The sequence below is a fragment of the Siniperca chuatsi genome, linkage group LG12 (genome assembly GCF_020085105.1).
Source record: "Siniperca chuatsi isolate FFG_IHB_CAS linkage group LG12, ASM2008510v1, whole genome shotgun sequence".
NCBI lineage: Eukaryota > Metazoa > Chordata > Actinopteri > Centrarchiformes > Sinipercidae > Siniperca > Siniperca chuatsi.
Window position 1 is genome coordinate 15,816,152 of NC_058053.1, and position 60,948 is coordinate 15,877,099.

The 60,948-nt window shown below is 39.5% G+C and overlaps 3 protein-coding genes across 10 annotated transcripts in view; all 3 read right to left on the reverse strand.

The window, feature by feature from the left end:
• LOC122885613 (FERM, ARHGEF and pleckstrin domain-containing protein 1-like) overlaps nt 1-11,748 on the reverse strand; it is a 58,740-nt gene extending 46,992 nt beyond the window's left edge. The window contains exons 1-3 of one of the 3 annotated variants that reach the window (XM_044216927.1): nt 11,450-11,746; nt 7,389-7,529; nt 7,048-7,254 (exon numbers count right to left, since the gene is read on the reverse strand). In XM_044216927.1, the coding sequence (XP_044072862.1) occupies nt 7,048-7,227 (180 nt within the window). In that variant the 5' untranslated portion in view covers nt 7,228-7,254; nt 7,389-7,529; nt 11,450-11,746. Of the gene's footprint in view, nt 1-7,047; nt 7,255-7,388; nt 7,530-11,449 lie in introns of all 3 variants that reach the window. The other 2 variants (XM_044216928.1, XM_044216926.1) reach the window with 2 other exon arrangements.
• A 14,614-nt stretch (nt 11,749-26,362) lies between these two features.
• Nucleotides 26,363-40,002, reverse strand: LOC122885419 (ras-related protein Rap-2a). Its single transcript, XM_044216466.1, has 2 exons — nt 39,048-40,002; nt 26,363-28,096 (listed from the first exon to the last, which is right to left on the reverse strand). The coding sequence occupies exons 1-2, from the start codon at nt 39,359-39,361 to the stop codon at nt 27,859-27,861; spliced, it is 552 nt and encodes a 183-aa protein (XP_044072401.1). The 5' UTR covers nt 39,362-40,002; the 3' UTR covers nt 26,363-27,858.
• A 566-nt stretch (nt 40,003-40,568) lies between these two features.
• LOC122885420 (muscleblind-like protein 2a) lies at nt 40,569-60,258 on the reverse strand. Of its 6 annotated transcripts, none has more exons than XM_044216469.1 (11): nt 59,990-60,257; nt 55,312-55,999; nt 50,904-51,068; nt 50,589-50,795; nt 50,209-50,463; nt 48,351-48,404; nt 47,848-48,004; nt 46,846-46,881; nt 45,995-46,089; nt 44,961-44,981; nt 40,569-44,492 (listed from the first exon to the last, which is right to left on the reverse strand). In XM_044216469.1, exons 2-11 carry the CDS (start codon nt 55,483-55,485, stop codon nt 44,478-44,480), a joined length of 1,179 nt encoding a protein of 392 aa, XP_044072404.1. In that variant the 5' UTR covers nt 55,486-55,999; nt 59,990-60,257; the 3' UTR covers nt 40,569-44,477. The 6 variants fall into 6 exon arrangements, with proteins under 6 accessions (XP_044072404.1, XP_044072403.1, XP_044072406.1 ...); XM_044216468.1 differs by lacking the exon at nt 59,990-60,257 and adding an exon at nt 58,080-58,289; XM_044216471.1 differs by lacking the exon at nt 44,961-44,981.
• Between the last annotated feature and the right edge of the window lie 690 nt (nt 60,259-60,948).

A 60,948-nucleotide genomic window follows, 5' to 3' on the forward strand; every position in this document is an offset into this window, starting at 1 on the left:
CTGCTGACCCATTCTCCCGAATGCTCGAACAGCCAATCAAATACCATTTGTATTCATATTCAGCCAATGACAGCTAATCAAGAAATATTGGTGCCAAATCATCCGCTGTGCCCAAATTATTCTACCACCACCTTTGTCAGTTCTCCCCCCTAAAGCGCCGTGAGGCTGGGGAAGCAGACCGTGTCCCCGGCACAGCTCCGAGTTTAACAGGATTTAGCACACTGCTTCAAGACTAGACTGTCATCCTCCCTCTTAGCTCTGCCTTCCTTTACAGTCGACATATCGTATTTGAAAATACCCAACATGAAATATGAGATACTGAGAACCTTTGGTGGTCTGTAATATGCACAAATAATATGTGGCTTGAATTTCAATTACGCTGACCCGTCTCACCGTGCAGAGGCAATGTTGCAGAAGATGAAATTCCTGAGAGTGCGAGTTTCTTCACATACTGTACACGTGAGCTTAAATTGCATAGCTTTATTGATTGTAATGCTGCCAGATAGCGTTCATGCTGATTATTACAAGATTAATACTTTCTAATAACAGCCAAAACAAACAAAGTACCAAAAATTCAGCCAAGTCAACTTAGACAAGCAACAATCTAAAAATATGTGGTTTAGATATGAATATACTGCATGATACACAGACAATATGTACCCTTAAATTTAATTTAATTTTTTTTTAACATTTTTACAAATAGTGTAGAAATAGTTAACCCCTTGTAAAATGGCTTTGTCGTTTTTACACTGTGGTTTTTGTATGGATTGAACAAACAAGATAAAACATGGATGTTTTAGAGGCACATTTTGTTACCTTTGGACAGAGCCGGGCTAGCTGTTTCCCCCTGTTTAAGCGGCTGCTGGCTGTAGCTTCATATTTACCGTACAAGCATGAGTGGTATCGATCTTCTCACCTAACTCTCAGCAAGAAAGTGAATACCGGTAAGTGGTTTTCCCAAACTGTCAAATCATTCCTTTAAAGCATAATATTCCCATAGATCCCTGATAGCCGTGCACCAACGATATCTGCAGTAACAATTATCTTCATTATCAACTAATCTTAAGATTATTTTCTCAATTAATTGTTTGTTTTGTCAATAAAATGTCAGAAAATAGTGAAAAATGCCCAGCATAATTTCCTGAAGCACAAGAAACAGCTTTTGTGTTTGACCAACAGTCCAAAACCAAAAAAATATTCAATTCATGATCACATAAGACAAAGAAAAGCACCAAATTCTCACAACTGACAAACTGGAATTACAGAATTACAACATAGTAACCCATTAATTTTCTGTCGATTAATCAGCTAATTATTTCAGCATCGTTATTAGCTCGTCTACCGTAACTTACATACTTAAAATTACTATAACTGATACTTTCAATACATTTTGAAAGAATAAACATTTACTGGAGAAATGTCTGTGGTATGTAGATTTTTCACAATGCGAGTATGAAAACATAACTGACACACAGATTCATGTAATTAATTAATTGCATTGTATACTAATGACAATAGCAAGAATGTCAAATGTAATAAGTACTCTGTTCAGTATGCGGAGCATTAGCAAATCCAAATTATTAAGTAATTGGTATTCCGATTGGTGCTGAAAATGTAGCTATGTATACATTTCTAATAACCGACTCCGTGTGAATCTGGACATGAATCCACATCCACAGGTAGCAATGGAGCAGCTCCTCTTCCACACTTCTGGTCAGTCAGTCATTGAACAACCATACTGAAGCTGTTGAAGACAGAGCTGAAGGAGCCCTTCATCATGTATCTACTCAGGACCTCATTGCCATTCAGATGACAACAAGGCACACTAGAGCTGTTCTAATTGCTTCCCATTACACTGAATGGCTGACAGCATATTGGGGATAGAGTAGCGAGTGGTGGGGATGATGGTAAGCCCTCTGGACTGGTGTGAGAGTCTTGCTCTAAAGCATGCAGTTCCTTTCATTTGTGACATAGTCCCCTTTAGCCTGGGTGGTCCCTGCTGCCCTGGTTTCTGGTTTGTGCAGTTTCTGGCTATGAACATGCTTTAGTTATGGGAATGGGGAAAAGAAAAAAAAAATCTCCTCAAGCATCACATGCCTTTTCTGAGGCTAATAACAGGCATAGGAAGAAAAAAAATCTAGTCAGTAGCAGATTCTTGGTGATTTTGTCTCATGTCTCACTAAGTGCACGCCTATGTATCTGCTCTGCTGTGACAAATGTTAGAAATGGCAGTGATAAACTATGGATCCAGGCATGGGAATGATGCACTGAGAGCATGGACAGCGTGGTCAGCTTCTCAGTTACAGCCTGTCATTTGAACTCTGTAGCTAATATGATTGTGACTCAGTGGGTCAACCTCAGACATGCTTCATGCCAGATGGGGACACTGCATATGTATTTAAGAAGATCTTATAGAGTCATGTAGTCTTCAGTGTTTTCTAGTATCTGTAGACAGATCAAAGTTTTATATGTTACAATGATGGATTATCAGAGGGCAACTTCAAGTATAAAGACAGCTTGGGGGGGCGTCCAAAAACATGTTCATTTTTATCCACTGATTTGTAATCTGAACTCGCTGATTAAAAGCTATAGCTGAGAGCATCAACACCCCCCACATACAGCTCAGATGCTCCCCACCTACTACATGCTGTGTTCAGAAAACAACAATACTGAGAACATTTCACTTTGCGTTCTGCTGCTAATAATGTACAATGTCTTGTGGCTTTGCTGTGGATGTGAAAAAAGACTGAGAGTCTAAATTTCATGGCAATTCATACAATAGATCTTGAGATATTTCACTCAAAATCAATGATATCAACCTCATGGTGGTGCTAGAGGAAAAGTCAGAGGATCACAAACGTCAATTGGATTCATCCTCAGGGAACCATAAATGTTCATGGTAATCCATCAAGCAGTTGCTCAGATATTTTAGTTTGGATCAAAGTGGTGGACCAGCTGAGCGTGGCTAAAAATGTGTTTTACTTGTGCCTGTGTATTAATTTGCTGTAGACTTAATCAGTAATTAGGAAAGCAAAAGCAATATATTGCAGTCTAATGAGACTGTGCTGGGTAACAATCTCATATGGAAAGCAAATGAAAATGCCAAGGGATGAAGGGGTCTGTAATTAATGAATTGAAGATTTTTCTCTGCACAGTAGCCTTTTAAAAAGGGCTGTACCATGACTGTAATGGTCAAAGCGTTGGCTGGTGAGGACAGACTGCGGTCCACAGTGGCTCATTATAGTTAGAGAGGAAGAACAGAAGTAGCAGTGCAACATGAGAGAGTTGTCTGAATTTCTAGTGGTGAGTGACTGTGTCACTAATGTCAGTATTGAATGGGAAGTGGAACATTCCATGTTAGGTTGTATTCGTTAGTATTCTAGCAGTAAGGTTTGGCTAAGGGAGCCTGACTGTTTCCTTCATTCACAGGAATGAGCATGACTCTCCTCCCTCCCCTCTGCCTTCATCATCCCCTCCCCCATCTCCTAACCCCTAAACCCATGCTGCAATCACACTCTTCACGGGCAACTTCTGCAGAACTTCTACCAGCCATCAGCAAACATAAGCATCAAAACATCAGCACAGACAGTGTCAGTGTATGTTAGCCAGGACTGCAAGACAGACAGTGCTACAGTCTGGATTTCCTGCTTTACTGAACTCTGCACGAGCAAAATGGACAGAAGCAAGCTGCCCATTTTAATTGTAATATAATTCCATTAAAAAAATCTATAACGAAAAAGGTGCAACCAGACCATTATTTTGGCTCAAGTGTGCTTTTTAATCAATGCCAGTTGTCTGTTGTTGTCCAGGTTTATGCAGCCAAACATCATCAGCATCAACACAAGTGTGTTCACAGCCAGAGTGCTATGTCGGCCACAGCATGGTATGTGACCCACGAGATGGCTCCATGGCCCCTTTTTGTTTCTCAACCATCTGATATTCTGCCCGCTGAGGTGGAAACTTACCCCTCTGAAACAGAGGAACAGGAATTGAAGCATTTGGTGTCAGTTACAGGGTGAGGTTAGATGTTTTATGTTTTCTTAAAGAGACACATAAAAAAATCCTGTCAGCGACTATAAAATCATCTGAGATGAACTGCCACTTCTCGAACAATGCTGTATGTTCCTGTTGCGAAATAAAGTACTAGATAATTGCTTGACAAATGTGTTTTGTAAGACCATGCAGTTATCTCACTTCACTGCTGCAGGGGACAGATTGATATCAGCAGGATCTGAGCCAAGTTGACGTTTGTCTTCTGTATCCTCCATCTCAGCTGGACAAAAAAAACGAAAGGACGTTACTGCTACAGTTAAGCAACTCCTTCCTAGCATCCAAACATCTAGCCTTACATATCCAGACCAGTCAGAATCCAGAGGTCCAGTTCATTTAATACTGATGCGATAGCGGATTCAACAGAACGTTCCACATCAGCCATCTTGGTTGTTTACGAAAATGCCTCAATGACGCTAGGCAAAAACAATATCAAGCCCACTGAGATTTTTATCTCAAGTGCTGACTTGAGATAGAGGATATAATGTGCGTCAAATTGAGCATGAATAAAGCTTTCTGTTTGCGGGGGCCTTTTGTCACCCTCTCCTGAGCAGCACCTTAGCTTGTTTCTGCCCAGGCTGTCCAGACACACCACAGGAATCTTACTGGAGTGCTTTTTTATTCTAGCGACAGTGCTGTTTTTTTCGTAATCTCTGTATGTGTATCAAACTATATGAAACCTGACAGCAAGTTGAAACAAGACGATAAATACAGACAGAGAAAAAGACAGACAAGATCAAATCTGCTGTATATAAAAATTTGACATGTATCATGTCAAAAGATACAAAGCAAAACTCTAAGGTTGATATCTCCTTAGAGAGCAGAGTTTCACTGTAGGTTTTTACATATTACAAGCAGGCTGAATAAAATCCCTTCCTCACCTGCTCTACCTCGTATCAGATGTAGGCATCACTGGCTGGATCATTCAATTTTGAAAGGCCAGTATTGGCGAACTGATTGTTCTAACCTGAGAAAAGACAAAGCCAAAAACAGATGCAGCACATATGCTTGAAGTCAAACAGTGCACTGAGTGAGTTGAACATTCCCAAGAATCTTGTCTCGTAAAACAAAAACAAACAAGGCTTTAATGCCTCACCTAACCTAAAGTACACAAAAAATAATGTGGGTTAAATGAGGGCAATCAAAAAGGATCTCACTGTGAGAATACAGTGAGCGTTAAGTATTAACTACAACACATGATACCACTAGAAAGATTAGTAGTCATGCATGGGGAGCACTGCTGCCTACTTTAGGAGCAACATTTACCCATATTGCCTTGGGAAACAGCCAGAAGACACATGCACCCTGCACTGAAAACTCACTAACTGTCAGCAAATCTCAGCAGCTTTAGTGCCAAGCCCCATTCATACACATTAAACAGGTCCTGCTGTTGTATCGGTTTCCCACCATCAACACTTTCCACTCTCCTCTAGCTACTCATCTCATTCTTCTCTTCCAGGCAAGAAGGACTGTGGTCACAGAATGTGGCTAGTTCTTCAATTCTAAGACAAATAACAGTCTTTTCACTTACTCCACCCTATGTTTCTGCCATTAAATCAAGGTCTGAGGACACCTGTCCAAAACACCACAAGTTCAGAGGAATTCCGGGGCAAAGTGTGCCATATATCTCATCATCATCTCATTGCCTGAAAGGATAATGCTGACGTTATTCTATATTTTGCTTTCTATCAACAAATCCCACAAACCAACGATGCATTAGCCCATCTCTCAATATGTTCTAACTTACCACCCTATCTTCTCTGCGGCACTCAGCCCCAAGCTCATTGGTTCCTAATGAAGATGTAAATCTTTTAAAATGGGTCACAAATATACAGTTTGATTTTAAAAGTAAGGCTCAGTAATTTCCTAAAACACTGCGCACTGTAGTTTTTAAGCAAACATTACTCCAACAGGAGTAGATGGTGTATTTGTTTGGGACTATTTTCAGCCACGTGTTTACAGCAGCAGGACGTTGTATATGGGCTTGACTCAAAATAAACTACAGTCCCCATGTTCATCACAATGAAGGTAAATGTCATTCAGTCAACGCTGTGGCTCATTTCTGTGTTTTTTAATAGTTTTCAACAATGGAGCTCTATGGCATAGAGGAATATGCTATATTAGAAAGAAAAACTCACTGTTGGTTTAGTCTTTTCATGGGATTTGTTGACAATAAGAAAAATATAGAATAGCACCAACTGTGCCCTTTAACAAGGTGAAGAGTAAAACATAATCACAATGATTTTTAAATTACAAAAGCTGGAATGATATCTGCAAATGATCTGCTTTATGTCTATCCATTCAGTCTGTAGAGCTTTAATATATCTTTATTTTGCATTTAAAGTATTATCAGCTTATATTATAAAATTTACAATTAGTTCCTAATTAGTTACTAATTTAAACTCAACTTTTACATAATCTGTGCAAATGGCTTAGACTAGAATGTCTAAATATAGATCTCTGTGATAACAAAGTTAATCCTCTAAATCCTGAAATCATGAATGGAATTCAAATGGCAGCTCTCTTTTGTGTACCTGCCTGCTTTCACTACATTATCTAAAAAAGCACGAGGATTGTCACACATCATCAACACACCAATGTGGGAAAGAACTGTGACATACCATGGTGTCCAAGGTTTGCAAAGAATATCCTTAAAGGTTGTCAAGAGGACACAGTGGAAGAATAAATGTCTAATAGACAACAGCAGTAGAACAGGCTTGAGACAGTTTGGGAGATTAGGAAGCTGTGAATAAATACTACCACAATAAACTGGAAGAAGCCTGACATTACTAAAAAGATCCATCCAGTTTCAACCATGCATTCAACAACTTAATATCATGCAGTTGCCATGCCAACCTGTTACCAGACTGCTGCTGCTAAGATGAAAACGGGAAATGCTTCTTGCTTCATGCTACTGTGCAATAATGATGACTCCCAAGCCGACATTAGTATTCCCATCAAGAAATGCACCTGGGCAAGAAGGCTTTAACAACTCACCGAGATGTCAAAGAGCTCCTCCGTGTCGTCCAACATACGGACTCTGATGGTGACATGCCGTCCAGGAGGCATGGCCGGTGGTCTGTGCCCGGGGTCCAACGTACTGATGCCAAGAGTCTCCGGGGCTCCAAGACGCTGCCCTGCTCCAGGGGCCATTGGCTCTGGGTCTGGCTCTGCCATGATGCACTGCAATGCTCACTGTCCAGCCTGCAAAGAAGCCAAGAGAGGAAAGTCAAGGAGACAAACACATGTACATGCAGTCATTCACTTGCACCTGCGTACATGTATTATGAACACAAAATAATGCAACTTTATATTAGTAGTAATAAACATCCTCTTACAGAGCATCAGTGGTGCAGCAGCTGAAATATAATGAATGCATCAGGGCCCGGAGGACAGGCTGCACAACCTTCCGTGTCACACTAACAGAGCATTTGCAAATGCAGTATTTGCACTTGCCGCTAATTGCTGATAATTGTTGCCTGTGGGAGAACCAATTACAGTTAAACAAAAAGATCCAAGCATGTTCTTTATTTCAAAGCACAAATTAAGCAGCCCTAATTTGATTTGACAAACGAATCATGAGGCCAGAGTGTAAAATCAAAGAGTCATCAATACAATGACACTTGATTTCGGGAAGTCGTAAAAGCAAGGCATTAGGGCCAATAACACACAGATATATACTTAGTTAGATTTTAATTGGTGTCAAGGGCCCAAAGGCAAATATGTAAGGACACTGCAGGAGATTTGAAATGAATGACCAATGAATTTGAGTAATCAGGGAGCAAAGGGTAAAAAACAGTCCAAGAGTCCAACTATTACTCTGTTGCTTTTAAAGATACACAGCAAAGACTTGTATAGAACACTTAGCCTCATACATTTCTTACTGCAGTGATTTCCTAACAGGCGTACTTGTACACCAGGAGGTACTTTTGCAGTATCCAGGGTACATTGTGGAGTAGCTAAACTAATTTGAAAAAGTAGAAATGATTATTTGAATGAAAAGAAAATATCTACATGGATAAATTGTTAAAATAGAAAGCGACATATAATGGATATGGTTCAAATAGATAGCTAAATATAATGGATGAATAGTTACTGTATCTTAAAATAATGGATAAATGGTGAAATGGCTATAAGTAATGGACAGTTGAAATAGTTAACCAAAAGTAATGGATACACAGTTGAAATAGATAGCTAAAAGTAATTCAATTCAATTTTATTTATATAGCGCCAATTCATAACAGAAGTTATCTCATTGCAAATAACAGATAAACAGTTGAAATGGTTAGCTAAAAGCAATGGATAAAGAGTCAAAATAATTAGCTACAAGTAACAGATAAACAGTTGAAATAGTTAGCTAAAAGTAACAGATAAACAGTTTAAATAGTTAGCAAAAAATAATGGATAAATAGTTGCACTGAAATGTATTAAATTAAAATTAATGGATCTACTGTTGAAAAAGTAAGCTAAATTGGATAAATGGTTTAAACAGTTTGCTAGTAATAGATAACGGTTGAACTAATGCCTGTGTCAATCTGACAAGACTGTGGGGGTACGTCTGGCAAAAAAGGTTGGGGACCACTACCCTGCCCCATCCAGCAATACAGGGTCCCATCTGATATTCAAATCAAACTTGACGTGCAGAATCTGGAATAATGTGCAGTGTGACTCTGTGTCTGTGTCTGTCCCAGGTGGAGGATTGTGTTTGGACAAAGTCGTGGACTCATTCTTTCTGGGTTGACACATGAGCAGGCCACTATCCATCCCCCATATATCCACAGCCAGATCCCCCAAGGCCCTGCTGTCCTGCTTAATTCGCTCTTCATTGCACATTCCAGCAGGCTGATGTCATCTTGAGACCTCACCAAGTGGTTCATCAGAGTACTGAGGCCAGTGAGCAGTTGTTCAGCCACCGCAGAGGTGAATGACTGCTGCCAAGTTTAAGCTGAAAGCTGAATAAGGCATTTCAAAGGAGTGGATAATATAATCCAGCAGAGTGCATGAAGAAAATAGGCCAAGGACAGTGAATACACTAAATTCTGTCTGATGATGGTCTGCCTGATGATTAGGAGAGGCACATAAAAAGTTTCAAGTCAAACACTGCAGACTGTAGTTGTGAAAAATGTCTGTCACAAATTCCCAGCGCTCAAGTTGACGTCTTCAAATTGCTTGTTTTGACCAACAGTCCAAAACACAAAGATGTTTAATTTTCAGAGCACCTTGGTAGTTGAATGGTTACAGCGCATGCCGTATAACCGCAACGTCGCCATTTCGACTCCAGCCAGCGACCCTTGTTGCATGTCATGCCCCTCTCTCTCCTCCATTTCCTGTCTGCCTCTTCACCTCACTCTGACCAAGGCAAAAAATGCCCCCAAAAATATTCAGTGATGAAAAGCAGCAAATCTTCCAATTTTGGAAGCTGGAACCAGCAAATGTTTGGAATGATGATCAATTTTCTGTCGATCAACTAATCAATTAACAGATGGATCATTTCAGCACTCACTTACTAGGGTTGTGTTCTGATAGCTGGATCCAAGATATCCAGATGTGTAAAGTTCCAAGGCTAACCAATCAATCAAGTCCTTATCTGCTCTTGATTTAATCAGCAAAGAGCAATTAGTCATTAAACTAACCATCAAATAAGTAATCTATGTGAGTTTACACATTTGAATGTCTTGTTGTCTGAGTTTCAGTTCTTCCCCATGAACTTATTCATAACTTTGGTTACTTATAAATACTTGAAGCTAGACCAAAATAAGGAATTCAAAAAGATTTAGATTCAACAAGCAGATTCATGTTTGATAAAAAGCTAAAAAGTGTTTAGAGAGCATGATCTCATCATTTGCACCTGCCTGTAAACCGCCATCACACAACAGTGGGTGCGAGGTGTTTTCCAGCTAAACAACAGGCTAACACTCCCTTGGGCTGATGGAAACCAGACCAAATGCTGTCACTGGGGGCGTGAATGGAAAGAAGCATATTTTTCAATTCGAGCCCAGTCGTTTTGATATTTGATCCTCACATCGTCATCAATCTGTGGCCCTTGCCTTGATCACTGGCAAGTGTCTCATGCTGAGTCTGTAAATTCATGTTTTAGCCTATACAGTATGACCTGCACATGCATGCCACGTAACCAGACACTCTTCAAACAAAGTAGCAGTGAAACAGAGGACAATGAAAGAGTAGACAGTGATTATTTCAGCCAACACGTACCCTCCCCTGCACCAGGGATCATTTATCAACCAGTCAGGTCTGTGTGTTCCTCTGAATAGGTAACTCAGGTCCAAACAAACACACAAAACAGTCACCAGTTGTACAGCTGGCACCTTGTTTCAGGGGCCAGAGTGTGACATAAAGCATAGTTGCCCTCGTATACAGAGCCAGAGGGACATTTACAGTGTTTCTCAGCCTTTGAACTTGTTTGCTTGAAATTCCCCACAAGTGTGTAACATGGAGCTGTGACTGCTGGCTTATAGAGTCTCCGGGGTTGTAACAGTGGCTCCTCTGTGTGCAGGGGCACACAGGGCCCCTCAGTGCGGTCCAGCACTGCACAGCTGGAATCCTTTAGTGACAGCTGAACGGCCAGAGGCCGGGGCTGATACAGCCAGCTGTCTACCTGAGGGAAGCTCCAAAAGAGAAAAGGCACTCAATCACCTCTGTGTTCTGCAAAAGACACTGATACTTGGGTGTGGCTGACATTGCATGAATCACTGTAAGTTCCCACTGCATTATTGGCAAGGTGACATGTGTTCATTAAGTGAAAAGAATGACAACCAACAGATCACATGCATGTTGTAATGTGAGCTTGGCTGCCATTTAAGCCTCTCCAAAACAGCCTGAATGATAATTGAGAACATAGTGCAGAAAATGGTGAAATCCAGCACTCAGTGGGGTCTTTCCCTCCATGTAGACCCACCTCACAGTCTGGTAGTGTGTTCATACCATTCATGTAATATAGGTTAACAGAGCGGGCTGGTGCAATCAGGACATCAGCCAGTACAGTATATGTGACATTAAAGCACTGCCTGGACTCACCTGGACAGCCTCTGGAAACTAAGTGACAGATACAAAATGCACACTATTTAAATTTCACACAGAGGCATGAAGCCTTACAGCTACTGTACGAAACATCAGCGACTGCGGCGTCTGCACACACAAGCATACAGCTAAGGTATATATGTGCAACGCAGCCCACACTGGAGGACAAATAGGACAGTTACTGGGCTGCAGATGAAGATTTTCACACAGAGTGGTAGTTATTTCCCTCCCTCGAAATCCATAGGATCACAAAACAACACGGCAAAGATACTCCCAGGACTTAACCCTAATCTCCTCAAACAAGTTGAATCACTTCCCTTAAGAGCACACAGGGAGAGGACTTGGGCTGCACGGTTCTTACCCCTTCTCTCGAAATGCACGCTTATCCACACGTATGTGTTTCCCAGCTGAAAGGAGATATTACATCCACGTCGGTAGTGACTAAAAAGAAGCCCAGCTGAGTTTTAGAAGCTGCTCGTACCGGAGAGGAGGCTTTCTGCGGTCGCCATGGCGGACGACTGAGTGAGTGAGTCGGGGAGAGACGGGATTACATTGAACCGAGCGGCGGATCCACTCCCGGTGCCTTTACTCAGACAATGAAGGAGGTGCAGCGCCTCCACCTTCTCAGCACTGTGACACAGACCAACAGCACCATCTAGCGGTGTCACATGGAACATCCTTATCCAGATATTTTAAACTAGTGGTTCCCAGGTTTTTTGGCTTGCGACCTCTTAAAAAATTAAGCGATAGTGGTGAAAGAAGGATTCCTTTATTTAAGTAAAAGTAGCAATACTACACTGTGAAAATACTCCACCACAAGTAAAAGTCCTGCAGTCAAAACCTTACTTAAGCTAAAGTATTATCAGCTAAATGTACTTAAAGTATCAAAGTAAAAGTACTCATTCAGCAGAAAAATGCCCCCGTCAGTGTTTTATCATATATGATGTTTCTGGATTAATATTTCGTCTGCATTCATATGTATGTTGCATTTTACTGCTGTATATGTTTAAGGTTGTGCTAATTTTAGCTACTTTATATACTGTTTGGTAGTTTAATCTACAGCAATTCATCATATTCTTTAAGATCATCATATGTTTGTAGTGTCGCTGTCCTGTGAGAACCACGCATCTCTAAAAAGTCAACTTTTCATGAACTCAGAAAAACAGGCCTGTTTTCAGCTTTGTGACGATGCCTTGTCTAGCTAATCCAAGGGGGGTTTAAATAGTCTATTTTTAAGAATTAGGAAATTTTTCTCATCCCATTAAGGAAACACTTCATCCTTCAGTTCATCAGAAAAAAATCAAAATCACCAAATTTGGAGATACATGGTTTTCACTGGACAGGAAGTGTATGAAAAATAGTTATCTGAAAAGTAACTAAAGCTGTCAGACAAAAGTAGTGGAGTAAAAATATTTGCCTCTGGGATGTAATGCAGTAGAAGTATAAAGTTGCATAAAATGGAAATACTCAAGTAAAGTACAAGTACCTTGAATTTGTACTTTAAGTACAGTACTTGAGTAAATGTACTTCGTTACATTCCACTACTGTGAGGCAAAGTCTACGCTTGACCCCACATTACAGGTTATGGCCTTAATATGGACATGAGTTTTTCCCTCTCAGATTGTGAACTAGAGAACTATGATTGTGAATTAATCATTTAAAAAAAATTTGACGGGTCCAAAATTAATGTTTTGTTTATCTGTGTGAGATGTCTGACGTTTGGTTCCTGCTTCTAACAAGACTTGTGAGCCAATAGTATAACGACGTTGGTATCACGTGGCACAGTTGCCAGTTGCCACGGACACTGACGTTAGCACATATTAGCTATCTTAGCTTAATCGTCCGAACAACAATAACCCATAAACTACAACAACTACCGCCAGGCATAGTCCTTAAAACCTTAACTAATGTGTTGTCACCGGTTAGATTGTCAAAATTAAAAAATAACAGCTTCAGTCCCTGAGGAGCTACGTTAGCATTAGTGACGGTTGGGAACGGTATAGTTCCCTCAAACAATGTAAAGTTATAATGAAGATGCATATCGGAGGGGATTTAGAAGTGGGCCAGGGACATAACCAATGACCCGGGACCAGTACAAGTTTATGCAGGGCAACTTGATTGACCAGTCACTGGTCCGTCGGACCGGTCCGCTTATGAAAAGATGGTCGCTCCTCGGAGTGGACGTGGGATCCCAATGTATTACCAATGTGTCATGTCGAAGGTAAATTAGTGTTCAGAACTACTGTAAATCTGCTCATTATACTATTTAGACCCAAAACGTGACCGTTATTGAGGATGATCTCATATAGCAGTCTAACGTTAGCCCTATTATGAGACACTTTACTGAGGTACTTGTGGCTAGCTAGCCATGTAGCCAGCTGCGTTGAGCTCAACAGCTACGGTACTCACGTTAATATAAAAATCTTAAAATACTTGCTGTGTGGCGCTCAGCTGTTGTTATAATCCGCTATGAGATTTGTTTTCAGCAAGAAAACACTTTGATGTGAAAGTGTAATTTAATGTTAGCTCAACACTACGCTAACACTAACGCTAGCTAACGTCAACTTTTACTGTAGCTGTCTGTCTTATGTGGAGCGCTGTGGGTTTTAATAACATCAGCTCTTTGATTGGATTAAAATGTTAACATTTACCTAATGTCTTATAGTGTAAGGATGATTGAAATGTCATTTTACTGTTAAGTGTTGCAATATAGGGTCCCTATAATTACATGAAACACCACCGCACAAAGTAACCTTAATGTATAGCTAATGTATAGCTATGTGTTGCTAAATTAATTCATTACTTTATCATGATTCATCACTTCATATAAGTCTGAGTCTCACTCAACTCTACCATGAAATATGCAGATTGTGCAACGAACTGGCAACCAATGGAGTGGGGGGGGGGTGTCATCTAGTGGCTGGATGTTATCAATAGCACCTTTAACCATTTCTACTGGCACCATGGTGTATATTTCCGAATTGATTAAGGTTAAACAACAGAAGTCAGTGTGTGAGTCAAGATGCTAAACAACTGTGGCAAATAAAGACTGTGCATTCCTAATGTTTTAAGGAATGCACAGTCTCTGACTAATGTATACACACATGGAAAAGCAGATATTTAAAATACTGTCAAACAAGTACCTGCCTGGATTAAAACAGATAATCTATGTCTTATTTATATTAAGGAGTGGGAGTGGGTAATACCCTGTCCTCTGTCCCCTCCTGGTTGTGTGTACTGTATGTGTGGCCTGTTCATTGTCAGTATAGTGAGGCAGGGTCAGCCATGCAACAGCATCCACTGAAGCTGCCAGAAATTCTTCTGTAAAACAGCTGAAATACACTCCTTTGTTTCGCAGTAAACATTGCAATGACTTAGCCTCACTTCATTTGCGTTAGTGAGTGGTTGAGAGTAGAGATGACACAAAGCCTGACTTGCCCTCTGTGATGCTTGTTGGTGGCCTATAACACCACCCAGGGTCCACTGGAGGGTGTTTTGGCCTGCCCTGTTGAAGCATGAGTGACAGGCAGCAGGATCGCAAGTCAAGTAGGCCTTTAAAAGTTCAAACAAATGACAAGTGAGTGTTAAGTTCTGCAATTCAAAGCTGGCTCTCCCTTCCTCTCATGTATAACAACAGGACTGTGTAAAACTCTGCCACATAAACACCAGTTTAAAATCAGTTTAAGCTGCAGTCTTTTCACCAGGCAAAGGAAGCCAGTGACATTAACTTGGCATGATAATGCTGATTTTGCTGCCCAAAAGAAAAACACTGTCCAAGCAGAGATTTTTTTCCATCTCTGTAATAGCCAAAAAGAGATCTGTAATGCTAATTAACTTGTGGGTTGTTCCACAACTGAATTATGTATCATGGGAAAATCGATGGCATGTCTTAGCCTGAGGATTGATACTATCTGAATACACCACACTGTACTAAGATCTCAAATATAGATTCATCCAGGGTCAAAAGGGGGGGCACATTTGTTAAATGAGTAAAATGTGTTAAGACTTACATTTAAAGCCCTGTTTTGTTGGCAGTATTAAACTGTACATTATAAATAGTTACACTGTTTATTCAGTGTAACAAATTAACACCAAATAAACAACTTTAATAAATATTCTAATATGAAATAATATTAATAAATATCTGCTATTTGTAACTCTTTGTGCTCATTTTCTGTCTCTTTGTGATCGTTTTACGTCCCTTTGAGACATTTTGCATCTCTTTGTGGTAGTTTGGCGTTTCTTTGTAGACACTTCATACAGAGGGTCTGGTCCAGGGGCTCTGGGCCGGTACCCGGTGGGCCGTTCAGTAATCCATCCATGATACTAACAAACCAACTACCTATCACTTTCTAGGTCTGGTAGGGGGTCCACCAAGGGGGGCAATCAGATTTCAGGGGGGTCGTGCCACCCCTCTGAACCCGCCCCTGGAAATCAATCAATCTATAAACAGTCTGTTGTCTACATTATATAATCATAAAGACGAAGGGCCTCCTCCTATTCCTAAGTGTTCATTGCTTTGTATTCCCTGCTTCTCCTCTCGTTTTTCAAGGATAGTGGTCTGGGGCTTTGGCTGCAACCGGTACCTCCATATCGCCCACTCATCCACGTATGTAGCTGCATGCAGGGACAGCGATAAAAGACAAGCAGTGTGTTGGGAGGCTGAAACTGGGATTTTCCCCCTCCCTCATGTCTCTATTTCATGTCTGCTGCTCGCCCACCTTCTCACTGGCAGGAAGAGAAGTCTCCTACGCCTTAGTGGTGTGGGACTGAAGATGGAGAAATCACACTTAGTGTCTTGGCAGCTTCCGAGGCCCTCTGGAGACACTGATTTGGAACAGAGGCAAAGATGAACATGTCAGCAAGAGCGTGAAAACGACTTGAGAGCTGCAGCAAGAAAGAGAAAGCAGGCAAGAGACAATGCTGTTTTGGATTAGTTATGTAAGCAATCAAGATTTTGTGCCATGTTCTTAGTTATGTAATAGTAAATTAAATCACGAGTCAACTTCACACTAATCAACATAGGGTGAGGAAACACTTGTACACATAGAATAATTACATTCTTAGAGTACTATTCATTTAAAGCGTATTATATGATTTCCATTTAGCTCACTGTACATGTATCTGACTCTAGTGACTCTGGAGCTCATAAATTCATATCAGCTACAACAACGCTGTAGCATCCTTGCTGCCTGCTATCAGTCCCTGACCTCCTCCTGTATTAGCATTCAGTTGTACATGCATTTTGAATGCTTTTAACATGTGTTCACTTTCATTAAATGCTGTGTATGTCAGGCTCTGCCAGAGGGGTTTGTGAGCTCAGGGACAGTCCTTGTCAAGCTTGCTCAGATTTGCTCCTGAGCGTCACATGAGCAGAGCCACACCGCCAAACTAAAATCCATATCGCTGCAATAAGGGATTAAAACCTTGATGTGAGTGTCCTGACTGAAATACATTTTGACACAGGGTACCGTTTCAAGACGGGGCCTCAAGATCAGGTAGTAAAGCAGGACTCACCTTAAGACCCTGATCATGGAAGTTGATATAGTGCTAGGAAGGTAATATGAAACACCAAGGTCTTTTGGATAAGAGTGTCTAGTAAATTATATAAATTAACTGATAAATCAGTGACAACCTGTCCAGTTCACTGATTTATCTGTACTCTCACTATTCCTGCATTACAGACATTGCCAAAACCCATCAATATCCTCATTTGTAAGTGCATATGAAATGCATCTGAAAGTGTGTGCATGTTTGTGCACCTAATGCAGGTGATGTCATTTTGCACGATTATATACATAAAAGTATTATATTTTATTCACTATAAGTACGACTGATCGTACATCACATGCAGTCTCCCACCCAGCGTTGCACACATGTGAGACACCTTCATCATCTCTGTGTATTACTGTCTTCATCCATCTAGATACCTACAAAAGCAGGTGTTGCCTGAAAGAAATTGGTGGGTAATTATTTAGAAGCTGCATATGGTCTCAGCGGCGTCTGCATTCCAATGAGTCAATGATCATTTTTTATTAAAAGACACCAACCAGAAAAACAAAGATCCAAAAGCACTAACATATACAAAGGAATATGTGTGTATGTAACACAGAGGCACTATCAGTTACAAAATCTTGATGGTGGTGGTAAGATACAAGTAATAATACACAGGAGGATTCATTGCACTATACAATACTTGCACCGTTATAAGCCAAGTGTCATATCTACAACAGGGAGTTAGGGTTAGCTCTTCTAATTTTATCAATTTTAGTACAGTTTCCTCAGTTAAGAATGAACTACTTACCTGTTGGAATTCATTGTTTTTATCGTAAGTTATTTAATGACTATACACAGTATACACAAATCCTCTACGTCTTAACCTTGACAAGTTTGCATATAATCATTCAGTCTATTCAATGCACCTGTCAGCCACCGGAAACACATTTTTTTACATTTTCACACAATATCCTTCCCCAAGGGTGTATTCACCTTAAGATGGGATGGAAGATGGAAATGAGATTCCATATCTATTTTAATCTCTGCAGCAGCAGTAGCTGCATCTCCTACCCTGTCACCGTTTCCCACCAAGTTTGAATACCAAGTCATTAGAGCCGGAGCTAGACTTTTACATTTCTCCAACCCCCACTGTTCCAGTCAGTCTGGTGTGAGTCTGGACCAACGCCCCCCCCACACACACAGAGTGCACTAACTGCAGTCTAATTGCCTGTGCTGCCAGGTTTGGCTCACTTAAAATCATGCTGCCTGCTCTGTCTGAACTCCATCTGGAATTGCCCCAGTTGCTTCTATTTTATTACAATTGATGCTTTGATAAAATGTAGGAGGGAGGACACTGTGTGTGAGTGTGTCTGTGTGACAGGCTGTATGCATATAATTGACAATTATAAAAACTTAATATACATTTCATTACAGCAGGAATCTACCGAAATCAGCAACATTTGCATTTATTTGTATGTTGGTTGAATCACTTCCCTGATTAGTTTTTAACAGTCTTTGATCAAAGCGTGCACTCTTTGCCCCAGAAGTTCCCATAAGGCCATTTTCTCTTTGCTGTTGGCAAAACAAGGTGGGAAAAGTAAGTCTCAGAATTTAAACACCTAACACTTGGCACCCCCAAAACACAAGCACAATATGTTAAATTTATTGACTTCTTCAGTCTCATAAAAATGTATCAATGTAACAATTATTATGCGTTTATAATCTAGCCTACTGTGTAAATTCCCTTTAAATAAAGCATCAAATCGTAAACATTTCTTCACCAATTAGTCAACCAATTCATATGATGTTTTGGACTCATCATAATCATCAGCAGATGCAATAATAATGCCTGTCTTGAGACATTTTACATCTTGGTGTCTTTCCAGTGTTTGGCAACTCTGACATCGCTGAAATGTTCTAGTATGGTGTAGAGGTGGGGAGTTGTTATAGCTGATCAAACAGAGGGAGGGAATCTGTTCTGTACAGAGAGCGACCATCTGAGGCTCAGGAATGAGGCTTCCTCCCCTTAGACATGAGCGTCGCTGAGCTCCTGCCGAGCCCTCCACCTCCACAAGAGGAGAAAACCAGCAGGGCAGAGCCTCGTCACATATTTGCCTTTATACTGAATGTATAAAGGCAGCAGGATTACACTGATTTATAACTGCCACATTTCCGTATGTATAAGTTAGGCCAGAAATAATTTCCTCCTGGGAAATACAGTGTGGTGATTCTCTGCCTGAGTGTAATCACATTCCCATAAAAAGATTTTGTTAGATTTATATACTATATTTGGTAGTGTTTACGAAACACTATTTTTAGCTTTCATTTTATTGTATTTTTATCTCAGTCAGATGAAAACAGTCATCAGTGAGGCCACCCTGCCGTGTCAGTCTGGGAGTATTTTGTCCCATGTGTAGGAATACACCAAATCCTTCAGCTGTTGTATAAATCCATGTAATTAGTATTTAAATTAATAAATTCCAAGTAGTACATAATGGCGACAGATGGTATAGATTTATGTACTGGAGTCTGTGAGAACAATTTCACAATGATTGTCAAGAAGTAACTGCAACAAAACAGAAATATAATAATATATATCAGAGACATTACGCATGAAACTGTGAGTTACTCACTGTCAGCTTTTCTCCATCTCTGAGGGGTCGCTTGAAAAGTGTATTTTTCTCTTTTAAGATAATGTGGTGGGAAACTGGGAAAAATCTAGTAGGAATTTCTGTCAAAGCTCCACCTACTTCCAAGGTGCTTGGAAAAGGGAAAAGTTTTGACCTCTTAAAACATTTCACAAAAAGCACAAAGGATGCAGGAACTCATTGATGACCATGGCCTCAGACTCACCATAACCTAAAATCTACATGTTTTCTTTGTTTGATTTCACTGCACGCTATTTCCTAATCTGTTTGCATATCAACATTATATATTGCTGCTCATCTAAACATGAAAAACACAATTAAGCACACTGAGAGTCATTCATAATTGCAGATAATAATTTACGCCTAACAGACTGTCAGGGAGTCTACACAGTCACCACCGTCTCCGCCCACCACCGTCATTAGGTCCCAATCACCCGACTACTGATTATTATCACCAGTCAGCAATCACCTACCAGCACTATAAAGCAGCACTCCTCCCATTCATTCACTGTCTGGTCTCAGCCTTACCATGTTGAGCTACCTGATTCATGTACCTGTTTGTTACTCACCTGTCCCTTGGATTCCAAACAGCCCTCACTTGCAATCATCTCCTGGTTCTTCAGCTCCACTCCAAACCCCCGGAAAAGAGAAAGATTTCAGTACTCAGATAAGACTTTCCCTCATCCCGTTCACTTACCTGAATTCTCCTTCATCTGTATTGATCGCCTGCTGTTTTCAATAAACCTGCCATATTATCTTCACTTACCTCTGTGTCCTGTGTGTACCTGCTGACACAGACAGACTGGTCACCAGAACATGTGGGAGGTGGATGAAATAAGAGAAACAACTGTGCAATCTGTACAAGCTATTCAATGAATACTTGTGAAAAATATAATGAATATATAATTTGTTAGGACAGAATAACATGAACACTTTAAAATATGACATTTGATATGCTTAATTGCAAGGTCTTCTATTGCATTATATTTTATGGGGTAGTTCATGTTCCCTGTATAATGTACTGCGATTTCAATACAATGCAGAGCAGAGATGGATTATTTCAATTTAAAAGCGTTTTTTTTGTGAGTGGCTATGAAACATTTACAATTCCTAAAGTGGCTTCACCCAAATTTAAAAAAAAAAATAGTTGTGTCTGTTTTGCAGTAGTGGAAGAAGTATTCAGATAATTAATTTTTCATTCATTGATTATTCAAAAAAAAGTAGCAATACCATACAATAAAATTACCCAATTTCAAGTGAAAGTCCTTCAATCAAAATTTTACTTAAAGGAAATGTTTGACATTTTGGGAAGTACGCCTATTCGCTTTCTTGCCGAGAGTTAGATTTGGAAATGTATACCACTCTCATGTATGCTAAATATAAAGCTAACAACAGCAGCCGGCTAACTTAGCTTAGCACAAAGACTGGAAAGAGGGGTAAACAACAAGCTAGGCTCTGTCCAAAGGTAACAAAATCCAGCCTATCAGCACCTCTAAAACTCCCTCATTATCAGGTTGTATTTACTTTTGTTTAACACGTACAAAAAACAAAAAATAAATAATAATAAATAAATCGTGACCAGTAACTTCCTGGAGTCTCAGCTGGTTGCCGGGCAACTGCTCTAAATTTAACCGCTTCACATACAACTGGGTAGTTTAATAACAATGTATTATATTTCATAGACTGATCAAATATTTTGTATGTAAAATCACAATCTGAAAACTATGAACTGTTGAATAAATGTAGTGGAGTAGACATAAAGTAACATAAAATTGAATTACTCAAGTAATGTACAACTACCTCAGAACTGTACTTAAGTACAGTACTTCAGTAAATGCACGTAGTTACTTTCCACCACCTGACACTTTGAGATATCAAAGATGTCTACAGCCATCCAAACACAATGAAGGTGAATACAAGTTTGCTTGAAAAATTACATTTCAAAAACTTAAAGAAACAGGTCTTTTCAGGAAAAATGTCAGTTACTTTGGATAATCCATAGATTTATTCTTCAATCTATTTCATAGGAACTACTTTCTACCGAAGAAATAGTTTGTATCTGCATATCAAGACCTCTAGTGATTAGTGCCAAAATATGGTATCTTGTGATTTGGGTGAACCCACCCTTTAATGCCTGTTGCTAATAATGGTAACATGGATTATGACATAAACACATGTATCCAGTGGAGGAATTTTTCCTTGTTGTTTGCCCAGACCCCCACACCACACACACACACACACTCCTCTGTTACAGCTGCAAATTAGACTGTGAAATTGACAACTCATGTGTTGCCATCTGGTTGCCATGACACCTAGTTAATAGGCCTTCTGACAGTCGTACCTCAGCTTGTTTGTTTCGTCTTCCCCCTCCTGCACATCAATATTGTTTCAAATACAAAAAGGCATGAAACATCAGAGTGGGGTTGAGAGTGTGGGCTGATAACCGCTTGGCTCTCTTCAGTGGTGGTGACTTCCAGCTAACATACATACAGCACAAGTAATAAATACCCATGTTCAGTCAACTAGCACATTCTCTAGTGCACCAAATTCAAAAACAAAGCAGGCAGGCAACACGTATCATTACCATCAGGGCAAGGAGGATACCTTAAACATGACAACATACAGTGTGCTGTTGTGCCTCATAGTGACTCAGTCAAAAAGGAAAATCTTTCCTCTAAATGTATAATTTCTCCCTTTTACATCTCACCCTATTGATTGCTGCAATTCCTCTGAGCTGCACAGAGCTGTACAAAAGCCTAATTTCCACACATTTCAGCCCCTGTCTGGACCACATTGAGACTTTAATGCTCCACTGATCAATGAGACGATTATAGCAATTTAAAGGCTCCTTTGTATGGTCTGTGCATTGGAATCTCCTTCATCCTCAAAACTACTGGGCTGGCAGGGTGTTCTTCTCCGATAAAAGCCTCATGAACTCGTGTCCTCTGAAGTAAAAGTACACAGGGCAGACATGGCCTTTTTGTCAAGGACTGCTATATCCCACACAGATACCCCAGGGACTGTGCTGCAGTCTGGGAGCGATGGGGGTGGGGTTGGTGGTGGTTGCGTGACTCATGCAGCTCCCCCCTTTCATCTTGACATTTGACATACTGATGTAGAGGATCTCAGCTGGAACAAACACGGTGTGCTGTGTCACAGCTGCAATGTCTGTGCTTCTGAGAACAGGTAACAATGAGTCAGCGGCTATTTAATTCATACACCTACACTGTGAAACTCGGGGGGTTGTTTTCAAGCTGATTTTGTTTTTCTTTTCCAGTCTGTTCCCCACTGAGAATTCAACATCTCACTATGCTACCTAACATTCCTTGAAAGTCATTCTTGCTTCAACTCTGCAAGGACTTTTGGAAAAGGGGAACTGGAGTGCAGTCCAAGACACAAAGCTGCACAACAGCTATTAGGCTGATTCCTGTGAAGCATTTGGTAATCCATTCTCATTAAACCTCTTTCACTGGACAGCAAGGATATTAAATTGCGTTTGACTATATGCTACCACAAACGCAAATGATGCTGCTGAAGAGTGAGTGATGCCAGAGGGATTCTAGTTCTTAATGAACTCCACTGAGACCTCTCACCATCAGGTCTCTCAGCCCTCTGCCCTGTCTCATCAGGGTGGATAAAGCACCTCAGCAAGCAAGACAGCACAAACAGACCATGCAGGCTCACTTACATTAGATCAGCTGAAGGTGGATGTTGACAAGCACCTCAGAGGAAATTCTGGCACACACTTCCCCCGGATCTATTAACTGGTGATTCCCCCAACAGGCCACTTCCACTCTGCACCGGTGATTCAAAACAATCTCTAAAATTAGTTGGGAGGCAAACCAAGGAGAAAGGAGAACCGAAAATATAGCCAGTCTTTTTTAATCATCTCTTAAAACCATTTCATCTTTAGATTCAATTTCTGGTTCCTTGCCCTCTCTGACATGAGGGATTAACTCCAAATCCATGTTACCCAAAACTGAAGGATTTATTTAAAAAAAAAAAACATTTTATAAAAATACTTTATATAACTATTGTATATTAGGTTCTCCTATTTCTTGTTATTTTATGATACTCTGCAAAGCACATTGTATCTTGTTTCAGAAAGTACAACCTCCAATTCTCACATGAAAGGTGGTGTGACAGCATAATCTGTCATTCATCAAATTCTGTGACCTATCTAGGAATTTCAGTTCTAGAAATTTCAAAAATACAAGTTTGGTCAATTTTTTGTGCTCTGCGTAGCTACAGAACATCAAGCCCATTGAAGCTAAAAGTCCAGAAGCATTGTTCAGCATTTCCAATGAAGAGCAAAGACATTGGAGAATCTGGAACATAAATGAACATCCACATAACTGGGGAATTTATCTGAAAAGTTTAAAATCGCTTCACTGGGCTGAATTCAGCAACAGCTCCAGGTACATTTACTGTTCTGCCCTGTTAAACTGTACTCAGGTTAGGTCAGCATATAAAAATACTGCACCATTCTGTCTTAAAATCTGATGGTTAAAAATCTGTATCTAAACAAATACAGTATTGTTAGTCTGTGACTGTTCCTTGTTTTTTTGGGATGAAAAAATTTGCACAAAAAGGCATGGACTTTCGGTAATGTAAGTCATATTTCTGTGCCAAAGTGTTTGAAGCTGAACTAACTAATAGGAAATTCAGAGCTTTGTCCAAGCTGGCCTCTGTTCCTCTGCCCGACATTTTATTTTCTCAGAGGAATTCTGTCTTTTTGAAAAGATGAATCAGGGTTTACTGTCCATATTCCAAGCTAAATGGGTACCTACTACTGTACTGGAAAGTAAAATTTGAGTAGATTTGTCATTTTAACAGAGATAAAACAGTTGTTATTTTGTTGGCATCTCTCATGAGCCTTAGCCAAAGTAAAGCTTTCAAAGAGTCATAGCAGCTTGAAGTCGCTGAATGCAAACAAAATAGTCGATTTATCTTCGGCACAAGCTTTTGACAGGGCATTACCCATTGCCTGAGATGCCAGAAAAAAAGAGATCCAAACAAATAAAAGCACAGGTATGTTCCATGTACTCATTGTGGAGTGCACAAAATGTGTAACCTTTCGTCCTTGTCCAACTAACAAGGACGAGACGGAAAGGACAGTGGCCATAAATTTAAATTCAGCCCTTATCAGGCTGAAAAAAGTTACTTTCTGATTATAAGGTGGGGAAAAAAGACACACTGGTGCACAGAAAGAGCTGCCAAATTCCTTAGCTGTTTACCTTAAGATAGTATTACCAATAGCTGTCCAAGGGAGGATGTTTGTACATCTTTCTTGAGTTAGACACTCCTGGATAGACACAGACTTCATCTTGAAACCCCACAAAAGACTGTGTGTTGGGAAGAGTACAGTCCTGCCTGGTGCCACCTGGCGCAAGAGGTAGCTCTTCTTCTATGTTCAGAGCCCCATTGAGCAGCATGACGGTCCTGCAACTTTGTGTGGAAGCCAAACGGTATCTTTCTCTTGTTCCAACTTGTCCAAACCACAAGCAGGCATTTCGGCAGTCGACAGGAGGCTGAACAAAGTGCTAAAATAGTTCTGCCTGATGAAGGCTAACTCAGACGGGAAGCTTGGTGCAGTTGATTAAGAAGAAAGGATATGAAAGAGCCTGTGGTAGTTTAAGGTTTTTCATTTCCTGTTTTATTTTGTAGTGTGTTCCTTCCCTTGTGTGTCTTGTGGTTTTACTTCCTGTCTTTGTTTTCCCTCCAGTTTTGATTGTTGGTCCTTCCTTGATTGTTTGCACCTGTGTCACCCTGGTGTGTCCTTTGCTTGGTCACTAAAACACATATGCGAAGCGAATCTTTGCTGGTCACGTGTGGCCTACAATTCAAAAAGCATTTGATGTTTGCCACAGCTGCTAGCCAAAATGACCGAAGCTGTTGTAGCTCCTGTAGCTAGGTATCTCTGTAACGGTAAGGGTTTTTTTCACAGTGGTGAGCTGAATGAGTATGAAGACATTTGACAGTTTGTGATGATATATAACGTTATAGTGCTTGCCACTGTCCTGCTATGTAGCCAGCTGACTGATGGAGGTCTTGGTGTGCCCTATCACAGATGTCAAGGCCAAGGTGAGTCATGGTTGGGTGAAAAGGGCTATTGCTTTACTAAATGGTAATTTAGTTTCACTTCATTTATCAGCCTGACATTGCGTTTGTGTCAGCCAATTTTTCAGTAGCTGAAGTATCCTTCCCACCAACATCCTTTTCAGTCAACATGGTAACTGCGTTAAACTTAAATACTTGTTTTTCACATTGGTTCAAAGTACCAATAAAATCAAATCAATTCAAATAAATGAACTTACAACAATTAGGCTTGTAAATTCAGCTATTTTGCTGTCGCTATTTTTGATTAATGTAGCTAGCTAGCCAGCCATTCTTAATCCGGCTTAAGCTCTGATAGGTCAATTTTTTTCTCTAACCCGCGAAACAGCCGTCAACAGGCGCAGCAACACCAGACTATACAGTCTGCACCAGACCTACTGTATTTGCTGAACAAATTTGGGATGTGGGCAGTGATTCAGAAGTCTGGAACCAGGCTAGAAAGTGAAGAGGAAATACCACAAATTTGAGTTTGAAATAAAAAAACAACTTGCAGCAGCTACCACGACGTCAGCTCGGAAAGAGAGTGGAAGAGATTTTGCAGAGATGACTTCTCGTGAAGAAGGGAGATTCACTCACTGTTAATGTCCCTAGCAGATGTAACAGATCGGGTGGGGATTAGCTGCCTCTATGAGACCCAGGCAGCACAGCATCAAACAGAAGTAGGTGGATGAAAGGTCACTCTGGTCCGCACTCCGCAGCAGTAGTCATCTCAACATTGTGTTGCTTTTCAACTGGTGAAGGAAGAATGCCAATTGGTGTCAAGGTGTGGGGGGACCCACAGTGTCAGACTTTGAAAAGCCCAAATGTATAGGAGAGTGGTCAAGACCTGTTTAGTGGGTAAAGAATCTGTGAAATATAACAAATATGTTATGTTAATATAATTATGTAGAATTACAAGTAGGAAAAGCACAGAAGAAAATAAGCAAGTTGGTTATAAAGAGCAACACAGAAGCAGCGTTTCTCTGAGCATGTCAGTCCACTCACTTCATTTCACTTAAGCTTGGTAGCCTTAGTCGAGTGTTGAACACACTTTTATTGTTTAGGTGTCAAATGTAACAGTGTCACCACTCAGAGAGGGAATAAAGAGTAAATGGTCACATAAAAAAATATAAAATCAACAATGAAAATGGTTACACGGGGAAAGTCTGGTTCCCGTGGCAACACAGATGTACAGTTGAGACAGTGTCCATGTCCAGACGTGTATGTGTTTGGTTTGCACATTTCCACAGCCTATATTAAACTCAAACAATAAGTCCTTTTTTTGTTTACTAGCCATGCATACAGTTGACAGTTCCACATGTGTTGAGTCAGTGTCTTCACAGGAGCTGGCACTTTCAATACAAAATATTTACACTACCATTAATAATTCTTATTATCATTGCCGATGTCATTACTATTTGTTACTATGGATTTGAATACTCCGAGCACATAAAGAATGGGATCAGTATGTTGAAACTCTTGAGCACCCCATTTCATATTGATACCGGAGGAGAAAAATAAAATGTAAAGTATGACAAATGTTGGCATCTTCACTTTAAATGTCACCCATTCCTGAAAAGAGTTTAGAGAGATAGTCTGTAGAGATATTCAAACACTGAAAAGATGAACTCTTTGTCCCATCGGGATGAAGCAGTTAGTTACATTACTACTCGGCAATCTGCTGTCAGAGTCTCCCAGAGAGGAAAACAAAACATCACACGATATTGGAAAGACTATGTTTACTATTGTATTTTAAAAGTGAGAAAATAGGAAAGAGTTGACTGCACCAATGTTTCAAGAAAGACACTGACTTATCCACCATTTTCTCTCCATTCCTTTTTTTTAACGACTGAAAAAAATATAAGGAAATGGAGGTGCTTTCAGGTCACCTCTTTGGTTCAGCCCTGTAATGAGTAGAAAAACCTCCCACCAATCACTGCACAAAATAAGCTGGAAGAAAAATTGTACATACTGTAAATCAAATACTCCTTAATATTTAAAACAACTGGATCCCAGAAATCTGTTACAGGATTTGTGTACAGTAGCTACTCGAGTAATGGTAACAAAAAATGCATCTTGGTGTTCTGTGTGAAACTTGTAATACGAACAAAACCAGGAGAAAACTTTTTTTTTTTTAAACTCATTTATAGCAGATTGTAGAGCAACCTGATCCTGATCTGTGATTCTTTGCTGAAGATTTTCACCCACAACTCAAAGGATAAAAACAAACCCAAACAAGAAAAGAGAGTAACATAAGGCGAGGGCTTGTTTCCTTTTTGTCATTTGTCAATTTCACTTGCGGCAAATTCCTGGCATTCAAATGTATTCATGACTCACATGTCGTTATTAATAATCATGTCACTGCTGATTTTATGCTCCATACAGTTAAAATCCATTGCGTTCAACCATGAATTTATCTTTTGTTTAATTGGCATGTGTGTGTGTCTAAGTGTGTATCTCTCTACTGCGAGTCGAAGTAGCTTCCTCTAAGTAGACTTTTTGCCTGGCCTGTTCCTGGAGGCCCCTGGGGCTATTGTATATTGCAAGAGGAGCAGCAGGGGTCATCCTTGTCTGGCTGGGCGGCGTAGTCCATCTGCCGAACGATCTCAGCGAACAGTTCGTCTACCATGGTTTTGCTCTTGGCCGAGGTCTCCATGAACGGGCAGCCCCACTCCTCAGCCAGGGCCTGACCTTCGCTGGACGATACCTCCCTCTCGCTTTCCAGGTCCACCTTGTTCCCCACCAGGATCACAGGAACCTTCTCGTACCTGAGGACAGACACAGGCCCACATTGGGTTGTCAGGCACAGACGTTCACATGAGACTAAAATGTACTCAGCAGCAAAAACTGATGAGAAACTGTATGGATGCAATCAGTGAGTTTTGTGTTCTTATATTTTCATTGAACTTAACAGTTTAAAAAGGCAGGCAATTACGCTTTCAGAACTTGGTATTAGCACATGCTTAATGCTAAGCATTAAGCAAAGTCCAACATTTTTTAATATATTTTTAAGTATTCCTGATCTAATGATATGACCAAGATCATATGGAGTAATGATAAATGACAATATTACATTCTCATCCAGCCCTACTCTCATTTTCATGATTTGCATTTCTATGGCCATACACTAATGCTAATAAATGACAATGGTATTAAAGTGTCAGACATTTTCTGGACACAATTTGTGTGTTTGCAATCCAAAGTGAAATGCCAAAACAGAAAAACAGCTATCTTTTTCTTCTTTCCTCGTTTGGTTCAATGGCTTTGGCTTTGAGATAAATGCTAATGTCCGCATGCTAACATGCTCAAAAGGACAATGGTAATATGGTGATGTTTAGGAGGTATGATGTTTACCATGTTAACTGGAGTACAGCTGAGGCTGATGGCAATGACATTAGTTTTGCAAGTATTTGGTCATAAATCAAAGTATTGGACAAATAAAATGTGGCCCTAAGAAAAGTCAGGGGATCACCAAAGAGTCATTAGGATTCATCTTCTGGGGACTATATATATATATATATATATGTCTTTACAAAATTGCCATCCCTAAAGCCATTTTTAGCCACGCTATGGCTAAAACTTCAATACTACAAAAAATCTGGATGAAAATATGAATTTAATATTACTAAGTGTATTTTTTATTACTTCAAGGGACCCTGGAACACACTCAAAAACTCATTTGTGCTTTCTCACCACCATCTGTCTCCCTCTTAGCCTCTCATCACTTTCTATTACAGAAAGCATTTTCTGGGCTGTCCTCATTACAAGAGTACTTTGTTTATTGTTGACATGCAGTTCAAACTACCTTTTGCAGCAGGAAGCAACTATTTTTGAATGCGTGAAGACATCTGACTCATCAATTCAAACCTGACTGTTTCATTAAAAGAATCCAGATGTTTGTCAGTGACAATCTGTAAGAAAAGACAAAAAGGATGAGCCTGGAAAATAAGCAAATTGGAGGTAAGAATGTTGACTTCTCAACATTTTAGCACAGGTTTACAATCTGACAATCATTTGACAGTTTTTGAAAAGGTCAGTTTCCCTCATCCACGTAACAAAATAAGAATCACCCACAAGTTTCAAACTTTCAAAAAGCTCAGTTAGGTGCAAAACATGGGCTTATTGTGGATGGAAGGCTAAAATGGAAAGAAAAAGCTGTGTTTCTACTTTGGTGTATACAAGGTCTTTGACTGTGGGAGGAAGCTTTTCACATAAAGAACACAGGCAGCACCTTCTTGCTGTGGGGCGCTTAACACTGAACCTCCACGCCACCCATCCTGCCTCGTGTAAGAACCAAATCTAAAAGCTGACCCAGTAGAGAACAGGAAATGGGTAGTAGAGCTCTGACCCCTGAGGGCAGGAAGTGGCCATAATCCTTTGAGCTCTGAACTCCCTGCCATGTTGCTGGAGCACAACATGTCACTGTGGAACTGGACTACTTAGTGGACAGCCAGAAGAGACCGTCAGTTCAATTAAATAGGCTACTGCACTATAATTATCAAAAGGAACGGCTCTGACACAGTTTCACCAATATAATCACTACATCAGTTTTGATATTGGGAAACATGGCGGGCCTCTGAGGCAGTCTGTACACATCAGAAGAGATAAAGATTAAAAACATCAGAGAGATAGCAGATCATGCGTATTCACATCCTTTGGTACACAACAGGTTGTTATTTCTTTCATCCTTATCTGTGTGTGAGGCTAGCAAGGGAGTGCTTTCCATCTGTTGGACCCATCGTTTGAACCGAGTTTAAATGTCTCTGTTTACAACACTGAGCAACATTGTCAAATCTAACCAGAGTCATGCACCCGAACACCTCGACATCATTAGGGTTTTCAAGTGCTCCCCTCACTCTATGAAATATACATGCTTCTAAATTATTGATAGAAAATCATCCTCATCCTTGATTGCTATGGTAACAGGTATACAAGGACATAAATAATTCTGGAGAGATGGGGAGACTGCAGAAGCAGCAACTGTGATACTTTTCCAAGTCGAGCAGCCTGAGCATCTCTACGAGGCCAGGGGCTGCGGGTTTCAGCTTAAACTCGCTGAGAATAGGGAGCCGACTTTGATCTACTCATGAATACATTATCCAGAATGAACTTTAATCTTGACTATCCTGTTCTATTCCCATGATCAGCTCGCCAGCCGAGAAACTACCAGGATTTAAGAGACTATCTTAGAGGTCAGTCGGTGTGTAACCAAGAGTGTGATAGTGTTCTACAAGATCGGAGGCAACTTGAATGAGAAACTACAGTACATGCTTTTCAACTATAATAATAGTGCCATTTGGGTGTCTTTTTTCTGCCCCTCGGCTGTGGTTTTGGCTCAAATCTCCTGCTGTAAATATCTGATGGGGGCCTATGGAAAGCCGACTATCTTATATCTTATATTACCTACCATCACATGCTGTTTCATACCAGCTCTCACTTTCCTGTCCAAAATGTTACTTGTTCCAGAAAAAAAACAGTTTAGGATATTTAGTACCTGAGCTCTATGTATGGATTCAAGCTCCTTAAATGAGAAATAATGTAAATGCAAATTAGCATTATTATGAGTGATATATTAGTAGGGCTGCAACTAAAGATTACTTTTATTATCAATCAATCTACTAAATTTTTACTCAATCAATCGTTTGGTCTATAGAATGTCGGCAAATAGCAGCAAACTTCCCAGAACCCATGGTGATGTCTTAAAATGTCTTGTTTTGTCCAAACCAACAGTCCAAAACCCAATGATATTCAGTTCAATATAAGAGAAGACTAAGAAAACTAGAAAATATTCAGAAGCAGAAACCAGTGAATTTTTTGCCATTTTTGCTTAAAAATGACATGATGAACCAATTAGCAAGATAGTTGCCAATTAATTCTCTATTTACGAATAGATTTGTTGACTAATCGTTTCAGCTATATGTAACAGTAATTAATATCACCATTATCAAAGGGTTTATTCTTTTCTTTGGTGCAAAACACCCAGACGATACTTCAGTGGATACAGATTTCCAGTCCACTAGCGCTATGTAAAACTGAATATCCCTGCTGCTCCCTAGAGCTGCCTGCCTGTCAAACCTCAGAAATCAAATGAAAGAAACTAACTATAATTATCATGGATGTCCCAAACAGCAGGAGGAATCAAAGTAAAGTCAGTCCAATAGGGTCATGTGCTGTGTGTTTCTTCTTTTAACCATAATGGAGGACTTAACAGCCATATGCAAGTTATGTCGCTCATTTGGGCCTCATCATAACACAAGTGTGGCACAAAGACATCTGGTACCAAAGGAGAGGATCTATATATAGTCATAATAACAGAGGAGGAAACCCGCAGTCCCAGGAGGTGTGAGACAGTGGCTGCCACGGATACCGAGGCTCCCAGCGCCTCAGCATAAAGGGTGTCGGCCACACTGTGTCTGGACCCAACAGTGGCTGATGCAAGGAAGCAAGGCTTGTCTCTTAACGCAGAACACATACAGAGCGGTTTACATGGTTTAGACAGCAGCCTCAAAAGACAAATGAACAACTGAGTCTGCTTGTGTTTGTGCTGTGACAGAAACAGAACAAACAACATGTCATGCTTGGCCTTCAGCTTGTAAGCTTGACGGCGCCTGCACTGGAGCACTCCGACTCCAAACACCCATTTGAGCTTACCCAGACACACCTTATCTATAATGCATGATGCATCAACTCACATAGGCCTTGCTGACGGACGGTGGAAACCCAGTGGCCCGAGAGTCTCTGGATTTGACTCTGGCCAGGCTGCGTGCTGGGCCTCCTCCCAATGGCCCTTTTGAGGAGGGTCTTCAGTTTGGTCAGTCGAGAGAAATCAGCTGAGTCAGAGAGCAGCCATTAGCTAATCACCTTCTGGCACAGCATCAGCGCAAAGAAAGATTTAATCAGGAATGGATATCTGGAGAATCTTTGGTAAACATGCTATGACAAGCACATTTTCTACTTTTCAAAAGAATGAAAAATTAAAAAAAGACAATATCAGGGATACTACTTAAAGTCTCTTTGGATTCTCTCAAGAATGTGAAAACTAAGTCTCTGCTTCCCCTTTCCTTCAGAATCTGATGCTATTCACAGATGATGGAGACACTGGCCAAGACATGTAAAAATGGGAAAGATAAACGAGTAGTGTACTTGACAGACTGTACAGCCTAGTCATCCTTGGATTACATGTATGTATTACAGCAATAATACGGCACACTACTAGCTCCCTACGGTAATTATGCCATTTGAGACAAATTTTTCCTCTTACTGTACAAAGTTTAAGATCTAAAATCGGAAATGCAAAGTGCCACTGCACCTGAAATTTGTTAGATAGATTTTCCATAAAATAGTGGTAAGAAAGGAGAGGAATAAGCTTTGAATAGTTCAGAGACTCATTCATAAGTTTTATAACGACAAAATATAGCCTAAGTGACAGTCCCCTTCTCCTCTGACGTCTGAAAATGATACATTACACTGAGGATATTGTTCCAGTGTCGACACTAGACTTAGCAGCTTAATGTCAGAAAGATCTATGAAAGATATATGTTACTATTATTAAAATAGCATGTATAGGTGAATTTGCAAACTTTGCATGGTTGGATTAGGACATATAAAACTAAAGAGCTCGTTAGTTGACTGCTTTGACTCTTCAGGGAATTTTATGAGGATTTTCAAATATTCACTCACTGTATGACTTAGAAAAGCTATAAACCACTTATGCCTCGACAGCTTGTTGCCTGGCTATTTTCATAATTTTTTTCTCTGTGATTATCCATGGCAACAGCTTAAAAGTCCACTTCAGTTTGTAATGGGCTTCTATAAGAATAGTTCAATGGCATTTTGTCACTAACTAGCAAACACTATCTGAGTGCAGTGCACAGTTTGACATCATCCCTACCCTTTGTGAGTAGCTTTGTGGTACAGAACTGGACTTCATGAGATAGGATCCAGGGTTTTTGGGGCGTGACCCATACTAGGGGAGGTAAAGTCAGGATATCTTGGCCTCAGCTATTTTGAACAATTCTTTTTTAAGTTGCTCTTCATGAAAGAGCAGTAATAACATGCTGGAGTATCTAATACACTGAAACATACAGTTTGCTATGTTAGCTCTACTGTTGCTTTACTCTGTAATGGTTTTAGTGCAAAAAAAATGCCTATTCACTGTGTTTTCCCAACTTATTTCCTGGCTGTTTATTTGTGCTGTTCAATTCACCAAGGCTGCTAATTTGGAATAATTTGAGTTGGGCATCATCTTAACCTGCTTCACTCAACAAAGAAGCAGTTTATTTTAGTTCCAGAATGATTGACCATCATATCGGATGAGTAACATTATCTAAAAGTTCATTTTGCCCTGGATTCAATATGGGTGGCTAGCTGCTGCTTTTTTTTTTTGCTAACATGCTTGTTGTCAATAACTAGTAAGCTCACCCGTAACAAGAGTCTATATAGCCATGCTAGCGGCTCGGTGAGGCTTACAGTGGTGCTTTAACCTAATGCTAATGCTAGCATGGCAACTTGTTAATAATGAAAATGCTAACATGCTTATATTTAGCTGGTATAATGTTTGCCATGTTCACCATCTTAATTTAGCGGGTTATCATAATAACATTTGCTAATTAGCATTAAACACAAAGTACAGCTGAGGCTGAATCTCATTTGTTTTGCAGATATTAAGTCATAAACAAAAGTATTGGACACATTTTATCTGAAACTGGCGCTAGATGAAAAGTCAGTGAATCACCAAAGTTTTTACAATTCAACCTAAGGGGGACATGGATGTCCAAATTTCATAACAATCCATTGAATAGTTCTCAAGACATTTACAATTAAAACCACAAATGTCAACCTCATGGTGGCGCTAGAGGAAAAGTGAGGAGATCACCAAAGTCATTAGGATATATATGTCTGGAACCAGGAATGTCTGCACCAAATATTGTGTGTATCCGATAGATGTTGAGATATTTCACAAGTTAGGTGAAAACTTTGACCCACTGATGGCGCTACAGGAAAGATCAGGGGATCACCAAAGTCATTAGCATTCATCCTCAGAGCACCATGGGTACTAAATCTTGGCACAATCCATCCAGTAGTTGTTGAGATATTTCTATCTGGACCAAAGTAGTGGACCAACCAACTGACATTGCCAACCCTCAAACCATGCCGCTAGGCTGGCCAAATATGTTACCTGTCTGTTAGGGTAAATTAACATGCATTTCTCTCACTAATTACACCCCCGCATCTAGCATTTGCTCTAACTATTGCTACCCTCTCTGAAGTGGTGACTCCCAAAAACAGAGCAGAAACAACTTGTTGGATATTGGAACAGGGCGGCTACACTACAACCCACCACTGCGTACAACCTTAAACACATAATTTTGAAAGCCAAGTCAACTGTTAAGTAATCATCACTGAACTTTAGCTCAGTTCTTTTGCCCGGTTTTCACAACAGACAAAGACACCAGATGAAAGAGGATCTTTCTGGGAGAACTGGGAGACTGCTGCTCCTCCATTTAGTGATCTTGATCCTTTCAACTAGTTGGCACATGAACAAGCCTTGGGATGATAACTCCACAGTTTGTAAGCCTTACTAAAATGCTGATAGGAGTACGTAATAGGGGCGGTGTGAATCAGAAACATTAAACTAACAGCACAGATTATTATGGTACCCTATTTCACCTCTTCTTCACTATCCTCTAACCATGTCACTGCTATTTAAATGCTCTGTTAAGTCACCAATATATCCCAGGTGTATAGTTAACTGCAGCTGAAGTGAGGAGTGATTAGGTCCCCAGTGGACACAGGCAGGCCAGGGTGTAATCGTGTGCACCCACGGCCTCTGTGCTAAAGCCCCGTCTGAGCCACTAACAGCAGGCACTGATGGATGCTGACAGGGTTCAGAGTGAGAGCGAGGCACAGCAGCGCCTCTGACCTGAGCGAATGCCAATATGGTCGCAACGGGTCACCAGTGTTTTGGCAGCAGGGAGGGACAGACAGGCAAGAGAAGCAGTGACAACGGTGTAATGTACAGGAACAGTCTGACTGCTGAGTTTTACATAACAAAATTACATTTCCTAAATACAATAGTGAACCAAAATCAGACGGAGACACCTGTAACTGCTGAAGCTGTTGTCCAAGTTCTGCTTGATACATTGCAACCATCCCTCACTCAAGGATGTGAAAGGAGAATTCTGGGGCTGCAACTAACAATTATTTTCATTATCGATTAATCTAGCAAATATTCTTTGGATTGTTTGGTCTACGAAATATCACAACTTTCCAGAGCCCAAGGAGGCGTCTTCAAATGTCTTGTTTTGTCCGTTTAACCCGTTTAAACCCAAAGGTATTCAGTTTACAATGATATATGACAAAGAGAAAATTGTAGCATTTTTGTCACCATTTTTGCTTGATAAATGACTGAAACGATTACCCGATTATCAAAATAGTTGCTGATTATGTTTCTGTCGATCAACTAATCGATTATTCAACTAATTGGCTCTCGAAAATTCCACACTTTGTGTGTTATCATGACTTTCTCTCATCAGTCTGTGATGTTAACAGTGTGCCTTTTTGACGTCTCCGTTCTTTTTGTTGTCTCAACCTGTCTTGTCTTCTCCTACTGCATTCACAGATTTCCTACATTTCCCACAATGCCCTTAAACCAGCCCCACAGAACATGCCTGAACTTGTTGCATTTCAGCTGTGGGTTTTAACAGAGCAACAGCACAGCAGATCCTTTTTCAGTCAAGAAAGAAAGCAAGCTATTCACCTGTTATCGAAAACATAAAATGTCTCGATACCGCATTGCATTATTTATGAGCTATTGTACAGTACAAAAAATTAGTTATCTTTTCCCCTTCTGTTATGGACTCTTATGGTGTAATTGTTGAAAAGAGGTGCAAAATGGGAGACCTAGAACTAAGTATTCTACATTTGGTTGGTTATCCGGGTTGGGGATCAGTCAAAATCTTTATATGCCTTTATATGTGAGTAAAAGTATTTCGGTTCATAAACTAGTATTTATATAGGAACCTTTTTGCATTTAACAAAAACTTCTGGAATACATCAATGTTGACTTATACAAACAACCATACAGCTTTGTCTTTAAAATGCAGTACATTATTAACAAAATTATGATTATAATCAGCCAATATCTGATCAAAGGATAAATAAACAAGACCAAAGAGACAGAGAAAAAGCAATTGATGCCAACTTCTGTTATCAATACAGTTGTCACCACACTACTGGTGCTTCGGATACAACTTGGCTGGTATCTAAACAGAACAGGACCCCAGCCCCTACATATGTCTAACAACGTGTTTCACAATAGAGTTTACCTTTCATTTGCTAAATATAATCACAAGATCATTTGTGATTTATTTGTTAACCTTCTTACCTTCAGCAACAAGAGAAACCATGACTGACTCTCATGGTTATGGGTTGTCAAATGTATTTAGAAATAAATACAGAATGTGGTTCCTGTATTGATCTTTGATGAGTATACAGTAGGGGCTAGGTTGCCAAACAGTATGTGCAGTAAAAGGATTTGGACACCAGTCTTTGTTTGTATGGTTGTAGAAGTATGTGTTGACTTTATCATATACCTTATATAACTGCTGTCAACAGAAGCTTTTAATAACAGAAAACGTCTGTGTGCAGGTTTGAAAAGGCTGCATACAAACAGCTTTAGTTTGTTTAGACCTCATCTATAACACCCAGCTGAGTAAAGCAAACCTTTTCTGATCTGAAACATAGCCGTTCAATGAATGAAATGTTTTGTGTTGCAAGGCTGGTAACAACTAAAATCAACTGTGCTGATGTTAGGAAGGAAGGAAGACGCTGAGGTCCCTAAAACTCAAGTCTGAGAAATTCTTTGATTCGTCTCTTCTTTATAACTATTTGTAACTACAGAAATGAAGAGGGATTCTCTGAATTACCAAAGAAAATATGCATACTTCCATTCAAAACAAACTCTGTTAAAGGAGAACTGCGTACAGCTTCATAAGTGAATTACAGGCGACCCACGACCTGACATTTTTAACTCCACTGTTTCAAACACAATCTAAAGCTTTTACTGTCTAAGTCCACATGAAACTTAGGACTCTCTATTTAACTATTGTGTAGGAGTAGCATGTGAAGCGTGATGTTTTTGCTACAGAAAATAAATTCTGCTGTGACGCTAGAGAACAGCACCAGACTCAGTGTTAAGTGTGAACTCACATAACAGCCTGGCTGCATCCGCTATGTGAGCACACATGTATGCATTTACATATAAACACAAACATATAAACACACAGACACACACACTGTAGACTGAACATACCTCTCCCCATTCTCCACTCATATGGGGAAAACATGTTGACCTCATTCTTTCATCCGGAGCCACAGATTTATAGGATTGTTTACAAGGTGCATTCGAAAATAAATAAATAAATTGCAGGTGACAAAGACTAAAGGCAACTAACAAAAATAAACATCTTCACCATGATTCAATTTCATTTTTAGGTTGCAGAATGTAACAGAAATAGACAATGCTGTCACAACAGAGCTAGAAACACAACACTAAAGCATGATATGACTGCACTGTCCTTGTGCTGAGCATTATCTAAGGTAATTAGCTGTATCAGTAAACAGTGTGAGCTTTAAGCTGCACTGCTTTCATTACGCATCTTCATTTTTGTCTCTCTGGAGCCTATTGGACTCCCTACATTGACTGCAACACATCCACTGACACCTACAGTGACTGATGAACCCACATAGTCACAGCCCAGTGCTTGCTGCCTGCACACTGTAACACAGGAACTGAGCTAACGCAGAGGCAACAGTCACCGATGATTTAACCAGCAGCACCTATGACAGACTATTTAGGCTCTCACTGGGTTTTTACAACACCATGCCATGTCACCAGTTGAATGTACAGTGCTGTGTGCCTTCACAGCACATTGGCCTAGCCCCAGCTAACCTCTTCCATGTATCAATCAGCAGCTCACTCCGGTGACCTCATATCTGGATCATCTGTGTAACAGCACTCAGACATCAGGCGATTTCACACTTTCAATTGTGCCGCTCTTCCTAAAGAGCTTGTGCAGCCTGTTAATTAAAAACATAGCTTCTCCACTGCAGAAGCCGGGCTCACGCTAGTGTGCTTTCCCCAGCCCCTACAGTATTTGGAGCTGTGCTTCCTTGAAGCTCTCTGCTCTGTTGCACTGGATCCTAGGTACCCCCGGCTGGGTGTTTCGCAGGGGTTGCAGCATCCGGCACAGTGGACATTCAGTGCTACGAAACGGCAACTTGTCAGATCACAGACAGTATCTAGCATGTTATGACTGGAAGACAGACTCACAGCGCTGATGGACAGGATGGATCGTCACTGTTAGTGATTGTCATTCCTAAGACCTAACTGTCTAGAGTGAAACATCACAAAGTCTGCAGAAACACTGATAAGATGAGGCTACTCTACTTTTAGAGACACTGGGACTGCAGTGCAAGGGCATTTGCCTACCTACAAGCATTTTGAGTGAGACCTGGTACACCAAAATTGAACAGGCATGTTTGTGTTGTTCTGTAGCCTGAAGAGCATCTCCATTCAAGCACAGTTCACAGACCAGGCCTAGGCCCATCCTGAAACTACAGAGCCTGTGAGGCCAGCCCTATGTGTGAAGAATAATCTCCAACATCAATACTTAACAATCTGGACATTATTCTCTTCCTGCGCATCATTTCACCAACCTTTTCACTCTTATGATCTGATCCCTCATCGGTTTTATGTCCTGGAAGCTTTGTTGGTTGACTAGGCTGTAGACTAGTATGAATCCTTGTCCGTTTTTGATGTAAAGGTCCCGCATGGAGGCGAACTGCTCGGTACCAGCGGTGTCAAGGATCTCCAACACCGAGGGTGAGGAGTCCACCTCGATCTCCTTGCGGTAAAAATCCTCTATAGTGGGGTCATACTTCTCAATGAACGTCCCGGTAACAAACTGCACAGTGAGGGCGGATTTCCCGACCCCACCGCTGCCCAGGACCACCACTTTATACTCGCGCATCGTGGATTAAATCAAGTCAGGTTAGGGTATCAATCTCCGCGCGTCATTGAAATGAACTCAAAATGTTCCCGCACCAATTACAATCACCATTTGTGTCCCATTTTTAACGGGTTGTCAGTAACACAGTCTTGGTCGCCGCTGCTCAGCTATGGCAGAGCACAAAGACTCGGTGCCCCAAGATGGATTTCATTGTAGAAATTCCCCCATGCAGGCCAGACACTGACAGCTATACGGGCATTCGAGGACTGCAATTGTCCAAAATGTGCACAGGGAGGAAGCAAATATCGCCCGATGATGTGGACCGTTTTCATCTGCTTAGCTCACCCCTCTGTATGCATCATAAAAAAACAAACTTGCTCCATCGAGGACACTGGAAAAACGCTGGTAGCCCCTAGAATGAACTACAGGCGCGATTTTCCAAGCAGGAGCCCGCTTCCGAAAAAAAATCACCAACTAAAAATATTTCAACACTTAATTAAAGAACTTGCGTCTCTTTGTTTCTCTTTCACCATCTCTGGCATGTCTCCGTCTCTCCCTCGCTCTCCAGTGCAATCCCAGCCGCCATACTCTCGGGTGGAGACCCACAGCCGCTGCGTAACCAGCTGGACCCTGCTCGGCTCCCGTACAGAGGCAAAAAAAAAAAAAAAAAAAAAAAAGCGTCCGGATCCGCCCTCCTCTCTGACGGATGTCCGAACAGTCCAACGGCCGCCTCCGCTCCCCGCAAACCTCGCTTGTGTCTGAATGGGAGCACTTCCGTTCATGTGTTAAAATTCCCATCATTCGGTTGCCCCAGTGACACCCAAAGAGAGCTCGTCCAATCACAGGGGCAGCTCGGGGATGTGTATCCAAGAGGAGGAAAATGCACCGGATGCTGTTGCCATGGTAACGCTGCATTTTGTTGCTGCTGTCCAAATTTGAGAATGCCTTATAAAAGCTGCTTAACAGTATAAAGTCGAGAGTATTATTTATTGATCTCAACCAGTGCAGGCTGCAGTACCAAGATATTAGAACCTATTTGCCATGTGGAAAATCATTAATCATTAAGAGAGATTATTTTATTTGTGAATTGACTGGCTCAGGTGGAGTTTTGAGCCAGATGTCTAACAGAATCAAAAACTTGCAAATCCCTTACTGTAGAATGACTCTGGCATTAAAATGATGCAAAAATAAATGTACAGTGCAAAATCAAACAACACAACTCACAGCATGGCATTTACTTGACATTTATTTGCAATATTAGATTTTACACAAATTCGAATTTACAGGAACAAAACTATCCACATGAAATATTTAATTATGCACAAATTAAATAGTTTCAAAGAAATTAGGGAAAGTTTATATTCAGGCCCAGGATGGAAACAAATGGCACCGGCATACTTCGCAAGCTAGCCAGTCCTATCAACATCAAGCATTTTCTCACTATGGTGTCATTTTGGCCTCAAACTAAAAACTCATGCAACAATAATTTCACAGAAAAGTTCAGTGAAATGTACTGGACAATACGGAATTTATAATTACTGAACAAATAGAAACTTAGGAATAGATCAAAGATAAGGCAAAGTTCACAAAAAGCACGTCTTCTCAGTCATCTGACTTTTAAGAAAGTGCTTCAGTGAAATGTTTCCATCAGTTAGTCAGACCAAACATTCTTACTGTCCATATCTTTTTGACTTGGTGATCAAAATCTCAAACAACATCCATGTGCAGGTGTATCCATGACATTCAAGCTTTTTGCCAAAAGGTGAATCAAACATTCGGTTATATGCCATTTATTTGCAAGGAAAATAAATAAGGGAAAATGTGTCATATCTAATAACAACCGAAACTTTGAAAGCAATCATATTTTGAAAATAAAAATTAACGTTTTAACAGCCGCTGAACCATCAGCTCCCAACCTTCGGACTTGAGTCTGCAACAGGCTGGATTCTCTGAGGGTGGATTATATTTTTGCTGCAGGATGTTAACATGCAGTGGAAACTGTATAACACACAAAATTCACATTTCAAAATATATTCCTATGCACTGGATCACGTACAGTGTTTCACCATGGCATAATAAAGTCAAATATCTGACAGCACAATCTGTGTTATTGTGAGGAGGGGAAACAATTTCATCACCTACAAAAATACAGTTTTTAAATCACTGCAGCTTCAGATTGCCTCAGCAACACATCAAAACAATTAAATGACAAACTATTATTACACTATTTTAAAACGTTTTTCATAAAATGTGGCCTGTACAATGCACTTTTGTACATAAAAAGTAATTCTATGGCCTTGCTCAATCAAAGGCTTCTTGTCCCTTACAGGTGCCAAGGCAGTGACAAGGATGAAATGTTTTAAGCTTCTTTTTGCTCCAACATTCGAACCCTGGACACAAGACGGCTTTTCATAGGCTAATACAACAGATCAAGGCCCTTTTAGGAGCCTCCTGCAGAGCTAAAGTCAGTTGAATAAATTACATTCATCATAAAAGTAGAAGAGAATACATTTTTAAAGGTGTTCTTTTCTAATGTTAAACTAGTAAAATATGCAAGTATACTCCTTATATTCCATTCAATAATGGGTAAAACATATAATGAAAATAATGTGAACAAATGCAATATTTCTTAACCACTAAAAAAGTGTACACACAAGTTGTCATAAAAAAAAAAACTTATAGCAGTCACTTGAAAAGACATTGGAAACAATAAAGGAAAGGTTGATATTTGCACACACTGTTGCAAAACAGGGAAAACTTAAGTGAAATATGTTCAAGAGAACATTACATGTCACATATGAGTGAAAACTGTTTTTAACATCAGTTTTGTTTTTCACTTAACCAGACACAAAACCCACTCTGTCTGCTGTAAGATCTAAACAAAGACAGGTAATTGCATAATGGGGTATCAACATACACAACTAAACTTCACCAAAAAGCCTACCTCCTTAAATTCTACTTTACTACATAAACGTATTTTAACTGTGCATAAAACTAATTAGGAAACACTGTCATACACTTCTTAATCATCTTAAAAGTGAAACAAAATAAAACTAAGCTGGATATCAACTCTTATACATCGTACATACAAATTTGAGCATCAGTGAAAATTAATTGTAAGGCTAAATCTAAACAGGCGCACACAAAATACTAATGCACTGAAATAGCATTCCAAAACTTTTCTTTCTACATGTGACTTAAGTAGAGTAGATTTAATTGAGTGATTTTTCACACAACGCCTTTTAAATATGCATGGATATCGTCATCTGCACAATTCCTTAGGCACTTGTAACATTCAAATAGTACAGTACTGACAACTGACTGTAACATTAAGACTGACAGTTCACACACTACTCAACCCTTACAGGATTACAAGAACTTTAGTTTGAATATGAGCGGTAATAATTCCACACCTTTTTATTGAGTTCACTTCCATGGCTGTGGAGGCTCATGTTTTTCTATATCATCAAGTGGAACCAGGGGCCGGTTTTACAAAGACATGTTAGACTGGTTTGTAGTGTTAGACTGGTCTTAATTTTGCTCTTACATAAGTCTAATGCAAGTTTCACAAAAATAAAGACAGACTTATTTTAAGCCTAAAAAGTTAGCCACCCTACCCCCAGGCTTACTCCGAACTAAGATGTTTGGTAGCAATCAGTGGCACCGAAAAGAGGAAAACATGGCTCATAATTTGTGGTTTTCTAACAATATTGCGGAGCAAGTAATGAGAAGGGAAAGAGTTTCTAGAGACCAAAGTAAACTGTTAGCAGAAGTACTGACAGAGTACTGACTAACAGAGTCTGCCACATTATGCCACATCTCAGCATTGCGTTGAGATTTTATATGACTGGAAGTTTTTTTTGTTTTGTTTTGTTAAACTCTTCCCTGAATTTTCCCAGAAAAAATGTTGTAACTGTTGAATCATTTTCTGCTGAGCGGTTTATTGTGGTTACTTAGTCAGCCATTAGTCCTACTTAAGATAGTGAAGAACTAGACAGCTTTGTGCCACAGATGAATTTATACATCTATCTAAGTGTGACTATTAGTTTGATCTGAGCCATAGTCAAAGTCCATCTTTGTGAAACTGGCCCCAGAAGTGAAAACTACTTACAGAAATATCAACAAGTCAGTCATCACTGTGACCAGTAATCCAAAATAGTTTTTTTAATAATAAAGAGGGGAAAATTTAAATGTTCGAATCATAGTTGCATCACTGCCTTGAAGAAAAATGTATCTGTAGAAAATGTATTATACAGTATCTTCTCTCAACAAACACACTGTATATGCAATGCAAAGGCACACCAGGAGGTGGAGCACTGATCCTGTGGGGATGACAGGGTAAACAATACAGATGGACTAACCTCAGAACATTTTAAAAGAAACTTCCATATTTTTTTTTACAATGTGGAGTTTAAAGTTAAAATAAGTGCATTTTACTAGTTTGTTTAAAACAATTAAATCTGACACTAGATAAACAATCATTAATGTGAAAATGTTTTCTCTTAGTTTACATAACACATTCAAGAAAGAAAAAAATATTTGTTGCTCAATATTATGATGATACAATTTTAACAATCTCCAATACAGGAAACTGACTTCAAATTAAATTTGTCATGCTCATCTTTTCCTCTTGTAATATTTACACAAATCAAAATTGCCAGTGAAAAACAAACATGTATCTGCACTGCCTATTTTTGTTTGATTTCCATGTGTTTCCTGGTTGAATTTGTTCAGAAAAGTTCATTTTTATTTATGAGGCTGCTATATGTGAACTGGAGACACATTGCATTTCAGCTCATTAAGAGGCTAAATGCGCCTCTGACCTTGTCAGAACTGGTTTAGGAAATAGAAACCAGGATATTATTATGCACATTACTGAGGATGCATATTAATGCAGGTGCAAAGGCGTGTACATACAATAATGTTCTGTGACACTTATCTAACACAGTATAATCCCAGTAAGTGAGCTATGTAATTTATTATGAGGGATCAAAGTGATGTCTACAACTTTTTCATCAGTGATGTTATCAGCATGCAGCTTGTTGTAGGTTGTGTGTGGTGTTAACAGGGTATTTACAGAGCAGATGTTTGGGGTCTTTAACAGCAGCAACACAGCACTGGTGTTTGTTTCTGGTGGTTACTTGAGGATGATCTGTTTCAGAGGCAAAAGACAGTCACTTAGTGGTTGCATATTTTTGTTACATGACAAAGATCAAGTGCTCATAAAGAATTATCATTGTGATGGATATAAAGTTAATAAAATGAAATGAAACGAATATCTCAACCCCTTAAACTCTTAACTTCCCCTTAGGTCTAAAAAAAATAAAAAAATAAATAACCTTCCTGCAATTTAGTTTTGAGTTTTTCCACAGTTGCACCATTACATCAAATTGAAATATTACACAAGTGTATTATGCATCATTTTATACACATTTTCCCGGAATTCTGCCTAAAGTAAACAGTATTGTGTAATGCTAGATACCTCCACTGCAATATAAAGTAAAATCTTGCATGCGTAACACTCAGCTGCACAACATGCATTTGTAAAGATAGACCCACCAGTGGGTAGGCAGACTTTAAACATTAAGTTTTGTACATGTGCATATGACACTACACTTACAGTATAGAACAAAAGGTCGATCTAAGAAAGGAACAAAATAAGCAAAGTGAAGAAGATTGTTTTTGAGGACCAAATATTTTACATTGAGTCCTCTACAATCTCAACCAATCAAAAGCATCAAATGTTTTAGTCTGGGCAGCTGATATTACCAAAATATAAATAATACAAATGTCAAATGTGACACAGAACCACACACACACACACACACACACACACACACACACACACACACACACACACACACACACACACACACACACACGCGTTTGTTTCACTATCCCCAGTCATAAGAAGTCATAACAATGCTTTCCCTTGCCCCTTACCCTAACCTAATTGTAACCTGTACCCTAAAACCCAGTCTTAACCCCTAAAAAGCAGTCTCTACCCATGGAGACCTCAAAAGTCCCCATGGGATAGTGTTCATTCAGGGTAAAGTCCCCACCTGGATATAAGAACATGAAACACAAACACACACACACACGCGTGCACACACACACACACACGCGTGCACACACACACACGCACACGCGTCTTAACATTGCCACTCCTGAAATATATCAGATTACAAAGTTTCATGTATAAAAATGAAACCCTGAGCAGGACAGCATATTTTCACAGATGATAATAATACAATGAATGCAAATATGAACTTATTAATATAACGAGTAATGACAAGTACCTAAGCTACTATTGTGTTTTAAGTATTCGCTCCTCACTTCAGAGAACATTTTGAACTGCATTATGAGTAATGGAACAGACACTGACATTGAATAAAGCAAAAAACATGCAATAAAGAATATATGCATATATACTATTTGTAGATTGAAGATCACTGAACAAGTGAAGTCTGTCATAAAGGAAAGGGAGTGAGATGCAGCCTAGTTCTACTGAAAGTCTACAGGTAGATGAAGCTGAATGATAGGCAATGCAAGCAGGACAATGCTATGCTGATGAAGCAACTCCCCTGATTTAAAGATGAAGCACTCATTCAGAACTCAAGGATTTATGACAGAAAGCTTTAAAAAGAAGCAAACCTGATTGGCTGGTGCTGTTGCTGCGTAGGGGACACTTGTGGCGGGAGTAGTTGCTGCAGAGACAGTAGCAGGCGTTGCACTGTACATCATGGGGACTTTTTCAGGAAGGGAACCATGAAAGCAATGAAAAGGGAGGTGGAGCATTATGGTAACCATAGCAATGCTTTTCTCTCTCTTGCCAGGCAAATACAAAATGACATTAGCAGCAAGCCATCATTGGGTTAGACCAGCAGATGGCATGTGATCACACAGCAAAGCAAGACAGCAGGGGAGAACATAAAAGGAGGGTTGATAAAGAGATACAATTAGGAAATCTGTCCATAATTTGACATCCCAAATGAGACGGCATGTACAGCAATGCCACCAGACATGATCAAAGTGTTTTTATAAGATATTTGAGGAGCTTTAATAACGTAAAACATTAAACACGAGTGTAAAAAACGTTGAAGTGAATATCAGGGATGCTGATCAAAAGTCCTAATCTATGATGCAATTCTACAAACAAAATGCTTAAATTCATATACTGTGTTTGACTACCTGAAATTACGTTTGAGAAAGGATTAAGTACTTAGTACTAAGTAAGTAAGTAAATAAGTAAGTAAGTATATATATCACAATACTTGGTGAACAAAAAAAACACGCAAATATGCAACATAAACTAAAATATTTACAGAAAAAAACCCAGTAAAATTATTCTCTCTGATCATTTTAAGATGTGGTTTTTACTGTGGGTTCCTGATTGTTGCTTTCCTATGCTAGAATAACAAATAAGCCAGATTAATATGAAAGCTTCACCTGTGTTCTCCATTGATCATGAGACATAGTTTATAAAAAATGAGGAAGGGACCTACCAATGCTGTTAGCCGGAGTCATGCACAAGACAGAACCTGTGTGATTGTTAAATGGAAAGAGAGACTGTATTTTAGCGTGACTGACACATATGAATATGATCAACACTGGCTTGTAGTAAGCATACACAAATAAGACCCATAGTGTTTAGACAGTAAAGATTTAATAAACATACAGATTAAATTAGGATGAGTAAAGTACTACTTACAAGTACGATTTACAAGTTAAAGGCAAAGAGACAAAACACCTAGTTTTAGGTTAAAAAGTGGGATACATGTGTATGTTTCCACTTATTCCTTGAAGCTACATGAAGTTGACAGAAAAAGTTTAATTGTAATCAATTATGTGTCTCTAATCACATCCATGTATAGTATAAGAAACATTCCATGTTTACTGCATGCCGATATACCTTTCTTGACACAGTCATCTTTACTTCCAGAGCAGAGGTGTAAAGGTGTAATCAATAACATTAATTATGGCTTAGTTTCATTTAGGTGCCCCATTAAGCCATGCCACAGTCGTCATGCACAGGCTTTTTTCACTGCAGACATCTTGACATGTCACAGTAGTAAAATGAATGATGGCTGAATTCCCACTGGGACATCTGAATGGAACAGAGCCATAGTTAATGTTATTAGTAACACCTGTGCTGTTCCTACTACGACAAATCAAAATGTCTGCTTTTAAAAAGACTTATAGCAGGACCTAGTAATTGGTGAATTTACTATAAAAGGACTGCAGCCATTATCTATCATCTCTTTATAGTCAGAATTGAGATTCTGATCATTTTCGGCAGCAAAGGACATAACTAATATATAAAATCTTTCTATGTCATTCCGCTGATAATAGACCTCTGCCAAGTTCTTAAATCAAGTGACAACATTAAGTGTGTTTGATATTTGTGAGCAGCATCTACCCCCCCAAAAAATAATTAAGACATACATGAAAGTTCAAAAGTGGATAAAGTGCCTGTTTATGAATCCACAACAAGTTTAGAAGCTCACCTGTGGGATAAAATGCTGCAGTGGGCTGCTGCAGCTGTGTGTTGGCCAGAGCCTGATGGTAGTGCAGAAAACTGGGGCTGAGGAGAGAGTTGGCCCAGCTGCTCTTCTCATAAGCTGGTCTCTTTGGTAGGGGTTGTAGGATACTGTGGGGAAAGGCCTGAAAAGTAACAAGAGGAGACATGACACACCAAGCCTTCACAAATTCCTCGTCTCATTGTTCAGCTACGCTTTACACACTTAATATTTAGTATTCATTGTAAAAAATCAAATAAAAAATGTGAAGAAAAAACGGCAAACACGACTACACAATAAAGGTGACTGTTATCACATAGTGGAAAAATCAAGCATGGTTTTAGGATACAAATATGAATGGAATAATGTATCAACCAAAAATGTTTAAATATCTCTCAAATTAAGCACTGTGTACATAAAGACTATATGAAAAAATTGAAAGTTATTACAGTACAATTAATAGCTACAACCAAAGCAAAAGGTGAAAATACCAGGTCTACAGTTGCCTCGAGGGATCGCTTCATTGCTTTGGCAGTCGACTGAGTCTTTTAATAGCAGGCAGCGAGCACATGATGGCAGTGGGCCAATGGGATTCAAGCGTATTAACATACAGGTAACAGCAAGCAGAGGTGCATCATGGGGGACAGCATTGTGGATAGGTGAGAAGGGGAAAACAAAACAAAAATAATCTGAATGTAGTATACCACATAAAACACAATATGCATGCACAGTAACCAAAACAACTGATTAAAGGACACACTAACCAAAGATTTGTTAATTAGTATGTCAACATGTACAGTTAATCAATAGCTCTGGCAACACAGATTTATAGGGCACAATCTTGTATACTACACTATGATAACATTACTTGATCAGAGTTTGTTGATTGTAATCAAACACTACCACTACCAAGATGCAATCGGTGCAACTATGCACACTATATAATTTTGGAATACATACATTGATTTTATAACTTACAGGAAGGCATAACAATGCACATCAAGCACTGAACATTTTTATTGTTAAATGAAAGATGCCTTGGTTTTATGAGAGCTAGCCAAAGGCAACATCACAAATAAAGAGCTGAAATAACCATGTATCCAATGTCATAAAGCACAGAATGTGGAGCTCCATTTACTACATTCACACTAAAGGTTTTGGTAGAATGGCAGATGCCGCCTGTACTTGTACCGTACACAACAAAACATAATTGCTGTTGTGATCTTAAAATACAACCTAAATCTCAACAACAATATAATGTAAATGTAAGTAACTATAAAAGATGATGTATATGAAAAGTGACGTAGATGGTCTATGGGGGGCGTGGAGGGCGAGGAAGCACATTTTACTGAAGCCAAATGGCAAGTGAGAGACCTGAAAATACGTTTAAAGTAACTTAAGTGAAGTAAGTTGATGTTAAAGCTGAAACCAAACCAAGAAATGGTTTTAGATGCAAGAATTGGCAAAAGAAAAGGCAGAAATTATGAAGGGGAAAACTGTGAAGTTGATACAGATCACTTTGCTCTTTTGGGCACTTCTCCATGCAGGCAAAGCTTAGCCATTACAATGATTACGAGAGATATGAGGCAAAGATACTGCATGAGGTGAAAGGGACAGGTGCATGCTGGTGTTCTAAAAACAACAGGAAGTAAGTTATTGTACTTTGGCCTGCTGATTTTGCCCACAACGTCAAACATGGCACTCCTTCTCTGAGTCATAATCCAGGATATCCTTATCTTCAATGTCCATCGTGAAAAAACATCTATAAATCCACTTAGAAATCATAGAAAAAAAGAGGCCCCTTATAACTCCAGAACTTGCCTGAGAGTCATCACGTTTTTAAGTTTTCTTCAGTATCAAAGCACTTCAGTGATAGTTGTCTGTAAATCTATGGGCATATAGCAAACAGGAAGTGCTAAAAGCTAATTCAACATACTTTAATGGTGCCAATTTGCCAAAATGTAAACAAATATAGGCTAAAAAATGGGGCTCGAGGGTGTGGGGGCACAGTGTCAGACTCTGAAAACCCCTGTTCTTAGAAATCACTAATTTGGCCTTTCACTTAAAGTTTTAACTGATGGTGGAAAAGGTGTTAAACAATGAATCTAATTGCTGATTTTCCGCTTTAATAATATACTGTAGGTAATAGGTGATGTAGGTAATGTACTATGCCACTACATTAAAAGTTCCATTACAAATGAAAGTATACAAATATATAGTGCTCCACATTCAGTGATGTCATGGCAAACACAATTACACTAAAAAACACCATATTATTGGCAGGATAATGTGATTTTTGTGCACACTAAAACACTTTTCAGTAGTAAGAAGGATAAGGCTCTTTCTTACCATGGCTGCAGCTGCTGCCTGGGCTGCCACGGCTGTGTGATTGACTTGCTGTTGACCGGATTTGATTTTGGCCTGCAAGTGTGCAGGCGGGTGAAAATACTTGCACTTCTCCCTGGAGCAGCGGCTCTTGATGTAGTCCATGCAAACAGTGACAGTGTTATCAGTGGTGTCAATCATTGGACTGTCACTGGGGTGAGCAAAGCGGCAATCTGTCTCCCCTCTTGCACAGTTTCCCCGCAGAAACTCACGGCACACCTGAGAGGAGCAATTATATTACAGTGACAGGTATTCAGCTTTTAGCGTGTAGCCAGATTATGTCAACCCACAGAAGTACTAATGTATTTTTTCATGTTAAATCACTCCTTGTGGTGCATCAATACCTCTAGTTTGTCTGTACGCTGCAGCTTCTGTGAGGGAGAAGAAGAAGAAGAAGAAGAAGAACAAGAGGAGCTCTGGACCGTGATAGGTGGGCTCCCAGGAACAAGAACCTGGGTGCTGGGGAGGTTGTCTGTTTGGATGAGGCTCATTCCATGGGTCAAAGGTGTCATGTATGAACCATAACCAAGACCAGTATTTGTGCCAAGTCCCTGTGTAACAGGAAATGTTGGCAATGAGGGAAGACGTTATATATTACAAGTGAGACAAGCACCATAACACAAAAAGAAGTTCCTCCCTAATTACTATGAGGACCTTACCACAGGCTGCAGGCTGGTTCCTGGGATCATGAACTGCATCTGTTGCGCAAGCACGGCTGCTGCTGTCTTCTGCTGGATGAGATTGTTGCGCCCATTTATCTCTAACTGGGTTTTTAAGTGTGAAGGTGGATGAAGATACTTGCAGTTTTCTCTTGAGCATCGGCCCTGTAATTCAGAGAAAATAGAAAAGGCATAAAGAACACTCAAGATCAAGAACTCTCCTTATATTCCTCTAAATCATCTCACTGTAGCATATCATGAAATTTTACAGTTGTTCCTTGAAACTGGGGAGAAAACCTTTTTAATTTCAAACATAATGGATTTTATTATCGGTCTAAAATGAGATGCAAACTTCCTCCTCCAGCATGAGAGTCGGATGTGTTACACAACTATTCATCATCTCAATCTACACAACTGCCATTTCCCACACTGGCATTGAACATTAGCTTTGGATGTAGATGATGTGCTACAGAATCATCCAATATATAAATGTAATAGACAGGGCTGTAAGAAGCATGATTTAGATGAAGATATCAATTTACAGTGCTCTCTTTATGACTATACGGTAGCTATTATGAGAGACTTTAAGAAAAAGCTGACTGGCAACATAACACATCCCAGAGCTTGCCAGCTGTGGGAATCCACTGGTGATTTGCTTTAAATTTCAACAGCCTGGTTATTAAGCTTGAGTATTACTATCTCCTTTTAGACTTGAAAATGAGCTTACCAACACAATTTCTGCCAATCAAGCATCTGTATTAGCATAATGATCCTTTAATCAAGTTTACTAATTTCCCCACATTTGCATTTCTCCCAAGAGATTTATATTAATTATTTTCAGTGAATATCCATACAGGTTTAACTGTAATCAGTGTTTCAGTATTGGTCTGTATATAGCTCTGAGAAGTCAAACACAAAGACGAGGAAGCTGTTGCCCATTGACTAATGTGTCTTGACAGTGTTTAGCTTCTTTCTAGTTTAGAGAGGATATTTTTGTGAGGGCTGGTTGCCATTGTCTGCCCCACTGTCCCCAGGAGATATGTGTCGCATAGAAGATATGCATCTCATTAAAAGAAATCTCAGTAGCAACACCTGCTACCGGTGAAGTTTATTGCCGATCTGTATTCAACAGAGTAGAATGAAGTTCTCTACTGTCTGAGAGGCATCTTCTAACATAAAATAGTTGTGAGAGCTAGCCACAAGGACACAGCTCAAGTTAGATTTGTGTATCAACAAGACTCCCAGCTACTTTAATGTAATTCACAAGACACTACTTACAATACCAAAGCACATTGCACATTCTTCGGTATAATAAAGTTAACTCTCTTAGGAGTAATTGATGAATGGGTAGAGACAGCAGTTGTTCTGATCTGCCAATAAAATGCCATCAGTGTACAAGCCAAAACAGCTAAGTAAGAGGAAAACGACATTTGTTTGGAAAGCACAGTTTGGGCAGCTAGCTCTATTTGTCTTTTAATAAATAATGAGTGAATAAATTAGTTAGAACTTGTTAGCCATGTTGGTAATGGACATTTAATAACTCTTTAGACAAAAGCCTATTCATAAAGAAGAGCTGTGAGGTCATCACATGACTGCAACAGCTGTAGATGTGCTAGCTGACCTCTTATTTCCATCCTCGCAACAGTCTGCAATTCTATGTTAAGACTTGCATTCTTAAAATAAGATAAAACTATGCTTGACATTTATTCTAAGTCCCTCACTTAGTCCCAATTCTAGGGATTCAGCATCTCTATTGTGTATAATTGTTCTATTGTTTAAAGTTTATTTACAAAAATGCACCAAAATTAAGGTAGTCCACAATTTAGTCTGGCCCTGAGTGAAAATGTATGAAAAGATCCATATATTTCCAAACAGTGATGTCTTGATCTGTCAGCAAACAACACAGATTACTGATCCAACAGTTTTAACAAGCTGTTTCATCACTCTGATCAGTTTAAAAGTAAGGATAAATTCCAAATCAATGCAGTGCATGGTCCCACTACATAGTTGTACATCAGCAAGAGGGTGATGTCAGTTTCAGTGTCTTGACAGAACAAACTAGAGCAAAGCTGTTCCATTAAACAGCAAAAATCACTCCATTTCTACTGACATGGGAGGTAAATTAGGTACAATAATAACTGACTGACTCAACTGTGACTGTGTGAGTATGGCCTGGCCAGTAGAGGATTTTTTGAGGCCAATACCAATACTGATATTTGAGAGCTAAAAAAAATCCAATAATCATCTATCAGCCGATATTCATTTTCTTTACACAGACCACAACATAAATAAACATTTTTGACAGGTTCCCTTAAATTAGTTTTTTTTTTAAACAATTGTGACCAAGAGTTGAAAAATAAAGTTTCACTACTCTTTGGTGGACAAACTATCGAATGGTGGCACTGTTTCAAAACATATTTTTGCCACTTCTGTGCTTCAATTTCTTGTCATTTATCGGCTGACACATACGCCGATACCTATATATCTGCAATGAGAATATATCTAGCGATACATTGGCCTGATCGATTTCAAAGCAATAAGCATTTTGAGATCTTTAAACTATCTCTAAAGTAAACAAAGTTAACTTAGTAAAAACAGTAAAGGCAACTTACTCATTTTCCCACTGCCCTGGAAAAAGATAAGTTTAAAAAGAAAAAACAAACTGCAGTGCAGTTTTGATCAATTCGCAGTTTAAAAATATGAATCAATCCATACTATTTATTTTCATCAACATTAGTTGAATTTCAGCATGTGTAGATGGGTTATTCCTGTGAGCATTTTAATCCTGTTTTTGAGTTTCTCGCAGAAATCACCTGATACCTCCCATGATTAACGTCTATAATGAACAGGTAACAGGTAACAATCTCCTCTTCTTTAAACTGGGAAGTCAACACTACAACAGTACCGGAGAAAACTCAGCAAAGACTTTTCTTTTTAAGACAGTTGAAAAAGTTTTCCATATCACGGGAAGGTATGATGCAATTTTATTGTGCTGGGACTGAGAGCATCCTCACCTTTGGAATAACTGTGCGGTATTGAAACACCTCAGCACAAGACAGGAATCGGACTGAAAAGACTGAAAAAGTATCAGAATCAGGACAACCAGGTTCTGCAACAGCACCTACCCAGAGGCCGTCCGTGCCCTTAACTTTTAAATCATTAATGTGCTGCTATTATTACTCTTGTCTGTAAGACACTGTAAGGGCATGTATACAATGATTTACTATACATCATAGCTGGTTGTAGTACTGAAAGCATCCCCATGGGAATGCTTATTTTAATTATTTATTATTATTACTTATTTACTCTTATGTCCTAAGGTGGTCGCAGTATGTGACGTGTTGTGTCTTGTTGTTTTTGTTTTGTTTTGTGTGGGCTCACCAAATCAAATCCCTATCGACTATGTTGAAATGGCAATAAAGTATTGAATCTTGAATCTTTGTGTTAAAGCCTTTAGCCCAGGCCCTTGACAACTGGGGCACAGAGAAGGTCCTCTGTCCAGATAAGCTGTGTATAAACTGCCTACAGTAAGGAGATAAGACGGTGACTCAACATGAGAATAATCCTAGGGGCAAAGCTGTATTGTGTTGTGATAGTGAATGTGTGAGAGTGGATTAAGGCAGCCCTGGTCTCATTCAGGACAACTGAATAAACAGGAAAATAAACTGGCTGTAATCCAACTGGCTGCCAGAGTATTTTTTAATGGTCTACATTAGATAAGTGATGAGAGTAATGTCTGACAGGTATTTCCCTCTACTTTTGGAAAAGGTTTCAAGTTTCACTGGAACTCTGCATAATGGAAGATAAAGATTCGAGATTGCAGTTTTGCTCTGTGGTTTGACATACAGTATTCCTGCATGAAACCAGATGTTGGGGCAGCTTATTTTAGGGAGGGACTTCATTTGAGATTTCACCATTAGTCAGGGTAAAGACTTTAAACTGGACATTGACAGTAGTAGTTGAGGATCATTTCCCTCCTCTATTATCAACACTTACTATATAGTATATGTTGGAACCTTGCAGTGTAGAAAACTATGAATGATGTCAGGGATGCATTTCCAAACTCACACCCCAACCCATGTCCTGCTGCTATCGCTAGTTAGCTTGGTAGACCTGCAGGTTTAACTGTATTTGATGGGACGGGCTAGCTAGATGGCCTTAAAGTCTGCTATCACACTCTGTTGGATGGAACCTGCACCCCCAAGAGCACTTTGAGTAATCCCAAAAATGAAAACACTTCACAAGAAGAGCAAAAAGGTTGTAAAAAAATAACAATGTATTTTTGATTTGGCATAATACAATAGTATAAAATGTTCATGTCATGAGATTTTCCTGCAAAAATTTTCTTACATTCAGTAAAGGATAATTAAAGTGTCACAGATAATACAGTGTGTGCAATATATCTTACCTTCAGTGAGTCAAAGCAGGCAATAACTCTCCCATTTTCAACTTGGCAGCTCTTCGGTGGATGAGCAAATTTGCATTCCTCATCACTACGTGAACAGTTTCCTCGCTGAAACTGTCGACAGACTTCCAGAGTTAGCCATTTTGTGTCTCGTACTGAAGAAATGTTCAACGCCATGTCCAAAGGTTGTAATCATAAATTAAATTTTTTGAAAGTCTATCTTATTGTCTTGTGCCTCATACACCAAAAGCTGTAGGTTGGCTCTATGTACAAAGTCCTCTTTTAAAACAACCTGGTGAGACCTCCATCAGTTGGAGCAGAAAGATCAGTTGGCTGGTCAATCACTGAGAAATCACCTATCAAAAAGCAGATGTGTTTTTTGTGTGACACGTTCAACTGTATATTCCACAAATGACGGTGCCCATAAATATCAGACAAGTGAGGGAAATTTAATGCAGACTTGTCACTTGTCATACATTCTCAGGTCATTATTCTCTGTCCTCTTATATTATGGCTTTATTTTAGAATTTTTTTAGGTGCTGATGTTGTGCAAAGTGATGGCAAAGGGCTTTCAGCGGAGGTATCCTGTGTTGGTGCTTGAGTCTGGCCTTAAAGAAAGCAGAAGCTGGCAATGTACACGGACCAACTTCAAGTCGGGGATATCTTCTCAAAGGCACTTTCTGTTGGTGATCTGAAAGACAAAACACATGCATATTACTGAAACTGTATCCAAATAAACAACATTATAATTATGGTTCCATTAGTCTACAGTTGGCATATTTAGAGCTCCCATAAATTATTTCTGAACACTCATTGCGTCTCATGTAATTTCTTCTCCTCTCAAGAGACCGTTCATTCTCTAGAGTCATCTGTTCTTTAGCAGTTTACAGCAGAAAGCTGATTAAGTCAAACAATAACAAATGTGATCTTGTGTAATTAGTCATGTTATATTTAGTCATGTCAGACTCTCAAAGGACTAATAGCTTAAATCATTTTTCAAGCAAATTTAAGCACAAAACTAAACTAACAAACTAAACATCTGAAGACGTCACTTTGAACTCTGGGACACTGTTTACTACATTCTGACATTTTGTGGACTAAACAATTAATTGCTTAAATTGAGAAAATAACTGGCAGATTAATTAAATTAATGAAAGTAATTGTTAGTTGCAGCTCTAAACTAGAGAAGACTAGACAAGCAAAACACCAACGGCAAACTAGGACCGTCAAAATTATAATAACTGAATACAAGTTAGAGAGGTCAGAGTTTTTAGACCAAAGCAGTATTATAGTTTGATGAACAAGCTACCAAACTAGCATCCAGCATCTTGGAGGCTAAGGCTGCGTTCAGACCGACAATAGCACTGCGTCATTCACTGAGGCCACTGTGTTGCATAGTCCCCTCACCCTCAACACTGGTAGTATATGTGAAATATATGAAACAAATTATGATAGTAAACTAATTATTTCCCCTATCAAGCCGGAATTAGCTGCTGTCACTGAATCACACATTGAAACTTCACACTACTCCAGAGCATTGATCATACAGCCTGATAAACTCTTGTATTTCTCATTAAAGAAACCATAAACATGCAGTAGCAAAGTAAGTTTACCTTCCACCAGATATTTCTTTCTCGCCTCATCTATCGCATTATTAATATCCAGTGCTCTGACCAGATCACTAGATCCATAAAACTATTTATGTACTCTGTAGTGAAGCCATGTTTCCTCCTTGTTAAATTCAACCATTTCCAAGTATTGTATTATTTTTGTGATTTTGTGGTTTACTCCACAATAATTCCTCATCATGTTGATGATTTTTTTCTGCCCCATGTCTGCACACACATCTCAAGGTAAACATCTAGATGTTTTTCCAGCCTAATGTTGCTAGTAGCTAGTTAGCAGAGAATACAGATGCTCATTATTTAGATTGACCATTCTAAACTTCATAAATCTTGTAATGGTTGTTGTACATGCAATATTATGTCTGCACATTTCACAATTGATTTCTCTAGACATTGCTTCTTCAATAACAACGTAAGCATGTGACAAGCCCAGAGCCACAGTTGTTGTGCTAGTCTAGACTGTGTAGCTGGGTGGTGTTATGTAATCAATCAATCAATAACGGTATATGAACCTTTCCAAAGCTCAAATCCATAGAACCATAAGATGCGTGTTATGCTACATTTGTAACAGATTTTGTTGATCAGTATCCACTAAAACAGACTGCCAATTAAAACTAGATTTCATCTTAATCACACATTTCACTGTGATAAATTATGTGTTTTCTCTCTGCTCTCTATAACCTATTTTCCATTACAAGGTTACTCTATTTGCTAATACACAAGCACTTGGTGCCAAATTGTTACAGTCAGAAACGCTGACTCTGTGCCCACCAAAGCACATACAAAATACAAGGAAAGCAAGACAAAGCTTAAACATACATCATGTTGGGAATCAAACACAGGGCAGGATACTCAGATCAGTACGCTAAGTGGTAAAACACACAGGAAGTTGCTGAGCAGGCAGAGAAGGTGGTTAACTCATGAGATTAATACATTTGTACGAGAGTTGAAAGATTTCTCCACTGAGAGTAAGTAACATGGTCTACAAATGTACAAAGACTCAAAAGGCACAGATTCAGAATAAACTCTGCTGTTGTTAACCCAGGTCTGTAACAGCCACTCACTCAGCTGTACTGCGTGCTATCCCTAGCATGCTGCAGCAAATTCCTTTGGGCGCAAGTCAGGAAACGGTGCAAGAAAACCTACCTCTCTCACTTCATGCAGCACTAATGAACTTCTGCCCTCGACGGAGAATCTAGGTTAGAGATACAACTTCTAGAGAGCTAACTTGTTAAGATAATGACCACAACAACAGCTTTTATCCCCCTTCTGTCCCACGGGTTCAATGACCAAAGATTTTCTCTTCACAACAGTGAAAACAGACTGTCTGTCCAACTCTGGCTGAAACATTTCCAGCCACCCCCTTCCTGCCTGGGAGCCAGCCTCTGGGAAGACCCTCCCAGTCAGAAACTGGCCAATAGAAAACCAGAATGTGTGAAAGCTGCTGCACAGCTTGGAGCTAGACACTGCTGGCAGTTGACCCTTTATCTCTGAATAAAATTTGTTTACTTAGAGTTCAACACTTGATCTTGCCTCCAGAATTTATTACTGCAATGATGAGCAAGTATAGAATTAAGAAATGATATACCTACTAACACTATACAAACCTTTACACAGTGCCCTGCAAGAAAGTTAGTACAGTTACTGTGAATGTAGGCCTATGTCATAAGCTCCCTTTGCATTATTTGCAGGAAGTTCACAGCTACAACAGTCTCAGTATGTTTCTATTGCAATTTTGTGTAGTTACAACTCATCAATAAGCTAGGTTTTAAACTTGATTTGGTTACTTATTTGAATATTGATATCAGAGTACACCAGAGGGTTTTTTCTTAAAGAATAAAGAAAAATAGTCCTGTGCCATCATATTAACTGTTGTGCCATCATTTTACTTCTAAAATGCATGCAATAAAACAACTGATAAATGTAATTTCTCATGCAATGTTACTGACCCACCATACAAAATATGATAATATTCTTTGCTAATGTGTAGCAACACCATGCCCAAAAATTCTGCAAAGCCCCCTAATAATTCAGTGTTAATTCAAGATTTTATGCCTAGATTTTGCAAAAATTCATAAATAATTAATTAACTTCCCTCGCATGCTGCTTCTGATATGCAACTTCTCACTTAAAAAGGGATTTCATGTGAAATCCAGCATGACAAGCCCCAAGACTGACAGGTTAAACTCTCAAAATTGATCACAGAGGTCAGTGTGTATAATACGTAAAATATGAGTTGACGATGTGACAGTATGCTGAACTGTTTAACCAGAGCAGTTAATTTAAAACTCTGCCACTTAAATCATTACCCTTTTAAGTACTGATGTTTAAAACATTTTCAGGATTGTTCTAAATTCAGCACAGATGTCAACTTCCTGTTGCACAGCTTACTTTGTGTTGTATGATAGTGATTTAAGGCATTTGAAGTATTGTGGTGAAAAACATTTTCCAGTCTGAACAGCAGGTAAATGTTTATTTCAGTGTATTTCTGACACATGCTGCCGCATTCAGTACAGCAGTAAGGGTGAGAAGATGATGCACGTAGAGTTCACCGCTACTCGGAGGTTAAAAACATAGCTAAAAGCTTCTTGTGCGATTGTAATTTAAAGCCATTAGAAAATACTTTACATTGTTTGTGAAGGGTGGCTGTCCATATTTTAAGGAAGGGGAAATGTGAATTTCGCTTAGCTTGATAATACACGCCCCGCCCATACAACGTTACAGTTTGTAATGTTTCTCAACTTCAAAACGCAACTAACCAACCGCAGAAAATACAACACCACTACAATGACAGTCAACTAACGTTACCTGACACTGTCTTAATTGCACAGTTTGATACTTCAAAGGTAGCATGTTTACTGTATGTCTCTGATTTGCATTCTCATCCTAGGCTACTTTAGCTAGCTAATCACAAATACTTAGCTAGCAAGCTAAAGACCCAGCTGTCGTGGGGCTAACTAACATTATAAAGAACATTAACATATACAACATTAACATTATTAACATTTATTAGCTTACGTTAGCCGCACTGTTAGCCGAGGAGTGCACCTGCTTACCTCATCATCACGGATGAACCGCTTCCCAGAGGATCACGCACCAGCCACAACAGACGACACGGCAGTCCAACTGAACTAACGAAAACAAGATGTCAAGTGCTCCCGAAATGTCCGTTCAACAACCCACTGAATTCTTGCTCTGTACGTAGAAGTATAGCGTGTTATTTCGTCTGTGTACCCGACCTCATTTCTTCCTTACTTTGTAGAACTGGCTGCACAGATTTAAGCAACAAGCTTTTGACAGCTTACTGTACGATCGACAGTTTAATGTGATGAGGGGGTTTCCCCGAGTGCGCTGAGACGCCTAGACTATCAATAACTGAATATACAACTTTTTAAATAAAGGACAGCAAACAATTAAAACATTAAAATATTAAATTCTTGTAGTTGATTTTAACGTAGTATTTTTTTTGACAAAAATAGGTAATTCTACAACTTATACCTCCTAACATCCCCCCTACGACCACAAAGTGGTACGATCCACACGAATGCCAGTAGGCTAAAAGGGCAAGGGTTTGCTTGTTACCAAGGTAACAGCAATAAAACCATGTGAGTTTTTATGGATTAGTTTAATGACAACACGCGTTCACGCAGAAATATAAACATCTAATTAACGAAGTATATCAATATAAATTTGACAAAGATAGAGTGAAGTCAAAATTCTGCATTGTAAGTAATTAAATAGCTCATGTGTCCTAAAGAGTTATCTAGCCAATCTGTTCTTATAAGAAATAATGATAGTGGAAGACTTAAAGATTTATCATGAAAACCATTTGACTTGTGTAATAAGAAGCAAAACAGTAGCACAGTCATAGGTCTGCTCAAGGTCAAATAAGATGGATGCTAACCCAGATAGGATCAGTCAGGGAGGCTGAGAGGAAAGACAAAGGAGGGAGGAAGATTTTGCTACAGCAAAAAGCAGACTTCTGCAATAAAGATAAAAATAACTTTCTGTCAGT

What these genes read in the sequence shown, in the direction of transcription:
- LOC122885419 (XM_044216466.1), bottom strand. Translation starts at nt 39,361, where the DNA reads ATGCGCGAGTATAAAGTGGTGGTCCTGGGCAGCGGTGGGGTCGGGAAA. An exon ending in CAGATCATAAGAGTGAAAAG is followed by an intron (nt 28,097 to 39,047) that starts GTTGGTGAAATG and finishes GTCTGTCCTCAG; the next exon opens with GTACGAGAAGGTTCCTGTGA.
- LOC122885420 (XM_044216469.1), bottom strand. Translation starts at nt 55,485, where the DNA reads ATGGCGTTGAACATTTCTTCAGTACGAGACACAAAATGGCTAACTCTG. An exon ending in GACTCCGGCTAACAGCATTG is followed by an intron (nt 46,090 to 46,845) that starts GTAGGTCCCTTC and finishes TTCCTGAAAAAG; the next exon opens with TCCCCATGATGTACAGTGCA. An exon ending in CAACAGCACCAGCCAATCAG is followed by an intron (nt 44,982 to 45,994) that starts GTTTGCTTCTTT and finishes TTCCTTTCTTAG; the next exon opens with ATCGACCTTTTGTTCTATAC.